Below are 71,892 nucleotides of genomic sequence, written 5' to 3' on the forward strand. Positions count from 1 at the left end.
CGTAGAATCGTTAAATAGACACTGATCGGTATAAGAATGATCAACACATTCTCATAAAATCTGAGGAGAAACAAATGGATTTATTCTTTAAGCTTTAGTAAATTAAAATTTCTTAAATTTAAGTTGAAAACACTAAACATGAGTAATGTCAAAAAGAGGGAAAAAATATAGTTTTGGTTGTTCATGTCTTAAACAATATTTTTTGTTTTCTATTTTGGGATTTTGAAGAGAACTACGTGTTTGTGAAGAAAGAACCACAATTAAAGTAAAGTAAAGTAAAAGAAAACTTGCGGTGGGGATGAGTGGAGAAGGTATAGAATTACTCCTCTTTTTTGATTAAAAATATATCGTTCAACTGATGAAATAAATAAAAATAGCTAGTAACTGAATCTAATCTTCAAAAATTCTTTTATCCACGTGACATTCGTCAGAAGGTCTATTGAGAGTTACTGAAGCTAACATCACTTGAGCTGTCCTATAGAAGGCACTGGATGGGAAATCACAAGGAAGGAAAATTATGGAGTGATAAGGCTGCAAAAATATGTCCCGAGCAAAGAACCTGGTCCTAACACATCAAGAGACTACATCTAATCATCACATGTTGTAGCACTCCATAAATCCGGATTAGGTGTGAACGTGTTAAACGAGTGTTAATGTGGGGTGCGTAAGATTCGATAGAATCAACTAAGTTTTTAGTAGTCTTGAATTCCAGCCTGTTTACATGATCCGTTGAGAGTTTGAGAAAACTTAAAACATGAAAGTTGTAGCCCTTTGAAATACCTTTCCAACGATATAAGCTGGAGCTCAAACGGAGCTGTGAGCAAAAGCTTATACCCATTTTACTGAAGCCTGTCTAGGACGCCGGCTGGACTGCGGCCGCAAACTCAGAATGCGACCCCGCAAACTCACTTCTAATTTCAGGCATATTTCCAATGTTTTTGGTTTGCGTATGTGACTAGAATGCGGCCGCAAACTCAGAATGTGACCGCATATGCTACGTAGCATTCCCAACAGCGCAAAAATTGTATAAGAACGGGATTTTTCTTGAAATTTTCAATCCCACTTCATTCTTGGCCGACTATTTGAGGAGAAAAGAACCTAAAACTTCTCCAAACCTTACAAGGTGAGTTTCTAACCATCCTATAATTAAACCACATCAAAATAACAAGGATTAACTGTTACACCTCGTAGTTTTTGGACGTTGAGATTCGCTAGGTGTTAGCTGTCCAATTGTGGACACTCGAGTTATTGTTGGGGAGATATGAGATCATATGCGCTTATCTTATGATTAAAAGGGTTTGAGCTCGTATAATAGGTCATGGAAGGATGGGAGAACAAGTGAACTAAGGAGATTAAGCTTTTGGAACTTTGGGAAAAAGTTGGGTAAAATTTTGTACGATAATTTTGGTATAAATTGGAGAAATAAAATCTTTTAGTATATTAGGAGTTTTGGAGCAAAACAAAAGCCTAAAATGAAGTTCGGGAAGTCTAGTTTCTAACGCAACAAACTGCGCATCAATCCGTCATTGGAATCAAACGTTATGATCATTTTAAGACAGACTACCGGAGTAGAGATTAACTTTGCGCGAATGCGCTTGGAGGTGGTGCGAAAGCGCAGAGGGGCATGGAATAACTCAGCGCGAACGCTCCCCAAGGTGGCGCGAACGCGAAAAGTCGAGCAAATTCTAGGTCGGTGCAGACCGACTCTAGAACAATAAAAAAAGGGGGTTTACCCCTTTGTTTTCATCCAAATACCCCTCAAAAACATCCCAAATATTCTGGAAATTTCCCCCAAATTCCAGTCATCAAATTTTAGCGCGAATCAAATATAATCTCAGGATTTAGGTCCGTATAGCGTATGATTGTGATTATAATATCGTATTGCGGGGAATCTTGGCTTGGATTCAAGGTGAAAATTGAAGATATTGCGGTTCTAGCGGGAGCAAGGTATGAATCTTTCCTTATTGACATTGATTTAGGTTTATTTACGGAGATAAAGCTATTAAATAATCAACAACAACAACAACATACCCAGTGAGTCCCACAATGTGGGGTCTGGGAAGGGTAGATTGTACATATTGTGTTTGGCCTTGGATCTTACCTCTACCTTTGTATAGGTAGGGGAGGCTGTTCCGACTCACGAAGACCTCGACTCAAGAAAAAGCATAGGAAAGGTTAGATGCAGTAAATAATTCAAAGCAATTATGAAAATGAAAACAACGAAAGTGAATAAGTCATGATAAACCATTTTACTCGTGCAAATAGATACTCGCGAAATCAAGGGACAAGAAACTAAAGATCAATGCAACTACTCACAAGAAAGGATAAACGCGACTACCTACTAGCTTTCTACCCTGATCTGAGTCCTCCATACCCTCCTATCTAAGGTCATGTCCTCGGTAAGCTGAAGATGCGCCATGTCCTATCTAATCACCTCTCCCCAATACTTCTTCGGCCTACCTCTACCTCTTCTGAAACCATCCATAGCCAGCCTCTCGTACCTCCACACTGGGGCATTTATGTCTCTCCGCATCACATGCCGAAACCATCTCAGTCTCGCTTCCCGCATCTTGTCCTCCACCAAGGCTACTCCTACCTTGTCTCGGATAACTTTATTCCTAATCCTATCGCTCCTAGTGTTCCCACACATCCATTGCAGCATTCTTATTTTCGCCACTTTCATCTTCTGAATGTGAGACTTCTTGACTGGCTAACACTCTGCCCATACAACATAGTCAGCCTAACCACCACTTTGTAGAACTTGCCTTTGAGTTTTGGTGGCACCTTCTTGTCGCACAACACTCCGGAGGCAAGCCTCCATTTTATCCACCCTGCACCAATACGGTGTGTGACATCATCATCAATCTCTCCATTTTCTTGTATAATAGACTCAAGATACTTGAAACTATCTATCTTCTGTATGACCTGGGTGCCAAGCTTTACTTCCACATCAGCCTCATGTACTATATCGCTGAACTTACACTCCAAATACTCTGTCTTGGTCCTACTCAACTTGAACCCTTTAGACTCTAGAGTTTGTTTCCGAACCTCCAGCTTATCGTTAACTCCACTGTGTCATCAAAGCTATTAAATAATCGTATAACAAATTTGTGGGTTGAGAAATTGGATAAACATCGTGTGAGATGTTTTATGTAATATTTTGGTATGGATAATGATGTTTTTGGCGTTAAAGTTGTTGCTGTTGTGTTGGTTGTTGGTATTGTGATTTTGGGTTAGGGATATAAATAGGGGAGATGCTGCCCGAATTTTAGCAGATTCTAAAAAGGTTTAATTTGAAGACTTAAGATAAGCATATGACGATAAGCCTAACAGTAGTATGAATTCTCTTGAATGTAGATTTACGAGCTTGGAAGGGTAAGCGTTAAGTAGTAGGAGATCAAAAAGGTATGTTAAGGCTAGTCCCTTTCTTTCTAAAGGCATGATTCTTTTCCTATGAGCCTATACGTGTTTTCCATAACATTCTTATTCCCCAAAGCTAGAAGTTCATGATTCTCAAAGTTCTTATGATACCAAAGATAAGTATGTTCCATGATGCCATGATGATAATGATGATGATTCCATTTTTGGAGACTCCAAAGCTTATAGATTTGATGCTATTATGAGATTGTTGAGCTTAGTTCATGATTTCCTTAATTTTATCCATTGTTCTTGATCTCACCTCATAATACTTGTTCCCTCGAGGTGAGATATAGTGATGATGAAAATTCCATTTCCAATGCTATCCAAGTTCATCATTCTTGACACTCTCACGACACTATTGATCTCATCTTACGATAGTTGATCCTCTAAAGAAAGGTATGCTGATAATGATAATGATGAGGATGATGTGCTTTTATTTATGTATTCTTATATATATGTATATATATAGTCATATGTGACACCGAGTCTATGTGGCCGGGTACGAGATATATTGCGCACGCACCACTGCAGTTGGGTACGGACATTACCGAGCCTTACTACGGTCGGGTACGGATACTACCGATCCTTACTGTGGCCGGGTACAGATATTACCAAACCTTACTATGGTCGGGTACGGATAATACCGAGTCTATATATATGGCCGGGCACGGTATTGTATTATATTGTATGGTATTGTATAGGTAGGTATGCGGATGTATGAAATGTTTCTTCTAGAGAAAGGGTAAGTAAGTATGATGAATGTCCTAAGCGGTATTTCGAGATATAAACGGTTCTTTTACCTCACGCTATTTTTCATGTTTCTATCATGTTGCTATTCATGCCTTACATACTCAGTACATTGTTCGTACTGACGTCCTTTCTTGTGGACGCTGCGTTCATGCCCGCGGGAAAGCAGGGGAACGAATCAGGTCCTTAGAAACTCCATCAGTGGAATCTCAGGAGCGCTCCAGTTGTTTCGGAGCCGCAGTTATTGGTACTACTCTTTTGTATGAATATACTTGGGCATGGCGGACTGCCCCGTCCTTATGGATTCATGTATTCTATATAAAGGCTCGTAGACAGATGTGTGTACGTAGATGTTCTATAAACTTATCAGTTCTTATTGTTGTATAATATTTTGGTAGCCTTGTTAGCTTATGCTTATGGGCATTGTTGTTGATGACTGTACTAAATATGATACCTACGAGCTGTCTGTGTGGTCCACCTAGAAATGCTTATGGAATGCTAGACCAGAAGTGCTCAGTAGGCTAGTACCGGGTACCCGTCATGACCCTCCAGTTGGGTCGTGACATTAACACTAGAATATCATTCCAATCTATAGATTCTTGAGAATCAAAGGAAGAACAATTGAAGAGGACTTTGGGGGGAATCTTAATAAAGTTAAGATCTTTGACCTCTAATGGTGTTTATTGAATTGATTGACACTAGTGTGGGCTATTACAAGTGATTGGAATCCATGGGTGAATCATATGAAAGAATGAACATGAATGTTGGCTTAAAAACCCTAGTTTTCAAAAAGGGTATGGATTCTAGGAAAAAGGTTTAAAGTTCTAATCTTTCTCATCTAAATCCATTGTAAAGTGATTGCTGAGCCTTGGGAATTCCATTTGGTAGCATTTTAGCAGTATTAGAGGTATGTCTCTTTTTTAAACATAAATTTCAAATGTTAAACTGGTTCTTTGGCAAGGTTTTTGTGTGTGAGGGATAAGCCCGCATTAAACTGTAACATCTCGTACCGTGGGGCTAGGGTTTGACTCATACGATGATGATATAATGGAACCAAGATAGGAGGTGTAGAAAGTGTTTTGAAACTAATAAAGTTTGTTACATCCAATATCTTAGAACAAAGGTTAGACTTGTATCGTTGGAGTTTAGCGGAGAATTTGAAAGTTTGTGCATTTTGCGAAAATGATCGATAGGCCTACTTCGGGCACCCGTAACCCCTTGATTCGTTGTGAATTTGAGAAAAATTAAAACATGAAAGTTGTATCCCTTTGAAATATATTTCCAACGGTATCTTGTGGAGCTCAAACAAAGCTCTTTGCTAAGAGTTATTCCTATTTTACTAATGCTGGTCGAAGCAGAATTTTCAGATTTTGGGTTACGTTTTGAGCCTTTTCCTACTCGAATTGGGACTCCTTATTTTATTATTTTATGAAGTAAAAAATGTCCCTAATACTATTCTAAACCCTAAGAGACTATTTATTCTATCTCTACCTCCATGCCTAAAGAACCTATGCACTTCAATCCTTCAAGAACCGCAAGAAACGCATTCTTACAATCACGAAAAATCAAGAAACAGGGAAGAGTTTGGTTTGGCGATCTAGTTTCCTAAGGTTTCCTCCAAGGTAAATATTTTAATCAAGAACCTTTGTATTCTACAAGATTACATCGTTTCTAAACACTTGAATAAATTCATCCACCCCGGCACCCTATAAAATCAAGAGTCATTAAGAGTTCGAGAAAGCCCTAGTATTTTATGTAGACTTTTACTCCGACCAATCATATTCAATTGGTGTTTTCTGGTAATATAAACGTTGGATAAAGCCCAAATTTTACTTGAGTATTCATAACATATAAATATTAAAAATGAACGTGGAGATTTGATTTGGAGGTCTGGAGCAGTTCCCTTTGACCTACGAAAATCGGTAATCCTTCTCAATTGATTCAAGCTAGAGTTTTGGGTGTTCTTCATCAAAAAAGGAAACTAGTTCGTTGGATTGGAGCATTTACAGATATGTAGGGCTTCTATAGACATGTGGGAACATCTTTATTCTTCCCAACGCCATGTTCTTCCATGATTATACGAAAGTTCACCAAAAACTAGGGTTTTAGACACGTTCATGATAACCCTAAGTTCATGTACCATGATTTACCATTTTTGAATTATAAATTGGTTATTGTATTCCTAAACTTCCATTTTGGTTATTGGGAATCCGTCCGTAATCCATGAAAACCCATACTTTGCATTCTATGATTTCTTACATGTAAGTTATGAAATATTATGTTTATTTTCATGGAAATTCTACATGTCCCCATGTTTTCATGCAAGTTATATTATGTAATTATATTCATGTTATATTATACTTACAATCCATGTTTACAAGTCATGTTTATGAAAAACCATGGGCTCAGATGCCCCTATATTCATGTTCATATTTTTGGGAGTTGCACAGATTACCGAGAAGGCTCAGATAGCCTGAAACTACGTTTGCCACCATAGGATAAGGATCGCTCCGCCCAATTAGGACGATTCCTTCATGTTTTCCCTATTGAGGTATTTTGGATCCATTCATGTCATGTTCATGTCTTGTACCCCGGAAAGGTACAAGATGGCTTAGCTGATCGGGCAGAGATCAGACGCCACGTGTTAACGTGGTGGTTACATGTCGGTTATACTAATGCTCTCCCACATATATTTTTACACATGTTCATGACCAAGTTTCAGTTTTAGTTTCAACTTTTATCATTGTTACTTCATGTGTCATGCTTATTCTTTCAGTTGCTTTACATATCAGTACAATTCAAATATGCTGACGTCCCTTTTATATGGCCCGAGGGACTGCATTTCACGATGTAGGTCCGTATATACAGGACGACGGATCTGCTCATTAGGACTATACTCGTATCAGCTTTTGGCGAGCCCCATCTTATTCGGGGTGTTATCTATATTTTACTTTCATGTCATTTTAGTTATGCAGTTAAGGTTTGCTGGGGGCCTTGTCCCGGTGAACATTTTAGCAGTCAGATTCATGTCAGAGGTTTCATAGACTAGTCAGTATGTCATGTCAGATATTCAGAGTTGTATAGCCATCTTTGGCTCAGTAGTTATGGTATTCCGCATTCATGATTTAAAAAAGTATTTTCTTATTAATATTATGATATCTTATGTTTATCCAGATTTCTTCATGTTTTAAGTTATATTTAGCTCATGGTCATGCCCCATGATGATTCAGCAAGCCTTGTGATTCGCTCGGTCACATGCAGTCAGGCACCGAGTGCCGTGTTTTGCCCAGGTCATGGTTTGGGGCGTGACAAAGCTTGGTGTCAGAGCCTAAGTTCATGTGTCTTAGGTAGTTTATGAAACCGTGTCCAGTGAGGTTACTTTTATATGTATGTGTGCACCACACATAAAAATAGTTGACCACTAAGACATCTAGGATTGTCTCATTTCTTTCTACTCTAGATCGTGCCATGATGCTTAGAGCAATAAGTAACCTTCTTTTCTTATCGAATTTCATATGTATCGAATGCACAAGAGCCGAGTAGGGAGTTCAAGGTCCGCGTGAGGATGATTACCTATTGGGGTATGGTTGTGAAGTGTCTGATAGTAATGAATGAGACTTGAGATGATATTAAGAGTGAGATAAAATGCATAGTTACTACATACTAGAGAATAACCCTTATCGTAAATTCAAAAGCAGTTAGTATAGTTTTCGGCCATCAGTTTATCTCAGTTATCAGTTATACAACCCTTCAGTTAGCAGAGTTATGGTTGTTCAGTTCGTCAGTACTCAATTATTTAGTAACCAGATTTCCAATTTTCAGTGTATCCTGATTCTTGTGACTTGTGAGTATACAGTGATACCTATGGGTGCAAAAGAAAGTGTAAGTAATGATGACCATAGCGAAATCTTTGTATGTTCTAGGATCGGGTTAGGACCCAAGACTCGCCGAATGGCGCGGGAAGTGATTTATCAAACGATGGTATACTCTGAAGTACAAGGTTGTGCATGATAGTATATCCATATGTGCTTACCTTACAGAATAAATTTTTTATTTTTGAGAATGGATCCGCATGTAGGATGATGATAGCTCGATGTCAGACCCCACAGTGTAACAGGTTAAGAATTTAGCCGCAACGAGTATAGAATCGATCATATAATTCTGGACAGAAAAGAGCCTAAGGGAAAAATACCTAGGAGTCAAAAAAGTTAGATATAACCAAAGATGTGTTTTTTCCCATGACTCATGCACATGACTAAGAAGATATGATGTACGGAGTGAGAACCAAGAGCAAACGGTTTTAAATTTCTAGAAATAGTTTTAGCTTGTTTAAGTTTAGTTATATCAAAACCAGAGATTACGACATTAATAAAGTTACTATAAGAAGTAGATATTATTATGAGATAAGAAGAGGTGACAATTCCCTCTTAGGTTATGTGAGTAAGTGTTTACCCCAGATGTGGATAGTCGTATATGATTCTGAAGTGTATAGAAATTTCGGGGTTAGGTATTCCAATTTCGATTAAGACAGATGAAATCTCCCTAAGTGTGACCCATGTCTATAGTTCGGAAAAGATAGTATGCGACCATAGAGAAGGTAGGTAAGGGAATGAAAAGGTAAGTCTCATGGCGATAGTCTTAGAGTCAGAACCAGAAGAATGATCATGATAGTGACTTATTGCTAGACTTAAGGAATCCTCAGGCTTAAAACGTCAGCTTTTGAACTAAGGGGCAGATGGTACGACAAGGTATATCATGTGTTCCTTATATTGTGTCGAGAAAGAAAAGTTCGGAGTAACGTTACGTTTTCAATTCTGGAGTAATTCACGTACTAGGTGGTACTTATGCCTAGAAGTACTCTACTCATACCTTACGTACTATATCGTGCTCACGTTAGCGCTTTACACTCCATGTTTATGATTCAAGAATGAAGACTCCATACGATAGCAAGTTATGAAAAAGAAATGTTCTTTCATGTTTTGCACATCAGGTTGTGCGCATGTCTAAAGATAAAACCATATTCATGTTACACGTATCTATCGTGCTTTTATACATCCATGTTCTAGCTTCTAAGTGATTTTCGAATATGATGATAATTTTGATAAAGATCAGGAAGAAGGTAATGTCAAAATTTAAAGACAAAAAGTCCTATGCGATCTACACCCATCCCTTGAATAAGAAGAGAATGCCTAAGGTAAATGTCTTATTCTGACCCCAATGATTATGCTATCCACGTTGCCACGTACTCGTACCCCAATTCATCTCTTCATGCATCCTACTTATAGCGGTATCGTAACAATAATTATGATAGGTAATGATGAAAGTAGATCAAGATAGATGACCTACACACGATTCGATGTAATTCGCGCTTATGTTCCTATGGCTAATGTTTTAAACCATCTCGTAGCTTGGTACAAAGGATGCCCCTCTCTTTTCCGAAGTACCTTTGCCCTGTTATGTTCAAGGTAACTTTCTGCTCATGTCTTAGGTGCTTGATGAACGACGTATTCTTGCCTATGATCCTTTCCTCCATGAGCCATATTTTTTTTTAAAAAGGTGGGTTTTGATAGGCAGCTTTGAGTGATAAGAGTAAACTATGTTGAACCATGTCCCATTGTGTAAGTAAATCTAAGTTCCAAAGGTGATACCTTATCCGTGCCCTATGTCTCTAAGTACTCAAGAGTGAAGCCTACAAATTGTACTCCATGCAAGTCACACTTATGTCTTATTCTTGCTTCAATATTCATGACCTAATGTCCAAACGCCAGGGTATGTAGCTTCGAAGTACTCATGTAAACGCCATGTTTCTCATGCCCCCATGCCCCATGCCATACTACTCATGTATTCATGTTTTATGCAATATTAATCCTGTTTCCATGTATGTATATTCCATGTTACGTCCTTCAGTTTGATGTACCCATGCCACGTCTATGTTCTACGAGAAGTGTCTTATATGATTCGTATGAATGATTCCTTTCTCTCAATCCTTTATGATCTACTCATGATAATAAGCAAGGTAAGCCAAGGTATTCATAGCTATGTTTCAGAGCGAACAAGGTAAGGTTCGAAGTAAGGTATGTTCCACGTTCAAAGTGAGATCCTTTCAGGTATTCTATAGTACTTATCTTAGAAGTATTCTACTCAGATTCGACATATTCATGTCATGCCTACGCTAGAGCTTTATGAATACCCATGTTAGGATCATATTCCTGTTATATGACTTAAGTTGTCTCATTCGCATCGAGTTGCGCTTACATTCAAAGCTTAAGTCGTACTCCTATCTCATATATCTATCGTGGTGATATACGAACATCTATGATCAAGCCTTTAAGTGTTTAAATCCCATCTCCAGCATACAGATCTCCTGTTGTAACATTTATGTTTTCAACATTCAAATTTTATGGTATGATATCTATGTTTTCACGTATTCAGGTCTTACGTCAGTTCAACACTCATATATCCACGTCGGTCAGTATTCATGCTCCATGTTATGCTCCTCACGTCCATGCAATCGTGTCATGTTTATGCTAGTGTTCAAGTACTAATGTCATTCGTGCCTACGAATTCTTCTTAAATCCCGTGTATAGTATTCATGTACTCATTTGGTTTAATAGCTATTTGTTCATGTTAGTCCGGTATTCATGAAAGTTAGTATTCACGTATTCATGTTACTCACGTTCATGTTTTAGTTACCCTGTTATGTCATGTCACGCGTATTATGATGCCCTGTGAGGTTTTTGTTGTGCTCTGGTTAGCTGATAGGTGTTTGAGGAAGGTTGGGATAGTCCTATCTACAAAGGAAACTTTGTCAAATTTCTACATAATTCAAGAGTTAGTCCCACCTCTTGCCACGACCCTCATTCGGGGACAAATGATCCGTGACTCATGACTCACGTTCATGTATTCACTACTTATGCCTCATGTCCCCATATTCATGTTTTCATGTAATAATGTCATTTCAGTCCCAGTGTTCTATGTCACGTTTCCTCACGTTCATGTATTCAAGCCATGTCCAGTTGCATTCCTAACCATGACCCATCATTCGAGGACGAATGATCCCAAGGGGGAGATATTGTAACACCTCGTGCCGTCGGGCTAAGGTTTGACTCGTAAGATGATGATATAATGGAACCAAGATGGGAGGTGTAGAAAGTGTTTTGAAAACTAATCAAGTTTGTTACATCTCCTATCTTAGAACAAAGGTTAGATTTGTATCGTTGGAGTTTAGCGGAGAATTTGAAAGTTTGTGCGTTTCGCGAAAATGGTCGATATGCCTACTTCGGGCACCCGTAAACCCTTGATTTGTTGAGAATTTGATAAAACTTAAAACATGAAACTTGTAGCCCTTTGAAATATATTTCCAAAGATATCTTGTGAAGCTCAAATGGAGCTCTGTGCTAAGATTTATACCTGTTTTACTAATGCCGGTCAGAGCAGAATTTTTAGATTTTGGGTTATGTTTTGAGCCTTTTCCTACTCTAATTGGGACTCCTTTTTTTATTATTTTATGAAGTAAAAAACATCCCTCACACTATTTTAAAACCTAAGAGACTATTTATTCTCTCTCTACCTCCATCCCTAAAGAACCTATGCACTCCAATCCTTCAAGAACCGCAAGAAACTCATTCTTGCAATCAAGAAAAATCAAGAAACCGACAAGAGTTTGGTTTGGCGATCTAGTTTCCTAAAGTTTCCTCCAAGGAAAATACTTTAATCAAGAACCTTTGTATTCTAGAAGATTACATCATTTCTAAACACTTGAATAAATTCATCCACCTCGGCACCCTATAAAATCAAGAGTCATGAAGAGTTAGAGAAAGCCCTAGTATTTTATGTAGACTTTTACTCCGACTATTCATATTCAATTGGTGTTTTCCGGTAATCTAAACGTTGGATCAAGCCCAAATTTTACTTGAGTATTCATAACATATAATTCTTAAATATGAATGGTGGAGATTTGATTTGGAGGTCTGGAGCAGTGCCCTTTGAGCTACGAACAGTAGCTACGAAAATCGATAATCCTTCTCAATTGATTCAAGCTAAAGTTTTGGGTGTTCTTCGTCAAAAAAGGAAACTAGTTCGTTGGATTGGAGCATTTACATATATGTAGGGCTTCTATATACGTGTGGGAACATCTTTATTCTTCCCCACGCCATGTTCTTCCATGATTATACGAAAGTTCACCAAAAACTAGGGTTTTAGACACGTTCATGATAACCCTAAGTTCATGTACCATGATTTATCATGTTTGAATTATAAATTCATTATTGTATTCCTAAACTTCCATTTTGGTTATTGGGAATCCGTCCGTAATCCATGAAAACCCATACTTTGCATTCCATGGTTTCTTACATGCAAGTTATGAAATATTATGTTTATTTTCATGGAAATTCTACATGTCCCCGTGTTTTCATGCAAGTTATATTATGTAATTATATTCATGTTATATTATACTTACAATCCATGTTTACAAGTCATGTTTATGAAAAACCATGGGCTCAGATGCCCCTATATTCATGTTTATATTTTTGGGAGTTGCACAGATTACCGAGAAGGCTCAGATAGCCTGAAACTACGTTTACCACCGTAGGATAAGGATCGCTCCGCCCAGTTAGGACGATTCTTTCATGTTTTCCCCATTGAGGGATTTTGGATCCATTCATGTCATTTTCATGTCTTGTACCCCGGCAAGGTACAAGATGGCTTAGCTGATCGGGCAGAGATCAGACGCCACGTGTTAACGTGGTGGTTACATGTCGGTTATACTATATATATATATATATATATATATATATATATATATATATATATATATATATATATATATATATATATATATATATAGCATGTCTATATATATATATATATATAAGTTCATGATACTGTGTTCATGACCGAGGTTTCAGTTTCAGCTTTTATCATTGTTATTTCATGTGTCATGCTTATTCTTTCAGTTGCTTTACATACTAGTACAATTCAAATGTGCTGACGTCTCCTTTCTATTTCCCTGGAGCCTGCATTTCACGATGCAGGTACGGATATACAGGACAACGAATCTGCTCATTAGGACTACACTCGTATCAGCTTTTGGTGAGCCCCATCTTATTCGGGCTGTTATCTATATTTTACTTTCATGTCATGTTAGTTATGCAGTTAAGGTATGCCGGGGGCCTTGTCCCAGTGAACATTTTAGCAGTCAGATTCATGTCAGAGGTTTCATAGACTAGTCAGTATGTCATGTCAGATATTCAAAGTCTTATAGCCATCTTTGGCTCAACAGTTATGATATTCCGCATTCATGATTTAAAAAATATTTTTTTATTAATATTATGATATCCCATGTTTATCCAGATTTCTCCATGTTTTAAGTTATATTTCGCTCATGTTCATGCCCCATGATGATTCAGCAAGCCATGTGGTTCGCTCGGTCACATGCAGTCAGGCACCAAGTGTCGTGTTATGCCTAGGCCATGGTTCGGGGCATGACAACCTTTATGTTATTTTCCCTTATCAAAGGATAATTGAAATTGAAATATAAAGCTTTGATCTTTGAACACGAATTACCCCATAAGGGATGCATAAACTTGATTTCGGAAATCCCTGATATTTCATGTATTTTGCTCTATGAACGGATTGTGTTGAACTTGAAACTCATTTAATGACTTGAAGCTGGTTTATAAACCCATTAATGATTTGATGTACCCCTACTGACGGGATGATGAACATAATCCATAATGAGTGATTCGGCTTCTATGCTATAATTGTGATTTGGCTATTTTGCATGATCTCTATTATTTGTGTTTGACCTAGCTACTCGGGACAAAGGGTAGTCACTATGGATCATAATAATGGTTTGCCTAGTCATTCGGGAGGAAGAGTGGTCATCGAGGGTTCATAAACCCGATGTGATTTTGCCTAGCTATTTGGGAAGAAGGATAGACATTGAGGGTGACAACCTCGATGTGGTGCTTCTATGCGGTTTTGGGGAACCTTAATGGTCCTCCCTTCATTTTATTGATTTGGCCTGTATTGACATGATTGTGATTGTTCGTGAGTGACTTGATGTTGATCTTAAGTTCATAAATGAAAGACTTAATCTTCATAAATGGTATAATGGATTGAATGTGATTTAATTCTCTCTTAATGGTTTTTACCAATGGTTTCTCTAAGTTTGGTGAACTGTTCAATTTCCGGATTTCAAACTGTTTTGAAAGAACATAAGGTAACGAGAATGACTCACTAGTTCAAAGTGATTACTTCTCTATCATTAGCTTATACTAGATATTCATGAGATGTTATCATGTGTTCTGAACTGTTTCTCAATATTGTTTCAGTTATACTTATTACTCATATATTTTGCTATTAATTATTGTCCCGGAGACACTCACTGAGTACCCAGTACTTAGGGATACCATTGTTGTTTTTAATGGTATATCAGGTAACAAAAAAGAACAGGTTCGTGGTACGCGTAAGGAGTAGGAGAACTTGCTTCTTTCCAGACTTATTGGTGAGCCCACACTCTTGTTCGTGGGACACCCCTATTTACTTAGCTTTATTACTTTAATTTTCGGGCTGCGTCCTGAAGTTACACTATCATTATGTCTCTTAGAAGCTCCCTAGATAGTAGTCAGAGTTATGGGTAGATGTTGAAGTCTCGTATGACTTGGTAGGCGTTTGCTACGTTTTTAAGTCATCACATTATACTAAAATTCCGCATATTTTATTTTATATGAGTGAGCATGATTTCATTTAGTTATTTATGACATGTTTGAATTAAATAATGAAATATTATTAAAAGAGGTAAACGTTTATTGATTTATAAGGTGATTCCGATATTGTTCATAGCATCGGATGCCTGTTATGTCCAGGATCGAGTTTGGGGGGACACATGTTCTATACAACCTAGCCATCTAATAAGTTGCAATGACTGGAAGGTAAGTCCTGAGTAGATTAAGCAAACCATCATACTTGCTTAGTCATTACAACAGATTAAGTAATCATGAGCCTATCAGCTTCAGTGATGTTAACTCCAGTAACTCTCAATATACCTCTTGATGAATGGCGCATGGACAAAAGAAGTTTTGAAGGCTAGATTTGTTTTATCTATTAATTCTCTTTGGTAAATGATCTAAATTCGATCGCTTTGTAAATTATAACGTTGAAACTTGAATCTTTATAATAGGCAAAAATTATTCTCATACTATTTTTTTTTTCCTTCTGAATATCACATTTTTTATGTCCAAAGGCCTACAGTGACTTAAAAAATGGGGAGAAAAACGAAATCTATGAATCACCAAAATATTTTTATTACTATCAATCAGAAGTGCTAAGTGGCATACAGCTAATGTGAATGTAGAATTTGTCATTAGATAACTAATGTGTACGTTTTTTTATTTATTTAATAGAGCTCTGCTGTGTCTTCTAGTAAATTTTGTAATTAAGTAATGCCACGCATGTGATGTAGTCCTCGTATAGAACAAATAACGCACTTCCCCATATTCATTTTTTTTGTCGGAAAAACAACTCTTGTTTTCTTTCGTTATATACTAGAATTAGTGTATTGGCCCGCGCTACGCGCGGTGTAAAAGATCATAATTTTTTTATAATATAAATTTAGTCAATACTTTATTTTAAAATTAGAGCTCAAATGAGATGAATTTTTCATTATCATATTTCATCCAAGAAAGAAAAAAATTATAAGAAAATCATTTCACTTATATATATTTATAGAAGTTTGTGTTGGGGGTTTTAATTCATGATTCTCTTAGTATGCTGTGTATTAATATATAAATATAAATATATAAATGTTAGATATTTTTCTTTCATTAGATGGTAAAACTTTTATTTTTTAGAATTATCTTCTACTCAAATACAAGAAAAAGTAAAACGAAGTAAAAAAAGTAAAAGCAGGGAAAAAGAGTAAAAAGAGTTTTTTTTTGCAACACAAGTTGCGGATTCCATCAATTGGATGATTAAATTACATTTCCGTTATGTCCTTTTGATCCTATTCTTTTTTCTTTATCAAAATTGTCGAGACTTGCTGTGCAAAATGAGAGAAAAAGGCCAAAAAGAAAATGAAAGATCTTATAGGAAAAACAGATTGTAATCTCATATTATCTATTAGTAGGACATAATTATAATTCACCTACAAATATAAATTATACGTTTTATTGTCGACTTCAAACATTAATTTAAATAGTAGTAAGCTAGTTGCACCTGTTCATCATATTTGCAAAATAAACGATATCGCGTAAGAGATGCCAAGAAGAATTATAAAGTGTAAGCAAAATCTAACAAAGCACAAAATATATAGTTTTTAAAAGTTGAGTTTCAAGCATATTTTGATTAGCTTAATCAATCGAATTCAATAAATGCTAGTCAAATTGAAAATGCCAATTAAAAGTGGACAAAGTTAGTCCAAATAAATTTGTCGCACCAGTAAAAGAAAGCAATTGCAGCCACTTCTAACTTTGTCCACTTTTAATCGGCATTTTCAAAAGTATAAATCATTGTACCATCTTTTTGTGAGAATCAGGCTCTACGATGAATCTTTTTGTTGCACCAGTCTAGTAAAAGAAAGCAATTGCCTGATTCTCACAATAACGAAAAAGCATAACAAAGAAAAATATTAATTTAATCACTAAGAAACAAATATGACAACATAGGAGAAAACATTACCTCTAGAGCTGAATTAACATTAGGACTGGGGCAATATTAATCAAATGACAAGAAAAGAATACGGAGAATACTGGAACCTTTTTGTTTTATATGTTAAAAGTTAGCCGTTTTAGAAATTGAAAGGCTTTTAACGGATGTATTAAAGTTCGTCATTAATCGAGCAATCGTGTAATACATTTGAATACTTTCAGCTTTTTGGCCATTACTCTCTTTTCATGCAGTAAAGTGCATTAAACTACAATCGTGGCAATCAATTGTCTATTATTGAGCACAATAATTAAGAGATAATTAGAGTTTTACATTTTATAATTAGAGAAAAGGCCAAAAAAAAGGAGAAAAAAGATAAATAATTTTCTAAGTCATAAAGAGTGTCACATCACCTTGTCTATACCTAACTTTATATTATATATAAATTTAGCAGATCACTGGTACCATTAACCATTTCAGCCACTCAGAGGTATACCTTTTTTCTCTATATACTAGAGATTTGTGTCCTTTATCCATTTATTTGCTGATTATACTGATCATATTTGTGTTTTTATCACAGTACTTGTTGCAGTGCTTTTGCAGCTTGTTGCTACTACAAAATCCTCTTGTATCGCCATTGAAAGGTTTGTTTCCATTAATTACTCAAGTCATTTGATTAGAACTTATTACAGCAAAAGAACACTTGTAGTGGCTTCTCAAAGCTTAAATTAGCTTCTTGCGCTATATATAGTACAAGTCTATATAACCAAACTTTTGGAAGATGCATAAAGATAGAGGTTGTGTTTGGTATGGAGGAAAATGTTTTCTGTTCCAATTTTCTCATGTTTGGTTGGCTTGAATGTTTTGGGAAATATTTTCGCTACGAGCACATTAATGATTTCCCTAGCAAAGAGGAGAGAAAACATCTTCCAAAAATCTCCAACTGATGGTTTCAAAATCCCCCAAACCCCAAAACCACCAATCGAGAAGAACACTTCTCTGTTTGGATGGTTGTTTCCCATGGTTCATTAATGTACGGTATGGTATGACATAGTATGATGTTGTATTGTATTGAACTGTATTAATGAACACTAGACTGTATCGTTTGTTGCGGTTTAATAACATTTTTTTGGTTTGATTTGACTACATGGTACTAGATAATAGCATGTAAGTTTATTAAAATACCCTTAATTCTTAATTAGAAATTCATTTATATATATTAATATAACTCGGTAAAGGATAAAATATGAACTTTAAAAAATAAGTAGGTGGTGGGTGGAGGTGGTCAATGGGTGTGGTGGTGGAGGGGTGGGTGGTTTGAGGTGGGTGGTTGTGGGATGAGGTGGGGGTAGTGGCTGGTAGGGTGGGGGTGAGGGGTAGTGGTGGTGGGGTGGGGTGGGTGTGATGGGTGGGTGGGTGAGGGTTTAATGGAGAAATGAAATGGGTAACTACGCAAAAACCACCAAACTCGTGGTTACGGAAATTGAACTTTTTCATTATTATATAACCACGGAATTATAACGGGTTTACAACACTATATAACATAATTTTAGAACAATGGATACAAACATGGTTTCATACAAAACCATATATTAATGAACCACGGGAAACAACCATCCTAAAAGAATGCAGAAATTAAAGTGACAATATTTTTATATTGGTTAGGATGATCTAGTTCCCTTGGGTTGAAAGGGTGTTCTTTGTAAACTCTTGTAATTTGTTCTCGTACAGTTGTGACACTCAATCTCTCTTCTTGTAACTTTTGATAATACTCTAGATTTGTATTAAATCTTCCTTCGTTGATTAATTTGTATTCCTTCCAAACTTGTTTTCCCGTTGAATTCCTATTGAATCTTGTTGGTACTGAATTGATTTACATAAACGAGTATTAGAGTATACCAGTTGATTTGTGCTCTTTAAATTATCGTACAGTAAGTCGACTTTGCTTATAAGGAAATACTCACATTAATTGAGTCATCATTAAAACTGAAACCTAAAACTGCTTATAGGGACAATATTTTCTGCTTACTTACCTATCACCAAAAGATAAGTAAGAAAACCACAATTTACCTGGAAAACGTTTTCCCTCATACCAAATACATCACTGACCTCTTGCAGCTTGCAACTTTCAGGTCATAATTGGAATACAATAGAGATGGCTTATGCTAGTGTTGCTTCTCTTATGAGAACGATGGAATCAGTCTCGACATCCAATTCGCCGGTGTTATCTCTAATTTGTGAGCACAGAGAAGAATTTCATGCTCTTCGTGAAAAAGGAAGTTCCTTGGAAGTATTTCTCAAGAACTTTGAGAAAAACAATGATTCTGGGGGAATTACAGATCTGGAAACACAGATAAAAGAAGTTGCAAATGCCGTTGAACATACAATTCAGCTGAGACTAACAGAATTTGTAATGGCAAATGATCAAATGAAGAAAGAAAAGGCACATGAGAGGCTTTGTGATAGCCTACAAAAAGTAGCAGAGGACGTTGATCATATCTATCAAGTAGCAAAGGAAATTGATCCGGTCCAGAAAGAGTCGACAAAGCTTCAAGATAAAGGCGACCAAGCACTAAACAAATCTTTGGTTCAAGTTTTTTCAAGTTCAACAAAAGATATTCTGAATGTTAAGAACAATATGGTGGGACGTGATGATCAGAAGGAAAGGTTGCTAAAAGATCTTACTAGAGGCTTCTCTAGTGAGCTCAAAGTCATCCCGATCGTCGGGGTGGGTGGCATTGGTAAAACAACTTTAGCAAAAGAAGTTTTCAATGATTTATTAATTCGATCTCATTTTGATGTTCGTGCCTGGGCTACTATATCTCAACATAATATAAAAAATATTCTGGTAAGCCTTCTTCATTCTACAGTCGGGAAAGTTTTAGAGGAAAATGAGACAGAACTAGCAGACATGCTACAAAAAAGTTTGAAGGGTAAGAGGTATTTAATCGTCATGGATGACATGTGGAGCAGTAACGTATGGGATGATGTAAGGGCAATGTTTCCAATACAAAAAAATGGGAGTCGGATATTGCTGACTACCCGTAACGCTGAAGTAGCTTGTTTTGCTGGTACGGAGAATCTTTCTTTGCATATGGGCTTCATGGATCCAGATGAGAGTTGGAACCTTTTTAGAAGTGCGGCATTTGCAAATGAAGCCTTACCATCTAAATTTGAGACTATTGGGAAACAAATTGTAGACAAATGTCACGGGTTACCGCTAACTATTGTCGTGGTTGCTGGGCTTCTATCCAAATCTGAAAGGAGAATAGAAGATTGGGAAAATGTTGCTGAAGACGTCAAGTCATTTGTCACAAAAGACCCTAATGAGCACTGTTTACATGTCCTTGGATTGAGTTACAATCACTTGACCAGTGACCTAAAAGCATGCCTTCTATATTTTGGAATTTTCCCAGAAGACAGTGAGATTTCAGCAAAGAGGTTGGTGAGATTATGGATAGCTGAGGGGTTTTTGAAGTTGGAAAAAGATTTTGAAGGAGAGGCTGAGAAGTGTTTACAAGATCTTATCGATAGATGTCTAGTTCTTGTCATCGAGAAAAGCTTAGATGAATCAAAACTTAGATCTTGTAAGGTTCATGATCTAATATATGAGCTGTGCTTGAGAGAAGCTCAAAGTCAAAAGCACTTTGTCATGAACGACATTGTAGTTGATGATGGGCCAAATCATGTTCCTTTAGAATGTCATCACCTTCGTAAGCATAAAATGCAGCCCTTTAAGAGATGGACTGATGATGGTGATATTGATTATGGTTCTTATAGGGCCCTTCTTACCCCTAAACATCATCATTCGATAAGTCGGCAGAGAGATGATGACGACAACAATCTCTTGAAACGAACTCGTGGTATTTTCTCCTTTTGTCGTTATTCATATTTTTCTCTCGAGTCAGAGCTTATTCATTTCAACTTTCTCAGAATATTGGACTTGAATCCTGTAGAGTTTGATATTTTCCCTCCACAGATACTAAGCCTTATTTGGTTGAGGTACCTAGTATTGTCTGGGCATTTTGTCATACCTCCAGAAATTTGCAGGTTATGGAATTTGCAAACATTCATTGTTGAAGGGTTTGGTTGGAATAGTTTTACTTTGCCGGAACAAATTTGGGAACTAATGCAATTAAGGCATCTACAAATGGACAGATTCTTTTTGCCAAATCCCTCAAGTGCATCTGTGGACAAAGAGAGGTACTTGGGTTTTCCGAATTTACACACTATTTTTAGCTTGTCTCCAAGTTGTTGCACGGAGGAGATTATCTTAGGGATTCGGAATGTCAAAAAATTAAGAATCTTTGGAGATGAGGATGAATATATGTGTCAAGAATCTAGACTCTTCGACAATCTTGTCCAAACTTGAAACATTGAGTTTTCGACTTCATTTTCCGTGGATGTCAGACAACATTTCACCAGTGACCATTCCAAGTGTGAAAGCTTATCCAGCAACACTCAAGAAGTTAAAGTTGTTCCGAACTTGTCTAAGGTGGGAGGACTTGAACATCATAGATGAGTTACCTAATCTTGAGGTCCTGAAGCTGATATTAGATGCTTATTGTGGTGATGAATGGTATCCGATTGCTGGGGGATTTACTCGGTTAAAGCTTTTGCTAATTGAAACTTGTGATCTTAAGTACTTGAAAGCCACAAATGACAATTTTCCCATCCTTGAGCGCCTCCTGATTAGAGAATGCCGGTATTTGGAAGAGATACCCATCGAGTTTGCAGATATCGACACACTACAACTAATTGAGTTAAAAAGGTGCAATCCCAAACTTGAGGCTTCTGCTACACAAATTCAACAAGAACAAGAAGACCTCAGAAACAATCCTGTGGATGTTCGTATCCTACAGTCATATTCAGGTGCGTATAACATAATATTCCAGAATGAACTTCCCATAATTTCTTATGATTCTTAAGCATTATCAAGGTTCGACTCTATATTGTGTGAATTTTTAAGTAAAGACCCCATGATATTTTACTTTTGCGACTTCATTCAACTTCTCTCAACCATTCTGTAGGAGGGGAGAAGAGGAGGAGGACGAGGATGAGGATGAGGATGAGGAAGAGGAAGAGGAAGATGAGGAGGACGACGAAGAGGAGGACGAGGAAGAGGAGGAGGAAAAAGAGATCCCTAAATATTTAACTGCTAAGCAGATAAAGTTGAATATCTTCTTTATTGTCCTTGTCATTTCTCAGTGTTTTTGTTTTTATAAAAAATTCGGGCTTAACCTCTCGCCATTAGGTGACTTTTCTTGTAAAAGAAAATAAACAGTAGCATTGCATAGAGGTATTTTTGGAGATCTTGTTTGATGGCATCATTCATATCTAGTCATCAAATATTTAATGACAGGTACCAGTTCATTATGTTTTTTATAAATATTGCTCATTGGTTTGCTAATTTGTTCATAGATACAATGAGATTCTCCACTCTTTGTCACAAGCTATTTCAGTGACTTATTAATCTCCAATCTTCATCAACACCAGGTAATGTGAAGGTGCTATATAACCAACATGGTTTTAATTTATTATAGGGGAAAAGGCCAAATTTACTTATGAACTGTGTGAAGTTACTTAACTATTCATTAGCTAAATGCTCCTAACAAGAATTCCAGATTGAAAGCTCCTCTACTGAGAAAATAAGTATTAACTTTTGAAGTGTATCATAGAAATTTGAAAGGTAAAGGGAGAAATCTAATCAGGAGTTGAGCAGTACTACATATATGGAACAGATTTTTTGCTTTATGACACCATTTCTTTGACTTAAACATAACTTGTAGAAATGTAAAATCACGTGTAGTAACTAGCACTACTCCCTCCGTCCCAATTTAAGTGAGGCCATTTGACTAGACACGGAAATTAAGAAAGAAAAAAAACTTTTGAAATTTGTGATTTAAAACAAGCTTTAGGTAAATGTGTGGCTATAAATTATCTCATAAAGTTCAATTATTTTTTAATATAGAAAGGTGACTTTTATCTCATAAAGTTCAATTATTTTTTAATATAGAAAGGTGACATTTTTTTTGGGACAAATTAGAAAAGAAATTGTGTCACATAAATAAATTGAGACAGAGGGAATAATAACTTAAGTAGTAACTTCACGTTCATGTCATTTGCAAGAATATTGTTGACCAGTGTTTTAAGAGGCGGGGGCGCGAGGCAAGGCGTTTTACGCAGCACAGGTCGAGGCGTAAGCCCCGAGATATGGGGCGTAAGTCCCATGGATCTACGGGGTGTATGTCTCATGTATCTTCAATTTTATAATTTTTATTACTAAAAAAATGAGTAATAGTAAAATATTCATTAAAATATGCAAATAAATTCAAATAAATCACTAATAATATATAATAAAAAAAATTATAGTTATTATCTGAGAAAGGTAACAACAAAACAAAAAATGATATAGCCTATATAATCTTTAAAATGAAATCTTCATCCACTTCATAATTAATCTCCACGTCTATTAGTCATTCCCACCCTCAACTAATATTTGCAGTTTTTTATTTATATATTACAAAGAAGGAGAAGGGTAAAAAGTGAAAGAGCAATAACAAAAAAATGGATAAAGTTGCTTCAGGAATATTGTGCTATGAAATCTCTATCCTATCAATTTCAGATATAATTATCTAGAAAAACTATTTATGGCAGTGTTACTTTCTATGAATTAGGGCGGGGTGGATGAAATGGAGGCTCGCAGTGCTATTAGTCCTGCCACCACAACTAATATACAAAGTGGTGGTTAGGACCGACCATTTTGTATGGGCGGAGTGTTCTTCACGTTATTTATATATTACAAAGAAGGAGAAGGGACGCTATCCGGACAAGTGCGGAGTGAAGACAAGAGCGGGAAACGAGAAGATAACAGAGAAAAATGGATGGATGGTTTCGAAGAAGGGGTAGGCCGAAGAAGTATTGGGAGAGGTGATTAGACAGATATAGCGCGATTCATACTTACCGAGGACATGACCTTAGATAGGAGGGTATGGAGGACTCGGATTAGGGTGAAGGCTAGTAGATAGTAACGTTTATCCTTTCATATTAGTAGTCACATTTGTGCTTTGATTTCTTCTATATTTGTTATCCCGTAATTATCTTATTTTATCCGTGATAGAAAAAGTCAATTTGCATTTCCATATCGGAATCTCTTGGCCTTATCGACCTCTTGTTATGCTTTTATGCTTTTATGCTATGAATCTTTCGTTGCTTTCCTTATTTATATATTTTGTTGAAAACTTTCTATGAATGTTGCTTTTCTTATTTATATATTTTGGAAAAATAACTACAACATGAAAACATGATAACATAAAGTATAAATATCATTAAATTAACAATAAAAATCATAATCTATAGCAAAAATACTTTTAAAACAATAAAATCAAATTTAACGCCTAGGGCGTACGCTTTTACGCCCGAGCTTACGCTTTTATGCCCGGGCTTACGCTTTTACGCCCGGGACTTACGCCCCAAATTCTAGGGCGTACGCCCTATGGATCTACGCCTTTTATTTACGGCCCGGAGCATTTTTGGTACCCCCGAGACTCGCCCCGAAAACGCCTCTGAAAACACTGTTGCTGACCTCTCCTTTCGCAACATTACAGATAATGTCATTTGGAACATCATTGACATGTTGCACTTGCTGATTATAGCGATGGTTTATGCTGGTTTGGCGTTGAATGCCTTCTTCTTGTCTTCCTCTGTATTCAATTTTTGGGCAATTGTTTTGTGCATATATCCAAACTTTCAGTCACGAGTGCATTTGTTTATACCAAATCAACAAATGCAAGATACGTGTCTTTTGTACACATTTATCACTTAAGTCAAGTGATATGTATATTTACTTTAATAAGGTTATGATTTCGTGTAAATACCCAGCACGAATAATTTTTTACCAAGAGGGTAAATACTTATCCGTACTGATGTTTACACTACTCCATTGAATACATAATACATTGAATACATGACACATGTCTTCATATACGTTTTTTTTCACTAGTAGTCTATTTCCCCAAGCTTCCAAAATCTAAGTACTTTTAGAGAGTTGCAGTTTGTATTTGACTAATCAATTTTAAAACGAAAAAGGGTCAAATATACCCCTATACTATGAGAAATGGTTTAAATATACCCCTCGTTATATTTTTGGTCTAAATATACCCCTACCGTTGTATTTTTTATCCAAATATAACCCTTTTCTGTTAAAATTATTCAAGGTGGACACCAGATCTGACGTGACACTGACAACTCTGTGAGGTGGTCACCACGTGGCATACCTTTTCATCACCCCAACTTGTTTACCGCTCTCTTCCCCTTCTTCTTCCACCACTACCATCTCTTCTCCCTTCACAACTTCTGCCACCATTAGCACCACCACACCACCATCTCCATCTTTCACTCCCTCTCTCTCTGCTCATCTTCTCCTTGTTTTTACACAACCAATAACCTAAAATTCTAACGACACGTAGTGAGGTAGCATGCTACGTGGTGTTCATTTCTGATATTACAGAGGTATATATTTGACCCTTTTCCATTTTGAAAAACACTTTTATCAATATTAGAACATCAATTTATGCTTGACCAAGGTTTCAAAAGCGCTTCCGAGAAAAAATTATGAAAAACAATTTCTGTTACTACTCAAAAATACATATTTTATTACTAAAAGTTTGGTCAAACACCTTAATTCTCTAAAATAATTTTTTTTAAAAATACTTCAACTTTTCAAAATCTTGACCAAACCAACTATAAATCATAGTTAGTTAATGAATAATTTTTACCTTAATTTATGGTAACTTAACTATGATAGTGTGTATAACCAGATGCAAGTCAAGTTTTTACCACAAAAGAGACTTTGATTAGTAGAATCCTATGTAGCCTGATTTACAATATTCTTTTTCCTTCAAAACACTTTATTTTTGGCCCGGTCTTGAATTTTCAAATTTCAAAAAAATACCCAACGTTCATCTTTCATCATATGAGAAATTAACGGCCTTTCAAAAGGAACTTTCTTTTCTTGATCTCTCTCTCTCTCTCTCTCTATTGAAAAGCATTAAATCTCTTTTTTTGATTACCACTACCCTTTTTCATTTCAAATTTTACTTTATCAAATGGATGTTGATGACTGGCATGATCCACTTCTTATTACTGATGCTTTTTCCCAACAACAACAACAAGAACTGTCACTTAGCTCTCACAATTACTGTAAGAACTTGACGACTTTTATTCAGTGCACACTTAAACTTATACATAGAGTTGTAGCTTATTGTTCTCTTACTTTGTATTTGGCAGACCCCTTTTCCCCATTGCATGATTATTCAGTAAATACACTAATGGAAGATTCTGATTGTTTTACCCCAATCAAGATTGAAGGTAATTATAATTATGACCCTTTTTCTTATGCACTTGAGCAATTCTTGAAAAGATGGAGTTTTTTTTTTTTTTTTTTAATTTGTTATGTTTTATGTGCATTGTTGTTTCTTAGAAGAAATGAATGCTGAAAATGTGATTAATTGTCAAAGAATTGATTTTTTTTTTAAAACTTTATATTAGGGTTTTCAAGATTTTGAATTGTTTCTTGAAATGTACTAGGTAGAAACTGAAGGTAATTATGCACCCCTTTTTTATGCACTTAAAAATTCTTGAAAAGATAGAGTTTTTTTTTTTTTTTTTTTTTTTTTTATTGATTGTGTTTTATGTGCATTGATTGTTTCTTAGAAGGGTGTAATGCTGAAAATATCAAGGATGCACTTGCTTAAAATCTGATTAATTTTGGGATATTAAAAAAGATTTGATGTTTTAAACTTTATATCAGGGGTTTTCAAGATTTTGAATTGATCAAGGTGATTGTTTTCTTGAAATGTACTAGGTAGACACATGTTGGGGTTTTCATTAACATCTCCTCATTTTTTTCTTTAAATTAGGGAGATTGTTTTTTTTTTTTTTTTTTTTTTGATTGATTGTTGTTTATGTGCATTGATTGTTTCTTGGTAGGGAGCAATGCTGAAAATTTCAAGGATCCAGTTGCAGAAAATGTGATTAATGGTGGGTAATTGTCAAAGATTTGATTTTTTTAATAATTTATATTAGGGGTTTTCAAGATTTTGATTGTTTCTTGAAATTTTACTAGGTAGAGACATGTTGGGGTTTTCATTAACATCTCCTGATATGGTGATCTGTACTGGATCACCGGATATACCTCGACGAAGCTATGGAGATTCACCCGAGTTTTTTAAGGGTTGCTCCATTTCTCTAGAAAATGGAATTAAGGGATCTGAAGAGGCCCAAGCTGCTACAAAGTTATCGATAAATGATGAAGATTTGTGTTTGCCAGCTCAATTTGAGCTTCCTTCTCCTCCGGTTGTTGAAGAGAACACATCAGGTGTTTCAGTTCCTATAGTTAGTGTTAATGTTGGATCAACAGATTGCATCAGTTTTGAGAATGACATTCAATTTTCAGAGGATAAATATTTTATTGGAGGCAATATTCTGAGGACTGACAATAAATTATGCCCTAGCATTTATCAGACTGCACGTGTTGGAAATTTTTCGTACCACTTTAATAACATAGTTGCTGGTTTTTATCATGTTGATCTGCATTTTATGGAGCTGGTATTTACTTATGGTTCTCCGGGATTGAGAGTCTTTGATGTTTACATTCAAGAGCACAAGGTGAGAATCAATCACCTTTAGTCCAATTATCAGCTCAACTACAATTGCATGTTATGAGAATGCTGCAGTTCTAATGTTGGATTCGGGCTGAAATTTTGTGTAGGTTATTTCATCTTTAGACATTTTTGCGCGTGTGGGTGCAAATAAGCCCTTGCTGATATCTGACCTTGAAGCTCATGTTGATGGTGAAGAAGGGATTTCCATAAGATTTGAAGGGGTAATAGGAACGCCAATAGTTTGTGGCATTTCTATAAGGAAACATTCTTCAAGAAGTAAGTCGAGAACTTATTAGTATACCTAGCTATTTTTAACATCTTTGCAATTTGACTCCATGCCATCTTTTTCTTGACATACTGATGAACCGGAGTAACTTGTATGCTTGTATATCAGGTACTGGAGAGCTTGAATTACTTCAGTTTTCGGAAAATCGTCCACAAAACAACTCACTAGAGGTTCAAGTCTTTAATGGCCGCCTATATATTATAAAAGAGAAAATCTGTGGCTAAAAAGCATTAGAAGCTTGAAATAATCTATACTTGTTTTGTTATTATCTAGGTAAATGGTGATATTCAGGCAGATGGAGAGCTTCAAAAGAAACTGAAAGAAGTAAAGAGGCAGGTGGAGGAACTTCAAAGGGAGAATGAAATAAAAAGCAAAGAATGTGCTGAAGCTTGTAACTCCTTAAAGGAGCTTCAGAATGAGCTCATGCGCAAGTCAATGCACGTTGGATCACTCGGTAAAGAAATTATTTCTCTTCAATAGAACTGCTTAAACTTTTCCAAAACAAATATGCTAATAGTGCTTTGCCTATAGCTTTCGCGATTGAGGGCCAAGTGAAAGAAAAGAGCAGGTGGTTTTCATCCTTGAGAGATCTGACAAGGAACTTGAAGGTAACTAATTTTTGTGCTTATTTCAGAGTAAAATGACAAAAATGGTCCCTTATGTTTGATGGTAGGTTCAAAATAGTCCCTTAATTATGCACTTAACCGTTTTTGTCCTTTAAGTTTGCCAAAATTTAACACCTTTTAGTCACCTCCAAGTATTTACATAACTCTGTCTGTTAGATTTGACGGGAACTATGAAAAAAAGTAAATTAGCAGTTTTGGTAGTTTCTGATATTTTAAATTTATTTCTAGAGTCTGGTGTAACTTTTTGAGGTGTAGTTTCTAGTACTTTTTATATCTTTTTAGTGTCTACTTTAGTTTTTCGTATTGCATATTATAGGATTTGATGAGACTCTCTTGGTGTTTATAGTTAAATCATTTTTTTATACTTCCCGTCAAATTTAACATACATAGTTCAGTAAATATTTGACACTAAAACTGTTAACTTTTGGATAACTTAAAGGACTAAAACTGTTAAGTGCATACTTAAGGGACTATTTTGAACCTACCCTCAAGCATATGGGACCATTTTTGTCATTTTTCTCGCTTTTTCATATGTTTCTCGTACCCAATAAGTAAATATAATGATTTTGTTCAAATTTATTCTGCAGATTCTGAAAATGGATCAGATTCAAGTTACTGAAGAAGCATTGTTATATAAGCAGCAACTCCTAGCAGATTTTGCAACTATGAGCTCGACCATTCAGTCCAAATGTAAACCATTTTTTATACACTAGAGTTCAGTTACGTTAAAAATAAAATCTTTAATTTCCTTGGAAGTGAAGTTGATGGTTTTGTAATTTCTGTTCTTATGATCACAGTAATGGAACAAGTTGAATTGCATGAAGATCTCAAGACCAAGTTCATCAAGGGTGCTAAGGAACGAAAGGAACTTTATAACAAGGTTTTGGATTTAAAAGGTAAGCGATCAGTACGTTACGACACTTACAAGAGCAATTAGTTCATTATCATATGGCTTGTTTGACTCTACTGGATTGGATTGCTTCAGGGAACATTAGGGTCTTTTGCCGGTGTAGGCCTTTGAACACCGAAGAGAAAGCTGCAGGAGCTTCAATGTCGATTGACTTCGAAGCTGCAAAAGATGGAGAGCTCTCTGTGAAGTCCAATGGCATGTCTAAAAAGACCTTCAAGTTTGATAGTATTTTTAGCCCCCAAGCCGACCAAGGTAAACTACCCCACAATCAGTCTTGATGTAAGTTAAGGCTAGTGCGAGCAGCGAGCAATCACTTTAGCTAAGAAGCATGGTGCTAAGTTAAGAATACTTCTGAAAAAGTAGTGCTAGAAAGAGTACTTCGAGATCTAAGGGAGCAATCACTCAAAATTGAGGTGTTTGGCCAAGCTTTTAGGAGAAGAAAAAATGTTTTTTAAGTTGAAGCAGAAGCTGATTTTGAGAAGCTGAAAAAAGTAGCTTCCTCCAAAAGTACTTTTTTGAAATACACTTTGACAAAAATACACTTAGAAGCACCTTTTAAAAGCTTGGCCAAAACACTAATTGCTGCTCAAAAGTGCTTTTCAAATTGATTAGCTAAACATAAACTGCTTCTCACTTAAAAGTACATTTTCGAAAAGCACTTTTCAGAATCTTATTTTAGAGGCTTGGCCAAACAGGGCTATAAGTTAAGAATAATGCTAGGCTTTCTCTTTAACTGAATTTATAATTGTTGTCAATAAGTGATTTGACTAATGGTTTTGAATCCGAGGAATGTAATCTGTTCTCAAGAAAAAAGAGTTCATGGAGTTGGAAAAACATCCAATTTGGAGGCATAAGTAGGCAACAAGTCCTTGATCTAGATCATAATAATTTGGCTTATATCGGTGATTAGTCTAAACTTTAAAATTCATATATTGATCTCCCTAGCAAGGATATGTTAATTGAAATTCTTTACTGTATAATAGAATCTGTTACCTAGAAATATAAAAATCTCATAGAATAAAGAAACTATGGCAAACTCCTAGAGATCAGGAGAAAGAAGGAGAAATATGGAGCAACTCTTGTCCAACACTATATTACACTTTCTATAAATATATCTGGAGTTATTGAGTCTAAATAGCATTGTACGAAAAAGGATTCATTATAATGCTCTGGATAATTGTAAGTAGAAAAAAAGATAAATAAGCTAATCTAAGATACTGTAGCAATAATCACCAGAACAATCTGCATAGGAACCAATAATTTTGATGAAGTGTCATTTTCTCCCTATTTACACGATTTCCTTTTGCTTGTTATTACAATAGCTGAAGTTTTTGAGGACACAGCTCCCCTGGTAACCTCAGTTCTAGATGGGTACAATGTCTGCATATTTGCCTATGGCCAGACAGGTACTGGTAAGACATTTACAATGGAGGGCACAGAAGAATCTCGTGGGGTCAATTACCGGACTCTTGAGGAACTATTTCGCAATATTGAGGAGCGAAAGAATGCATTTCAGTATGAAATATCTGTGAGCGTCTTGGAAGTATACAATGAGCAGATTCGAGATTTGCTAGTTTCAGGAACTCAACAAGTCGTTAAAAGGTAGCTATAAAATAATTTGCTTACTTTGTTTACAAGCTAGTGGAGTAATACTTTCCGAACTTGCCAAGTTGTTACGTACAACAGAACACTGTAGTTGGTAAACAAACCTCTATATAGTGAATAACTGCTTGTCTAATTAAGGACCATCTTACAAGTTACAAGTGTAGTAGAAGTAAACGTTTTCCCACTGCTGGTGCTTTATTTCAAATAGATAGATTTCACTAGAATATGATTGTTTATCAGTTTCATCCCGCCGGACAAAATTAATTACAGGCGCTAAACCAAAACATACGAAACCTGGACACTAATTATGTATATTATATGTATATTTATACTTAATATACAAAACATATAAATTTGTACCGGCTATTATGTTTTAGAGCGGTCCAAAAGTATAATTATTACTTTACAATACGTGTATGCCTGAGGATGATCAACTTTGTTTTTCCTTACGGTGGACTACAGCGAATACGATTCTAATCCTAAACTGCCTCATAACGAATGCTGGTTCTATGATTTCATTTTAGGCTTGAAATAAAGCAAGATGGAGAAGGAATGCATCATGTTCCCGGACTAGTTGAGGCCCACGTGAATAATGTGAATGAGGTTTGGGAAGCCTTACGAACTGGTAGCAATGCAAGGGCAGTTGGATCAACCAATGCAAATGAGCACAGCAGCCGATCACATTGGTTTGTGCCATCATAACTTATGGTAGATTTTGTTTTGTTTACATTATGTCACCATTACTAAACCTGGTACATCGTGTGTGTAGCATACATTGTGTAATGGTAAAGGGAGAGAATTTGCTAAACGGGGAATGCACAAGAAGCAAACTGTGGCTAATTGATCTAGCAGGAAGTGAGAGGATAGCAAAGACAGAAGTACAGGGTGAAAGGCTAAAAGAAACCCAAAATATAAACAGATCTCTTTCTGCCCTTGGAGATGTGATATCTTCACTTGCAACAAAAAGCGCACATATTCCATTCCGGTACTTGCAATATTCTTGTGCTCATTCTCAATTTATTTGGTAATATCTCCCTTTCTGATTTTCTTTCTTTTTTCAATCGTCTAATAGGAACTCGAAACTTACTCATTTGCTCCAAGACTCACTAGGTATTTCTCTGACTTGGTTGATTCATGAACTTCAGAAGAAACTATAAGCAACTAGGACCTGATAGACCTTTTTTCATTTTTGGCTAGCCAAAATATACGAAACATATACACTGATTATAGATATAATCTGTATATTTTATGTATAAATTGTATATTATATGTATATTTATACGTAATATACAAAACATATACATGTCAGCTATTATTTTTTAGAGCTGTACAAAAATGTAATTATCCCTATATTTTTACAGGAGGAGATTCAAAGACATTGATGTTTGTACAGATCAGTCCAAATGAGAATGACTTGAGTGAGACTCTTTGCTCATTAAATTTTGCAAGTCGAGTTCGAGGTATAGAGCTAGGCCCAGCAAAGAAGCAAGTGGATAATATGGAGCTTCAGAAATACAAACAGATGGTAGCATAAACTTCTGTTTCAAAATTTACATAGATATATTTTTTTTAAAGTTTCCTTTGAACTAATCTCCCTGCCTTTTGGATATTCTATTCGCCTTGTTAGGTTGAAAAGGGCAAACAAGATATGAAGAACAAAGATTTTCAGATGAAAAAGATGGAAGATACAGTTCATGGCTTGGATATTAAGTTGAAAGAAAAGGATATGAAAAACAAAAACCTTCAGGAGAAGGTTTGAATTCGAACTCTTTCCAGATATGTGAAAGTACTCCCCCTGTCCCAATTTATTTGACACTCTTTCCTTTTGAGTCAGTCTAAAAAAGGACACCTTTCTATATTTAGTAAAAATTTAACTTTAAAATACCCATCTTACCCTTAATGAGATGATTTAGTCAGTTTAAAAATTTAACTTTAAACTTCGTGTCCAGTCAAACACCTTTAGGTAAATTGGGACAGAGGGACTATGAAATTTGTTGACGTATGAGTATATAGCTTTTAGCTGATTAGGCTGTCGATATGGTGTGCAGATTAAAGAACTAGAATCACAACTTCTTGTAGAGAGAAAACTTGCTCGACAGCACGTTGACTCTAAAATTGCTGAACAGCATATGAGACAACAGAACGAGGAAGATGCTGCACCTACGAGGCCACCACTTACCAGCAAAATTCTCACTCAAAAGACTTGTGATGAAAATAAGCTTCCACTTAATATTACCCGACCTCTTGCGGAGAACAATTCCCACAAACTCTCTGTGGCTTCTGCTACTACCGTGGATTGTCCTCTGAAGCACAATGACTACCTGACAGAAAAAGAAAACAAGGAAAACAATCCAGATATTGATGAACAACCAGTAGTTGTTCCAAAGAGGATGGGGAGAGCTTCTATGTGCCCGATTGCACACAGGAATATTCTGCCTACACCTGCTCCACGTCGTAACTCTCTAATTCCCCTGCGTGCTATATCAGCTGTACCTAAGTTGCCTCCTCCACTTTTTCCATTGAGGTCGATTCAATCAGAGGAGACGGAAGATGCTGACGGGGTTGGTCCAAAATGCTTACCGGAACTAACACAACAGGATAGTCCTAAAGAGCTTAAGACAGCTAATAAGAGGCTCGGCAGTGTTTTGAGACGAAGTCTTCAGAAGAAAATGCAGTTCAAGTCTCCTATGGAGAAAGTTAACGTCAGAAGAGTTGGTGTTAATGTGGGAATGGAGAAAGTTAGGATCTCGATTGGTAGCAGGGGAAGGATGGGACAAAGAGTGATGCTTGGTAATGCTAGAAGAGTTCCAAAAGAAAATAATCAGCAGAAGCAAAGATGGAATATTGGAACAGCCACAAAAGCTGTTTTATGATTCTGTTTAATTATTTACTTCTTCTTGGTTTTCCTGTGCTGTCTAATCGGCGTTGCTTCTTGCATGCATGCATGCAGCAACACAGGGCAAGTGAAAAAAAAAATGGTTTTTTAATTGTTTGGATGATGCTTATCATCTGCAGAAAGAATTGCAACTGTTTGATGTAACAAGGTATTGATTGGTGTAAATGCTTGAGTGATTTCTTGTCTTATGTGTTGTTCTTATTGAGTTATCTCCGGTGAAACTGTCTGGCAGTGTGACTGGAAAGTAAATGCTTGCTTGCTCGTTACAGATTGTGTGCTTATAAGATGGGCTAAGTAACATTTCCCATGTATTCAGCTGCCCATAATTATCATTATCTGCGTCCGTTATGTAGGTGGATCCCGGATTTCTCAGGATCGGTTTTCTGGTGAAGCTTATCGGGCCCATAATTATCATTATCTGCACGTTGTGCCTATTAAGCAGTTAGATTCCGAATTTCTCGGCATTAATTTTTTGGTGAAGCTTCTCGTAACCGGTCCGGTCACTGATGACTCACCTCATTATCATGGATTCCTTTCCAGGCTCGCCCTTGCTGAGCTGGATTTGACTAGATTTGCACTGCCACGTGTCATCCCTGAATAGTTCACGTGTTGGATCCGTATTTTGACCCATACATGCAATGATCTCATTTTGACTCCTTATTCTAGATAACTCAGATATTATGCAATTAAGTTCCAAGAATCCATTATGTTTGAAATTCTTTCTCCGTTAAAACTTAAATAGGCCATCATACAATTCATTTTCAAGACTTTATATCAATTAACCCTTCAATGAATTGAATATAATCTATATCTATTCGGTAGTTAATCAATTGAATATAATCACCTCTCTCGGTTTTAATTATATGCATCAAGTGATCTTCTAGATGAACTTCCTTCTCTTTCAAGTGAAGATAAACATTAAGTCTAGCCAAAACTCGTATCTAGTTTCAAGTGTATCAAAGTTATACAGAACAAATAAACACATTCATCATAAAACCAAAACCAAATCTATGACTCATACATAAATGCACAAGTTTATTTCTTTCCCATATTTCCAGATATATTAGCCTGCTAGGTAACAGTGAGTGGCACCGAGAATTCCAGATGGTTAATAAACTTTACTATATACTTATACTAAGACACAAATGCAGACTCAAGCTAGCAAAGGAAACTGTTAAAATGATAGAATTTGAACAAATAAAAGCATAGAGAATTTTTTTGGTAAGCTTGGACCCATATTGATATATGCTAATTGGCTTATAATTGCATAGTATTAAACAGTATAAGAAAATCTTGGAGTCCAAAATTGACTCATAAGAAAACTTATCAAATAACATGAAAAAAATTGTTTGCGGTTTGATTTGTTTAATATAATTATAGTAATAAAAGAAAAGACTTTTAATTAGTTTGATTTGATAATTATACAAATATTAGTTTGATTTGATAATTATACAAATTTATATAATAGTTGTATGCTGGACTAGTTGGTTATGCCCATTATTTGGCACAAATTCGTCCATCTATAATCCAAGCAAATATTGAGAGAATTATTCTCCCTAACCCATTTTAATAGTCGCTTTAGCAAAAAAAAAAAATCCAAAATAATTATTATGTTATGAATTTAAGACTAAAGTTGGCAATTATTTTTAACGATATCCTTAACATTAAAAAGCAGTTATTTTTTAATACTGCTCAATTTTCAAAAATCATTTAATGAATAGGATTAACTTAGTGAACAATATCTTGTACTTTTTTTTTTTCTCTCCTTTAGTGGCATGAAAAAAGCTAAAGCAACAGTTAAGATGAAAATGGGACGGAGAAGTATGATTTATTCGATTTTTTATTCAAAATCTTTTTAACCTACTCAATTATAATCTAACTTGCCGACACCCTAGCAGCAATCTTATGAAACGATTTCCTTTTGTTTCATACGTAACATCAAGATAAAGCTTCAATATTTAATATTATAAGGTGGGGATGTGTTACAACAGTATCAATCACCAAATTTTTTTTAGTATTCGTACTTCAAGTAATTTTTCAACTTATCCATCCATTGCTGGTGGTACTTTACTATTTTCTCAATTACGTGACACATTTTTTAATTTATTTTGAAAAAAAAAGTGTTTTTTATAATTAGAAATAATTTAAATTCAAAATTTCAAAACTTATTTTAAATCATAAATTTCAAATTTTTTTTGTTTTTTAAATTTTCAGTCAAATAATATCACATATTGAAATGAGATAAATACTAATTTAGATTAAATTATTTTACGTGTTGCTTTGTTTCTTTCGACGAAGACAGACTTAGCACTTGTAATATAAACGATGAACAGCATTCATGATCGACCAACTAACAATTTTTAATGCGTCGTTGTATGGTGAAATTGTAGCTAGATATACTTGGATTTCATCAAATCTTATAAAACTAATAATGTTTCTTGACCTCTTAGGAAAACATTTGGGACTCTTTCATGTGATCACCTTTTTTCTAGCTTTACCAACAAGGGTTGCGATGGAGTGATAAGTATTCCTTCATCCTTAAATAAAAGTTTTGGGTCCAATTAAGTCCCCCGGGTACAGAATCGTCTCTGTTAGGGAGCGCTTTACCCTTCATTATGGGACTTTCCAGTGAGAATCCAAGTTTAATCGTGTAGCCGGATGGGAAATAAAAAATAAAAAATACCTTTTTTCTAGGTTCTTCATTAAAACAAATAGAACAAAGAATGATGTATTGGTAGTAAAGGCGACCATATAGGTTATGTTATAGCAAGTCACTGATTGCATTAAACAAATGTAAAAGCAAAAGAAAGAAAAGACGAATAAACGAATGTTAAGATCAATTAGTGACCAAGGATTATAATAACATAAAGGAAGAAATTCTTACGGGTGGACATAACTTTTCAGGACAATTCTATAGAAAATAATAACACTACAAAGTCATTTAGGTATTATTTTCAGATTTTTATGTATAGAAATAAACATCTCTTATGAAAAAATTTAGATAAATTTATAAAGGACTATAAAACCAATTTAACCAAATATATACAAATTGACAATCAGTTTTGAGAGATTAGGTGGTATGATTGATGTTAAAAAAACTAGCAGGAACCCTATTGATATTTGAATATTTAAAAGTAGCTATCTTTGTGACCCCTCCGGCCATACCATTACACTATTGGTAACATGTTCAGAGAACTGTTGTCCAAATAATAACAAAATGGACCTTGAGCCAAATTTGAACTTAAAAAATTAGCTCGAATTAAGAATTGTCTAAAATTATATTAAAGAGGCACAAAGTCCATTAATGTGGGACTCAACACCCTCCACTTGTTTAGGACTATACATTTAAAGCGAGAATAATATAAGATGAGGGATCAATATCAAGTAAACAGTGAATGACCCCCAACATCAAACAAACAATGAATTAGAATGTTCTTGGCTTTGATACATGATAAAATTTTACGTTAGACCTAACGCGAACTCTAAAGAACTAGCTCATAAAGTGAGATTTGCCAAAGACCGTATAAAGGGTTACAAAATCCAATCCCATCGATGTAGGACTTAATGCCAAACCCTCTATATTGAGTTTTATACACGGTCAATTTTTTTTCATATTATCGAATCATCCAAATTATATCTATAAGTAAGCCTTCTTATAATGTTAGATTTAAAATTTTAAAAATAAAATATGTTAGCTGGTACAATCAGAAAAGATGACTATGATAGTATAATTATTTACACTGATATTGTATATTAATCAAACTCTTTATATAGTGCCTCATATCAATAGCCAATACTCATCAATAGCATTAGCAATTAGCTATTTTTCAATCAATATTTTCTCTCGAGCTTCATTTTTCTCTCAAATAGAATGGCAGAAGAAGTAATTCTATTAGATTTTTGGTGTAGTATGTATGGCATGAGAGCAAGAATTGCACTTGCAGAAAAAGGTGTAAATTATGAGTACAAAGAAGAGGATTTGAAGAACAAAAGCCCTTTGCTTTTGCAAATGAACCCTATTCACAAGAAAATACCAGTATTGATTCACAATGGGAAATCAATTTGTGAGTCACTTGTTATAGTTCAGTATATTGATGATGTTTGGAAAGGCAATGGTAACTTGTTAATTCCTTCTGATCCTTATGAGAAAGCTCAAGCTTGGTTTTGGTCTGACTATATGGACAATACCGTAAGTCAAAAAATCAAAGTACTTATTATTCTTGCTTTTTGTTTCTTTTGTGCTTAAATTTTACCCAGGGAAACGAGGAGATTTGGTTTTGTGGTTCATTCCGGATGTTATATTAGTTATACTATGATTCTTTTCTTTGGAGATAAGTAAAAAATGAAGCAGAAGATTTTTGTAAGATCATTTTATTTTATTCGAATTGGAAGAGATCATTTCATTAGCTGAAAAGCTATTGTATCGCAAGTTATTAACATGGTTTGATTAGACATAAAACTTAAGAAATAGAAGACAATTTTTGACAAATAAACTACATGTTAATTTCTCCGGTCCCAGATATTAATCGTTTTGATAAGCTGGCTTGTTTCAAATATTTGACGCTTTAGATATATTAGAAGTCAGTGATTGAATTTTCTTTCAGATATATACCAATTAGTGTAGTAGTAATGAAGTGAGACCTATAAAAAGAGATTAAGGCTGGGGTCGTTCTTAATAACCTGTGCTAGAACCTTAAAAGACAAATAATATGTATCGGGAGAAAAAAGAAAATACTCTTATATCAAATAATTAGTTAACTTATTCCGTGAGGCTACAACAACACATCATGTCAAGCTAATAAGCATCAATTATTGCCTAGATTTCGATGTAGAAATGCGTTGTTCCCTCATTCTCATTTACTTGTCATGTTAGCCAAACATAGTTATTCCAAAATCTTTGTAATTTTAGAAAATCAAGAAGGAATTATGATTCCCCTCCCCCCCCCCCCCCCCCCCTCTCTAATTTTACCCTTACCATTAATAGAGTGAACGTTTATCAAAGAGATTAATATAATGATAAATTAAAGAATAAATTAGTCACATAACTCTTATTATTACTCTCTTCGTCCCATTTTTGTGAAAGTATTATTCTTTGGAGAGTCAAACAGTTTTTCTTTAACTATAATTTTCTAAATCTTTTTAATGTATTTTGCATCATTAGTTATGATGACTTATAGTACTTTTCATGTTAATTTTATTTTAAATTATTTAAATAATTTATACCCAAATTCATAATTAAAATTAAATATTTTGTCTCTCATACTCCGAACCCCTTTACTAACCTAACAAATAAAAAGGGACAGAGGGGAGTAATATATTCTTCAAGGATGGGTAAAAAACTAACCTGACAAGTAAGTAGGAACAGAGGGAGTAATATCTTATGTCTAGACAAAATAGAAAAGAGTGTGAAACAATTTCAATTGTGGAAAATAATGCAGGTACATGAATATGCAAGAAAGACATGGGCAACAAAAGGAGAAGAGCAAGAGCAAGAGCAAGCAGTCAAAGATTTTTTAGGTGGACTTCAGTTGATAGAAGGAGTACTTGGTGACAAGCCTTATTTTGGAGGAGACAATTTTGGGTTTTTGGATGTATCTCTGATTGGTTACTATAGTTGGTTTCTTGCCTATGAAACTTTTGGGAAATTTAATGTAGAATCAGAATGTCCTAAACTGATTTCATGGGTGAAAAGGTGTTTGGAAAGGGATAGTGTCTCTAAGGCACTCCCTGATTCTGAGAAAGTTCGTGAGTTTGTCCAAAACCTTAGGAAGAAGTTTGGATTGGAATGAATAAAACATTGGACACAGAAGCGGATTCAGAATTTAAAATCTATAAGTTCTTACGGCAACCTCAAGTTAATTATATATATAATATGGATAAATCTACTGGATTTCTGTCATCCCGTATGTTCTCTTCTAGATCCGTCCATGACTGGACATTTCTCTTGTTGGATTCTGTTTTTTTTCTTTTTACTGTTTCTATTTTTGTTTTTATGGATTTCACTTATGTAATAAATGTTCTCCATTTCTGATGAGAATGGATCTTTTAGCTTTTCTTGATTTCTCTGTCAACAAGTAAAAGCAGTGCAAATCTGTTCCTCTGAAAATGATTTACACTCTTCTTGAGTGCGACAGTGTTCAAGTCTAGCATTTTCCCCCTTTCTTGTTCGGGGTGCTCCAGACCAAAACGGTGCATATATGCTTCTTTTTGTGTATGCGTCTAAAAAATGCAGATAGAGATAATAAACCAATTCATAGACCGACAAAAGCACTAAGTTGGCCCTCGTACTATCACTCCTCCATCTTCATATTTGTTTCACTTACAATTATTAGCTTTGATGCCAGTTGTAGTTGTTGGACTAAAACAATCCAGAGTTACTCATAACAGTTTTCCCATAAATGCACACACCATTAAAACCACTGCACCTTATCTATATTTTTTCTTTCTCACCAACTTTCAATGTGAGACTTGTTCGCACTCAAAACTAATTTCAATTTGATCATTTTTATTACAATTAGAGTCTTGCCCTCCTTTAATATGTCACTGTTGGTGCTTGGTCTGTAATCAGTAATTTGAGTTTGGTTTCATTTTTTCTATAATTGGATTTGTCATCGTGATTGTTTTAAAAAAAAAAAAAAAAATTAACTTAAATAACCCTCCATCCAAAAATTAGCCAACAAAATTATTCAATTATATAAAATATGTATAATTAGTATACCATATATGTATATACACTGTATATATTTTTGACCGAGGAGTCAAATATGTAGTTTGCCCAAGAGAAAAAGAAAAGAGCACATAAGTACCATCTTTATTTTCGGTCCATATAATTATTATTATTATTATTATTATTATTATTATTATTATTATTACAGGAAGACTTTTGAAGACCATCCAATTCTAAAGATCACACTCATTCTATGCCTAGAAACCATGTAGTAGTAAATTCTATTTTACTACTACTAGTTTTCAACATCAAGTAGAAACATAAAGCACATTAACACACACCTAATATTATTCCTCTAAATTTTTATCATACTATTATGATAATAATATTGTCAACCCGTCCATTTGACACTCCTATGCAATGCCAAGACGTTGTTTCACTTTCACCAAATAGTCGTAAACTTTGTTAGGCTCAGCGAGAGACTTGGCAACACTATCTTTTTGCATACATTTCTTGACCCATGCTACCAGCTTTGGACACTCTGCCTCTATGCTAAAATTTCCACATTTCTCATAAGTAAGGAACCAACTTTTTTTTTTTTTTTTTTTTTTTAAATTAAGGAACCAACTAGAGAAAGTAATTAAGGCCATATCTACAAATCCAAAATTATCCCCATTGAAATATGGCTTATCTCCCAATTCTTTTTCCAATAACTTTAGGCATTCTATGAATTCTTTCTTGCCTGTTTCTTGCTCTTCCCCTTTTGTAGCCCATATTTTCTTTCCAGCATCAAAGATCTGTATTTACCCAAAACCAAAAAAGATGTTCATTAGAATCACATCACAAAATTCTAGAAATATTGATTTAATTAAGGTAGGAGATTGGACAATCTGCAGTTGAATATATAAAAAGAAAAAAAGAGGAGTATTTGAAATTAAAGTTGAATGTAATTTTCTTTTTTAAGGGATTTTTAAGCTACACATCAACCCAAAGTGGCCGATTATGAAAAACTAACTCTTATTTTTGCTTTTTATGAAATTTGGCTATATAATTATTTAATTTGTGTATAATCGGTGTGTATACAATATACACTAGCTATATAACAAAGTTTTCAAAAATATTATACATGTGATATTTCTACAATTTCTAATTAAAGTTCACTTGCTAGATTCCTGAGTCAACCTATAGGATTAATGCCATTGTGGGCCCCTCAATTATTAGTTTATTTTGATTTCAATCCTTATAATATCTGACCAACTGCATTTAGCCTTCAATAAATTAATATTCGCTTTTAATTGCTTTTGAATAGAATATTAACAAAATTATTAATTATTCTATCATTTAATTACTCATGTGTTACGTTAAACCTGTATTTATTACTCCTTTTTGAATAGCATAATTCTAAAAATTGTTAAAATATGAAATATTCTCCTATAAATGGAGACAAAAACACATTTCAATTAATTGAAAGTTAGATATTAGTCATAATATATCACAAAGATCGAATCAGAAGTTACCAATAAACTAGAGACCAAAAATATTAGTACCCCGACATGTTAAAGTAAGATTATAAAATCTTTGCACTAACCATTCATATATAAGTTAAAAACCCCCAAAGAAAATGTGATATATATGTAATTGCATACCTTTTTGTCAATGAAATCAGCCCAGAACCTAGCTTGAGCTCTTTTGTAAGGATCAGATGGCATCAAAGGGGATTTGTCCTTCCAAACTTCATCTATATATTGAACAATTATGAGGGACTCACAAATTGGTTTTCCATTGTGGATCAAGACTGGAATTTTCTTGTAAATTGGGTTCATTTGTAGTAGAAGGGAACTTTTATTACTCAAATCTTCCTCCTTGTATTCATATTGAATACCCTTTTCAGCAAGTGCAATTTTTACCCTCATACCAAACATGCACACATAGGTATCCAAAAGAACAACTTCATTACTCATTTTGCCCAAAAAAAAAAAAAGAAGAAGAAGAAGAAGAGAGAAATTGTGGTTAGAAATGGAAATGAGTTGCTGAAAGATATGTACTAGAAGAAATTAGTGGAACCAAAATATGATCACTTAAGTTGAAAACAAACTAGGAGATGAATGGTTATATATAGAATACGGAAAAGGGCCAAAATTACCCCTGAACTTTGAAAAATAGTTCATCCATACCCTTCGTTATACTTTAGGGCCAATTATACCCTTACTGATTATACTATGGGGTCAATTATACCCTTACGTGTAACTATTGCCACGTGGCATCATCCCGACCCTTCAAAATTATTTTACCCTCAAATAATTTTTTACCCACTAATACGAAATTATTATTTTTTCCAGCCCAAACTAATACGAAATTATTATTATTTTTTTTGTTTGAAAAAATTATCCATATTATTTTTCTTTAAAAAAAAAAATTTGGGTCGGATTGAGTTATTTTTAGTGGGTAAAAAAATTATTTGAGGGTAAAATAATTTTGAAGGGTCAGATGATGCCACGTGGCAATAGTTACACTGCGTATGGGTATAATTGACCCATAGTATAATCAGAAGGGTATAATTGGCCTAAAGATAACGAAGGTATGGATGAACTATTTTTCAAAGTTCAGGGATAATTTTGACCCTTTTCCGTATAGAATATGATGAGTCATAGGTTGGTGAGGCTTTATTGCATTATTTTTTATTTTATTTGTCATTTGGTGTTTGATACCTGTATTGTAGCCCGACTAAATTCAAATTAGCGTCATAAATTTCCACATTGAAAATAAAGCGCTCCTAAAGTGATTTGATATCTCGATATCTCTGATTAGGATAAAAGATCTACTTTAGCACAATCTTTATTAGTGCTTTATTGTTTTATCAAATATCAAGAATGTCCCACATCTCTTTTGATCTAGAAAAAGGCGAAGGGGGAATTCAATGGATCATCACTATCAAAAGATAGGAAGTTACGTAAATACAACTTTTTCAAATGGTAATTAAAAAAATTATAACTATTTTCAAAAAATTACATAAATACAATTTATTCAAAATTTTAACTTCTTAATTATAAAAATACAACTTTTTAAATATCAATAATACTTAATTTTAGGAGTTACTACCATTAATGCATATCCACTTTTTACTTTCTCTTTCTTTCAAAATCATTAGAATGTAATTTTCCAAATAAACATAACAAAATCAACTACAAATACCAAATTCTATCTACCGTTTTAAAAAGACTTTTTTTTTTTCTTTCGTTTCCTCCTTTTTATTCTTCTTTTTTTAATTTCACTTGCTGCTGATTCAATTATTTTTTTGTGACTAAAAGAAATTATTTGAATTTATTAATATTAAGAAAAGTACATGAAAAGATATGACATATGAAAATATGGTATAAGAAATGTACATGAAAATATACCTTAGAAAGTATATAGTATATTCAAATTGGTATATTAAACTGAAAAGATGATAACAAAATGTTTGTGAATATAATAGTATAAATTAGTATATTTAAGTTTGTATATTATATGTAGTACATAATATAATAATATTATTTGTGTATATAGTATGTAATATTATGATATACCTAATATATGAATATATTACTCTATGTGCCAACCAATTGTACTCTACAATAACATATAAAGTATACAATATACATTATATAGATAGAATAATATAATTACTTATGGATTACCACTAAAATAGGATCTTAATTAATAATTGACACCCCCATCCCATTAAACTTGTCTTCCTTTCTGCCATCACATATTTACTATTCGATTTTTTTTTTCTCTCTTCCATAAAATAGTAAAATTAAATCAATTAAATTTATATTTGTATATAGTTAATATAATAAACAATATATGCCTAATATATACAATAATTTATGTGGTCAAAGATATATATATATATATAAAATACTTTTTGTTTAATATACATAAGAAATTATTTCATATATAGTATATACTAGTTAATATACATAAAAAATAATATTATATATAGTATATAATAGTGAAATATACTTGTTCAAGGAATTGTATAATATATATCATATAAACAATAGTATACTATTTTACGGATTAATGCTAGCTGAGTATATTGAGATGTTTAGAAAAATAATTAATGTGTTTTGATATGTATTTAGTTTGGTTATCACTAATATAGGAAACTCCTTATTATTAGCCTTTTATTCATAGCAATTTTTTTTTATTTATGGTATAAAATTATACATATACCCTAAATGTAGAGTATGTATTGTAGATTATGTAATTTAGTTGATAGTTGTAGATTATGAAATATCTTACTTATTTACTTGTATTTACGTAACTTCCCCGAAAAGATATGTGTGGTGTCCATTTAATGCATTCCCAAAATAAGGTCCCTTTGGACATATTATTTTTCTTTAGAAAAAACATTAAAAACCTGTCCTCTTCTTTCTTTTATACTTAAATTATAAGATTTTTTATTTTTATTTTTTATCTACGTAACAAATTTCCAATAAAAGAATATTATTTTTGGGGGAAAAAATGTGAGTAATATTAATTAAGTATATAAGTTAATGATGTTCAATAATAAAATATAAGTGAAAATAATAGGTGATGATAACTTGATAAATATATTTCAATGCAGGTAATACAAAAAAACAAAATAGAGACAAATTGTTAAAGATTATTTACTTATATTGTAAATGAATTTAATTTAAAGTATTTTATTAATGACAACCAAAACTTGTTTATTTATATAAATAAATAGCAAATAAGAGAGAAGTGAAACTTAAATATGTACACATGCATGTACATACATACTTGATGCATATAATACTGAAATAAAAATCATAAAAAAATAGCATTAGACTTTGTAACAAATTCACAAAATTATTATTCTACTTAATTCTTAAGCTACTTGTTGATGCTCTACTTAATTCTTAAGCTTCTTGTTGATCCTCCCCTTTTGTGATCCATAATAAATATTCTCCTTCCGCTGTCTTATAGCTTCATTCGCCAGTCATTTTGCTCAAAAACACCGTCTTGGCAGCTGATTTTTTTTTTTTTTTGACATTTTATTATAAGAAAATTTAGTTGACCAAGCTCTTGTAATTTTTTTTTTCTAAAAGAAAAATTAAGGATGAATAGGAATATATAATAATAATTGGGCTGACCATGAATTTCTTAATATATATGTAGCACTAAATTCCTGTGAAGCTATATGTTCTCTTCTAGATCTGCCCGTGACCAGACATGTCTTTTGGTGGATTGTGTTTTTACTTTTTACTGTTTTTCTTCTTCTTTTTTTTTTTTTTTTTTTTTTTTTTTTTTTTTTTTTTTTGGTTTTTTTCTCTTCTGGATTTTACTTATGTAATAAATGTTCTTCTTTTATGATGAGAGGATATTTTGAATTTTCTTGATTTCTCTGTCTAACAAGTAAAAGCAGTGTAAACTTATGTCTCAGAAAATGATTGACACTCTTGTTGAGCAATTACTTTTGGTTTGGCAGTGTTCAAATTTAGCATTTTTGTTCCTTCTTGTACAGGGTGCTTTAGATAAAAAAAGGTCTAGATTTTTTTTTTTTTTTTTTGGGTGTATGCGTCTCACAAACTACGAATAAAGATCGCAAACCGGCTCATAAATGGGCAAAGGTATTAGTCGGCCCTCACACTATGACTCTACCATTTCCATATGTGCCATGCTGAACCGTTGGCCCTGTACCGATTGTTAGGCTAAAATATTTTAAAACTACCTTAACATGGTGTGATTTTGGCTGTTTTGGATCAAACTTCTACAATTTTTCCCAAAATATGTCATACCATTAAAAATATCACTACACGTTACATGTAATTTGGTTTCTCATAAACTTCGAATGTAAAACTTTGTTCGCACACTTAATACCAATTTGATTGTTTCAGTAGCACAATTAGAGTCTTGCCCTCCTTTATATTGTCACTACTAATACCTAACTTGTAAATTGATCCCGACATGAAACTTGTTTATCCAAAGGGAGAAAAGCGAAATTAACTTAAACAGTTGTCTGTCAAAAAACTAACCGATAATATATAATATATGTATAATTAGTGTATCATATATGTATATTGATTAACAACCGCAATCAAATGTGTAATCCCTAAGAGAAAAAGAAAGAGCACATAAGTACCATCTTTATTTTCCGTCCATATTATTATTATTACAGAAGACTTTCAAACGCATCCAATTCTAAAGATCACACTTATTCTATCCCTAGGACCCATACGCTAGTAAATTTATTTTACTACTATTAGTTTCCAACATCAAGTAGAAACATAAAGCACACTAACACACGCCTAACATTATTCCTCTCTAATTTTTTTTATCAGACTATTATTTTCATAATATTGATAACCCGTCCATTTGACACCCCTATGCAATGCCGAGACGCTGTTTCAATTTCAACAAATAGTCGTAAACTTTATCAGGCTCAGCGAGAGATTTGGCGACACTATCTTTTTGCATACAATTCTTGGCCCATGCTACCAGCTTTGGACATTCTGCCTCCATGCTAAAATTTCCACATTTCTCATAAGCAGGGAACCAACTATAGAAAGGAATTAAGGCCACATCCACAAATCCAAAATTTTCCCCATTGAAATATGGTTGATCTCCCAATTCTTTTTCCAATAACTTTAGGCACTCTATGAATTCTTTCTTGCCCGCTTCTTGTTCTTCCCCTTTTGTAGCCCATATTTTCCTTCCAGCATCATAGATCTGCATTTACCCAAAAAAAGAAACAAAAAAACAAGAAAAAGATAAAGACGTTCGTTAGAACCACATCACAAAATTCTAGAAATATTAATTTAATTAAGTAGGAGATTGGACAATCTGCAGTTGAATATATAAAAAGAAAAAAGAGGAGTATTTGAAATTAAAGTTGAATGTAATTTTTTTTTTAAGGGATTTTTAAGCTACACATTAGCCCAAAGTGGCCGATTATGAAAAAATAACTCTTATTTTTGCTTTTTATGAAATTTGGCTATATAATTATTTAATTTGTGTATAATCGGTGTGTATACGATATACACTAGCTAAATAAAAAAGATTCCAAAAATATTATACATGTGATATTTCTACAATTTCTTAAAGTTCACTTGCTAGATTCCTGACTCAGCCTATAGGATTAATAACATTGTCGGCCCCTCAGTTATTAGTTAATTTTGATTTCAATCCTTATAATATCTGATCAAGTGTATTTAGTCATCAATTAATTAATATTCTCCTTTAATTTCTTTTGAATAGAAAATTACCAAAATTATTAATTGTTCTACTATTTAATTACTCATGTGTTAATTAAACTTGTATTTATTAATTAAACTTGTATTTATTACTGCTTTTTGAGTAGCATAATTCTGAAAATTGTTAAAATATGAAATATTCTCCTATAAATAGGAATAAAAACACATTTCAATTAATTGAAAGTTAGATATTAGTCATAATATATCACAAAGATCGAATCAGATGTTACCAATAAATTAGAGACCAAAAATATTAGTATCCCGACCTGTTAAAGTAGCACTAACCATTCATATAAGTTAAAACCCCCCACAGAAAATGTGATATATATGTAATTGCATACCTTTTTGTCAATGAAATCAGCCCAGAACCTAGCTTGAGCTCTTTTGTAAGGATCAGATGGCATCAAAGGGGATTTGTCCTTCCAAACTTCATCTATATATTGAACAATTATGAGGGACTCACATATTGGTTTTCCATTGTGGACTAAGACTGGAATTTTCTTGTGAATTGGGTTCATTTGTAGTAGAAGGGAACTTTTATTACTCAAATCTTGCTCCTTGTATTCATATTGAATACCCTTTTCAGCTAGTGCAATTCTTACCCTCATACCAAACACGCTCACATAGGTATCCAACAGAACAGCTTCATTAGTCATTTTGCCCCCAAAAACAAAGAAATTGTGGTTAGAAATGGAAATGAGTTGATGAAAGAAATGTACTAGAAGAAACTAGTGGAACCAAAATATGAGCACTTAAGGTGAAAATAAACCAGGAGATGAATGGCTATATATAGAACATGATGAGTCATAGGTCGGTGAAGCTTTATTGCATTACCTTTTTATTTATTCATTTTCTATTTGATGTTTGATATTTGTATTGTAGCACGACTAAATTTGAATTAGCACTAAAAAGTCTCACAATGGTGTGAAGCTCCCCTAAAGGCTAAAGCGACTCAATATTCAATAGAATTTAAACTAGAGACCTCTATTAAAAATTAAAAATGTTTATTACACCATCATAATTTTTATTAATTAATGCTTTATTGCGTTATCAAGAATATCCCACATCTTTCTGGGACCTTCTCTTTTGATCTAGAAAGGGAGGGAGGGGGAATTCAATGGATCTGCACAATTCTAAGATATTTGTGGTGTTCATTTAATATATTTCACAAAATAAGGTTCCTTTGGACATAATTTTTTCTTTAGAAAAAACATTTAAAAGGTGTCCCTTTTGTTTGTTTTTTAAATAAACTTCTTGGGCAAAATAAAAAAAGAAATATTAATTGAGTACATAGGTTAATGATATTCTATAATGAAATATAAGATAACAGGTTATGATAACTTTACAAATATATTTCAATACATGAAATATAAAGATAATAATAGAGACTAATTGTGAAAGATTATTTACTTATATTATAAATGAATTTAATTTAAGAAATATTCTATTAATAACCACCAAAGCTTGTATTTATATAAACAAAATATCGAATAAGAGATAATTGAAACTTAAATATGTGCACATGCGTGCATATAATACTGAAATAAAAATCATAAAAAATAGAATTAGATTTTGTAACAAATCCCAAAAAAGAATTATTCTATTTATAATGTTAATTCTTGGCTGCTTCTTGATCCTCCCTTTTGTAATACATAATAAATATTCTCCTTCCACTGTCTTATATCTTCATTCGCCAGTCATTTTGCTAAAAAACACCCTCTTGCCAGCTGATTTTTTTTTTTTGACATTTTTTTATAAGAAAATTTAGTTGATCAACCTCCTGTAAAAAAATATTTCATCAAAGAAATATTAGGGATGAGTAGGAATGTTGTGCCGTCATGATTAAAATTCTTGATAATGTTAATTTTTGGACAGTGTTGATATTTGGTGAATGCGATTGTTGTGCACTAGAAAAATCTACACACTAGTAAGAACCTGCAATTTGGATCCTGATTCCAAGTAGTCCAAATCTCATCGAGCCTGTTGGATTTCAATTCAAACCATCCCATCAAATCCAAAATAATAATAAAAACATTATTAAAAAATAATTAAAAACAGGCGTTATAGTGGAATGGTTGGAATCTCTCCAGCTTCCACCCAAAATCAAAGGTCTCGAGTTCGAACTTTGAAAATGAAAAAAATTGCCCCCAAGATGGGCCCATGTGAAAATTGTTTTTAGAAAAACAAAAACTCTTGGGGCATTGAGTTTTTTTTTTTTTTGGTCATGTTTTTTATTTTTTAGGTCATGATTGGGGCATTGAATTCGTTTGGACGAAACAAATGAAGGAGTAAATATTAAAATTCCAGTAATAGAACATAAGCAGTAAAAGTTCTACTACTCCACTAGTTTTCAGAATTAAAAGTTTATACGATCATTCAATTTTATTTATCTTTCAAAAGTCACTCAACTTTGAGTAAGTGATCTTTATAGTCACTTAACTTTATTTTATCTTTCAAAAGTCACTCAATTTTGGATAATTAGCCTCTCTAGTCATTTTAATCGGAAATATAATTTTTGGTCCATATTTAATGACATGGCAATTATAATTTTTCTAAAAAATATCTTAAGAAAATAAAATCAATAATTAAATTTATACATATAGGATCAAATCATCATAATTAGGGCATGGGCATATATAATATTAAAATTTAGAATATTATTCATCATTAATACATAAAAATAATGAACTTAGATAATATATCTCAAGTAATATCAAAAGACTTTTTAGTTGACCAACCTCTTGTAATTTTTTTCCTGAAAGAAAAATTAGGGATGGGGAGGCTCGTTATGCCGTCATGGTTAAAATTCTGGATAATGTCAATTTTTAGACAGTGTTAATATTTGATGACTGTGATTGCTGTGCACTGGACACTAGTAAAAATCTGCAATTTGCATCTATGTTCCAAGTAGTCTGAATCTCGTCCCAGCCTCTAGAATTTCAATCCAAACTATCCTATCAAATTCCAAATTCTAATAAAAACATTATAAAAATCTTACAACCTACATTAAAAGTAAATACTCAAAATAAAGGATTGAGTTGTAATAATACACACTTCTAACTATTGGGCGTTGAATTCGTTTGAGCAAACCAAAGGTAAGAGTACATATTAAAAATAAAGGTAAGAGTAAATATTATAAGGGGAAAATGGTCAAAAATACCCCTCCACTTTGTCAATTTTATCCTTCGTTACAAGTTGGGTTATTTTTGTCCAACTTTTAATTGAAATTTGGTTTAATTTAGTAGGTCGCAGGTCAGGTTAAAGAGTGGGGACGGGTAATTTTAATAGAAATCAGGTTATTTGGGTGGATTTGGGGTTTCCGCCAAATAAAGGGTATTTTTGATAACTTTAGTAACGACAGGGACAAAAATAGCCCCAACTTGTAACGGATGATAAACCTGACCAATAAATGAAAACATAGGGGTATTTTTGACCCTTTCCCCCATTGTAAAATGTCAGTAGACAGTAGAGTTAACAACACAACATCTCATTCTTCAGTCCCTATTACAGTTTCCTACCAAAAGTAGTTTTGTTACAAGATCACTTCAATTCCTAGACATCCACTTATAAGTATTAAAACAGTTACTATTCTACAAATAAAACCTAAGCAGCAAACGTTCTACGTCTAGTTTTTTTTTTTTTTTTTTTAGACAAGAGAACCCGCACTCGCTATCCTTAGGGTGGACAGGGTAAACCCCGCTCATGTGCAATAGCCTGCAAACCACACAGGAGAGATACCCCGTACTAGGCAAGTCCCGTGTGACGAGCTCAACCCAGAAGACAAATCCCCTACTGTCATAGGCAGGGGGTTTCGAACGCAAGCCCCATGCGACGAGCTCGACCCAGAAGGCAAATCCCCTGCTGTCGTAGGCAGGGGGTTTTGAACATGAGACCTCCATTATGGAAGCCCCATGCTTAACCAACTAAGCCACCCTTGCGGTATAAAATAATACTCCCTCCATCCCAATTTATGTGATATAATTTGACTAGGCATGAAGTTTAAGAAAGAAAAGAAGCCTTTTAAAACTTATGATCTAAAATAAGTCAAACATATTTGTGTGGCTGTAAATTATTTCAGGAAGGGTAAAAGGGGAAGTTTTAAGTTAAATTATTTATAAATATATAAATGTATCATTCTTTATGGGACAGACTAAAAAGAAAAATGTATCACATAAATTGAGATAGAGAGAGTAGTATAACAACTAAAACACACCTAAATATTCTCACCAACTCAAGTCCGTCAAGCATGTATTAGTAGAAAGTAAAGACACATAATCTTTTCAGAGCTTCTTCATATATCTCTATGCAATGCCGAGCCGCTGTTTTAGTTTCAACAAATAGTCGTAAACTTTGTCAGGCTCAGCGAGAGATTTAGCTACACTATCTTTTTGCATACATCTTTTGGCCCATGCCACCAGCTTCGGACACTCTGCCTCTATGCTGAAATTTCCACATTTCTCAAAAGTAGGAAACCAACTATAGAAAGGAATAAAGGCCACATCCACAAATCCAAAATTTTCCCCAGTGAAATATGGCTTATCTCCTAACTCTCCTTCCAATAACTTTAGGCAGTCTATGAATTCTTTCTTAGCTGCTTCTTGTTCTTCCCCTTTTGTAAACCATATTCTCCTTCCACTGTCATAGACCTGAAGACGAAAAAGTTACTCTATATTAAGAAATTTTTCATTTTTCAGTTTGAATTATATGAAATTGAAATATTAACATTGTAAAATATTTTACTGCATATCTCCGCCTCTATTTACTTGTACCCATTTTAAAAAAATTTAGCACGTCTATTCATTTTAGAATAACTTCAATATGTGGTGTCTAAAGTTAGGTTTAAACATATGTCTGAAGTTTCTTATGGCTGAATTTAAGCCATTTTTGCCGGATGTTCAAGCGAAATAGCTGAACTTCAACCATATACATATGTGTGTGCATGAACTTCAGACAAAATGCATGAACTTCAGGCAAAAATGACTGAATTCAGTGACATATGACTAAAGTTCAGGTAAAAATGGTTGAACTTTAGCCCTATGTGACTGATCTTCAGTCATTTTTGCTTGAACTTAAGGCAAAAATGACACAACTTCTACCATATATATATATATATACCTAAACTTCGGACAAAAATGACTAAATTTCAGCAATATGTGCCTAAACTTCAGCCATATAAAATTTCGGATAACACATATCTGAAGTAATCCCGACATGGATAAACTTACAAATTTCCATGTATTGTGGCTTATATAATGGTCCCAAAATCTAATGTCTATGCACTTCTTGTTTACACTTAAGATCATCCAAAAAATCAACTATACATTATTACCATGAATAACTTTGGGAGTCACGTGTGAGGAAGGGAATTCAATTGAATACTTTTCATCTGGAAATGAGTCAATGACACAAGAGTATTTTAAATATTTCTTTTATATATGTGTGTGTAACTTTTGTGAATCCCATTGAATAAAATAAAATTTAGTGTAGAAACAGAAGTGTTCAAAAAACATTACATGTGATATTTTCACAATATTTAACTCTTTTGTAAGAATTACTGACTCCACCATTGACTACTAACCTTGTTATTAAAGTAAGATAATAGAATCTATGCACAAATCATTTATATAAGTTAAAAGCACCTCAAGACAATGTGATATATACATAGCCTTGAAGCATAGGTAGCACTTAAATTTTTCAGAATATTCCATTTCGACACTCAAATTAAGTGTGGTTCTAATTAAACACCCCAACTTTTAATAAAGTGGTTCAATTAAACACATTTGGTCCAAATTTTTTTCCGCGTGTTTCATTTATCTACTAAGTAGTTAAGTTAAGCACATAAACTATGGTGAAAAGGGTCAAAAATGCCCCTCTACTTTGGAAAAAGGGCTAAAAATATCCTTCATTATAAATTTCAGTCAAAAATATCCCTCCCGCCATTAAGGTTTTCATATATACCCCTGTCTTAACGAAAATCTCTAACATAACCTGATTTCATTTTTAAACCCGCTTCATTTAAACCCAACTCAACTAAATGAAAAACGCATATGGGTTACCCACTCCTGTGCCTAGTGGCTCCAGATGTATGACTCAGGAACAAGTTGGTCGCATATGAGATTTTTTATATAGTTGAGTCGGGTTTAAATGGAACGAGTTTAAAAATGAAATGGGGTTATTTTGAGAGATTTAGGAATTTCCATTAAGACAGGGGTATATGCACGAAAGCTTCAATAACTGGAGGGGTATTTTTGACCTAAATTTATAATGAAGGATATTTTTTTTTTACCATTTTTTTAAAGTAGAGGGGCACTTTTGACCCTTTTCCCTAAATTATGTCATCACCTTTAATTATACGCATTTACCTCAATAAGCCGTAAAACCCCAAACATTTTCTATTTGAGGTTGATGCATATAATTAGAGGAGATGACGTGGCCCGGCTTCGTTATTTTAAAAAGGAGATGACATATTTAGCTTAGTTTTTTAAAAAAGGAGATGACTATGTAGTAACTTAACTAGCTAATAGACGAATAAAAATACACATAATTTTTTTTTTAAACTTGAACTAAAAGTGTCTCTTGGAACATTTTATTAGGAGTTAAGGTGTTCAACTGAAATAGGATTTAGTTCGAGTGTCTAAATAAAATATTCGCAAATATAAGAAGCTGGCTATGTATGTATGTACATGAGCATACCTTTTTGTCAATGAAATCAGCCCAGAACCTAGCTTGAGCTCTTTTGTAAGGATCAGATGGCATCAAAGGAGATTTGTCCTTCCAAACCTCATCTATATACTCAACAATTACGAGGGACTCACAAATTGGTTTTCCGTTATGGATCAACACTGGAATTGTCTTGTGAATTGGGTTCATTTGTAGGAGAATTGAACTTTTATTACCCAAATCTTCTTCCTTTGATTCATATTGAATCCCCTTTTCAGCCAGTGCAATTCTTGGCCTCATCCCAAACCCACTCACATAGGCATCCAAAAGAACAACTTCAGTAGCCATTTTGCCCTAAAACTTTGTAATTGGATATGGATATGAGTTATTGAAAGGAAAATACTAATGATAAGATGAAAATGCAACCAAGATATGAACACACAGTTGAAGATAAACTTAGGTGTGATGGATGAATATAATATAATATAAATAAAATATGATGAGTCATAGGTTGGTGAGGCTGTATTGCATTATAAAAATTGTCCCATGTGCATTGTCTTTGAATACAAAAAAAAATGAGTTCTTTCAACTTTCTTAGAAATTTTGAGTTCGAATTTTAGGTATGAAAAAATTCTTCATAAGAAGTGTTTCGCCAAATGAACCCTAAGCGGCGCGAATCTGAATTTAATTGGATTTCAATACGAATATTGGAGACGAAATGAAAAAAAAAAAAAAAACACATCTCTCCAGGACCTTCTCTTTTGAAAAGGGAAAACAAAGTTCAATGTCCTAAAGAAAAAAATTATTTTGAGTGAAGCAAGTTGTGTGAGGGCACTCCTTACTTTTGACAAGTGTTTTGTGAGTTCCCATGGTTAGAAGAAGAGAAAAGCACATGGAGTAGAGTCAAAATCGATGCAGCTACGGTTATTCATACTTCTCATGTACTAAGGACTTGTTTGGCAGATTTGTTTACTTTTTTCCGATTTTTTTTTTTTACCTTATTTGAACATTATCCTTTGGCCTTGAGAATATCAAATACAATTTGAAGTTGTATTTAGATTTGAAAAATATCTAAAATTCAGTTGTTATTTTTTTAGTTTTGATCGTTGAAGCAATGACCAAATATTTTTTGTAAAGTTCTGATCGAAAACGTAAACTTAAATGCTTATTTCCGATTTCGTAATTTTTCGAATAAAGTGAAAAACATTTGATTTTTATGGCTGAACGCCTACTTAATTGTTTTTATAGAAAAGGTAAAACAGAAATATTTTACCCACTATCTAATTTGTATGATGCTTTTGACTATTGCGCATTAATATGTTTAAACGAAACAGTAAGTACTAAAATGTAAGTCAACAGTACATATGATACTAACAAAATATCTACATTCTTTATTCCGAGTACAGTTTCCTACCAAAAGTAGTTTCATTACACGAAGACTCTATACATCCACTTCTAGGTAGTAAAAACATTTATTCTATGCATCGACTAAGAATTCTATGAATAATAATAGAACCTTAGCACTAAAATTTCGAAGTACTCCACTAGTTTTCGACATAAAAGAGAAACATATAGTAACAAACTAACACACTCCTAACAATATTCTCATAGCTTAATTACTCCGTCAAGCCTGCACAAGTAGTTTTATTGTACGAGTAGAAAAAAAAGACCATAATATTTTCAGAGCTTCTTCATATATTTTCCTATGCGATGCCGAGTTGCTGTTTCAATTTCAACACATAGTCGTAAACTTTGTTAGACTCAACGAGAGATTTTGCGGCACTATATTTTTGCATACATTTCTTGGCCCATGCAACCAGCTTTGGACACTCTCCTTCTATGCTGAAATTTCCAAATTTCTCAAAAGTAGGGAACCAACTATAGGAAGGAATTAAGGCCAAATCCAAAAATCCAAAATTTTCCCCATTGAAATATGACTTATTTCCCAACTCTGTTTCCAATAATTTTAGGTACTCTATGAATTCTTTCTTGGCTGCTTCTTGATCTTCACCTTTTGTGCGCCATAGTCTCCTTCCACACACACACACACACACACACACACACACACACACACACACACACACACACACACACACACACACACACACACACACACACACACACACACACACACACACACACACACACACACACACACACACACACACACACACACTATCATAGAGCTGCATTAATTTACCCACAAATCAAATAAAAGTTGTATGTCAGCATCACATTACAGAAAAGCTACAAATTTTTACTTAAAAATTAAAATTGGAATTAGCTATGAACTTGATCCGTTGTTAAATTGCTCTTCGCCACCAAATTAAAATAGAATTAGTGACAAATTTTGTTTGTTTATTTACAGACTCGTTCCTAATTTTTTTTAATAGTGTTTGATTTAATAAAGTAGGAGTTTGGACAAAAACATAGTGAGTTATTTAGTATCAAAATAAAATTAAAGAAAAAGGACTTCGTAACACATTTTTTATTAATTGAGTGACCTTCTGAGTAATCAACTCAATTAATATACATATCGCGGGTATACATATGTGTGAATCCCTTAAATTTAAAAGCTTTTAATGTAGAGATAAAAAAGTCCCAAAAATATTCTTGACTCCATCAGTACCTATAAACCTCAGGTAAGATAATAAATTCTTTGCACCAACCATTTATCTAAGTTACATTTATGCGCTTACCTTTTTGTCAATGAAATCAGCCCAGAACCTAGCTTGAGCTCTCTTGTAAGGATCAGATGGCATCAAAGGGGATTTGTCCTCCCAAACCTCATCAATATACTGAACAATTATGAGGGACTCACAAACCGGTTTTCCATTGTGAATCAGAACAGGAATTTTCTTGTGAACCGGATTCATTTGTAGGAGAATAGGACTTTTGTTACTCAAATCTTGCTCCTTCTTTTCATACTGAATCCCTTTTTCAGCAAGTGCAATTCTCACCCTCATCCCAAACAAGCTCACATAGCAATCCAAAAAGAACAACTTCGCTAGCCATATTGATGAAAATTTTGTAGAAATGTACCAGAAAGTGCAACCAAAATATGAACACGTAAGTTAAAAAATAGGAAAATGATTTTTGGACAGAAAATGAGAAAAGGACCAAAATAGTACATTATCTTTGAGTTTGAACCTAAAATCATACATATTTTTTCATATGGAGCACTAATAGTACATTATGTTTGCATAAGTGGTTGTTTTAGTCAAACTCCCAAATATCTTTTTTAAAATATAACGGAAAAGGGCAAAAATGCCCTGAACTTTTAGAAAAGATATAAAAATACCCTTTATTCATCTATTTTGCTAAAACTACCCCTCAATTCAACTTTTTGGCTGATTTATGTCCTTAGACTAACGGACGACACTATTTTTTTTTTTTTTCAAAATGCGAAAAGCTGGATTTTTATAAAAATATGAAAAAATTAAATTTTTTTATGGAAAAAGCTGTGTTTAAAAAAAAAACCGAGAGAAAGCTGTTTTTTTAAATCTAGAAGAAAATTATGGAGTATTAGTTTTGCACATTTTACTTAAAAAAACAATCAGTTTTTCAGATTTAAAAATTGAATTTTCTAAAAAAAATGGGGTTCCACCTGTTAAAAAAAAGTTTTACAAATTTAAAAAAATTCCACATGTTTAAATGAAAATCCAATTCTGTTTTTTTATATGTATATATATAAAAGGCTTACTACATTTATTTTTTTAAAAAACGGGTTTTGAAAAATTATTTTTCCTTATTCTACAAATAACGATTTTTCAGATTTCTTTTTAAAAAAATAAATCAATTTTTTTTTTAAAGTGTCATGTGTAATTTAAATATTTTTTTTTAAAAAAAAAAATTAGTGTTGTCCGTTAGTCAAAGGGAATAAATGAGCCAAAAAGTTAAATTGAGGGGTAGTTTTAGCAAAATAGATGAATAAAGGGTATTTTTATACTTTTTCTAAAAGTTCAGGGGCATTTTTGTTCTTTTTCATTAAATTTCTAAAAAAATATTTGGGAGTTTGACTAAAAGTGCACCACTTATGCAAACATAATGTACTATTAGTGCTCCATGTGAAAGAATATGTATGATTTTAGGTCCAAACCCAAAGATAATGTACTATTTTGGTCCTTTTCTCGACAGAAAATTGTGGACAGAATGGGCAGAACAGGGTATTATGGACATTTCATTTTTTTTTGGTGCCACTTAACCCTCAATGAAAAAGGAGGATGAAAATTTTGAATTTTACTCTTTCTATTAAAGTACTGACAGATTTATGCTTTTAATGCATAGAAAAGGTAAAAATTTCTCTCTCTTCTTACACACATTTAATGAGTTTAGCTTTTCAAGATTTTAAATACCAACTTATTTTTCTTTTCTTATTCATATATACCATTTAAAAGTTTTTTTTTCTTACCTAAAAATATTGACGATCTTATAAGTTTCTTCTAAAAGGAAAAGGGAAAATTATGTGTATATACATATTAAGGAGAAATATTTACAAAACGCGACGATAGTTTTCCTTATTACAAAACATAAAGAATAATTACAAAACTTGACAGTGTATGAATACTGTATGAAGTTACGTATATTGAGACCAGAAAATTTTATTTTTTCTTTGCAGAGTGTATGATTAACAGTACGTATATTCATACAACTTTCATAAACGATTCACACATATTTTTCATGCTCATCGGAAAATAGTCGGATCGGCCGAGCAACGAAGAAGACGGGGACGGTGGTTTACCGGGAGCAACGAAGAAGATGCGGCGAGCAACGACGAAGACGAAGGGGACAAACGCTCTCTTCCCTCCGCCACCAGATCTGGCCAGTTCTCTGGCAAAGCTCCGGTAGATTCCACCGCCGGAGGATGGACGGAACCCTCGCCGGCGGGAAGACCATCTGCGGTTGTTGGAATGGATTTTTTTTGGTAGAATGTGTATAGGTATTGTAATGTTATGTTTTGTAAATAAAAAAATATCATCACATTTCATAAATATTCTCCCTAAATACGTATATATATATATATGTAAATCACCCAAAGGAAAAAGTAATGAAAGGCTAGCTTGATTACTTGTAAATGTAGAAAATAACTTTTACTTGGTGTAGAATAATGTGTTAAAGCATATACACCTTATTAGCATTTTATCCAAAGAATTGTATAATTATTAAAATAATGAAAGGGTATCTTGATTACACGTTTAAATATATTTTCTACATTTAATTTAATCCGTTATATTATCCTTTGATGATGTATGTTTAAACATATTTAATTTCTTAAATTGGGTAAACTTGTCTAAAAATTGTGAAATTAGCCTTTCTTATATTTACTCACATTCCATTAATTAATAATTATATTAAATATGATTTTTCTAAGAAAATGGAAGAAATAAGATTTGATTTAATGCCTATACTATAACAAGAGTTATATATGTAGAAAATAATTTTGTGATAAAACTGTAGCATAAGATAGTATATTTGGTTACTTGTAAGTTACATTGTTTTTGTTGAATGCTAACAACAAATTTGACTTGGTTAAACATATATCATTAAAGGATAATATGATGAATTAAATTAAATCTGAAACTAAAATTTTAAACATATTTAAGTTTTAAAACCGGTTAAATTCATCTAAAAATTATGAAATTAATCTAATTTATATTTTTCTCACATTCTATTAATTTATATTTTTTATTTTTTCTAAAACATAGAAGAAATAAGATTTGGTTGAACATGCGTCATAAAAGGATAATATACCGTGTTAAAATACTTTTTGTAAATAAAATTTTAAACATGTGTTTCAAAATTGAATAAATTTTTCTAAAAAATGTGGAACTAATTTTATTATATATATATATTTTCTCACATTTCATTAATTAACAATTGTATTGAATTTTGGTTCTTCCTTTAAAAAATGGTAGAAATAAGCCATGGGTTTACTACCTATACACCGTAACAAGAGTTATATATGTAGAACATAATTTGGTAGAACTATAGCCTAAGTATATTTGAATACTTATATAATTACATTGTTTTCGTTGAATGCTAACAAAAAATTTAAATTGATTAATCCGTCGAATGAAGTCATCTGATGGTCAACTAAATCAACTATAAGAATTAGAGAAAATTTAAAAATTAAGACTATAATACAATTTTTTTTTTTGTAATAAAACTACGACATAAGATAATACATTTGATAACGTGTATAATTACGTTATTTTGGTTGAACTATAACAACAAATTCACTACATATTCATATTTACTCACTTACGTAGCTAACTTCTACAAACGAACTTGTTGTCATATATTAGCAAATGTTTCGTGCGATAATGTAGTTACAATATATTTAATCAAAATATTAATTTTTTCATATATACTTGTGTTAATCTCCAATGTCGTATGTAGTTGTATATTATGGGTTGATTAAACAACTTCTTTATAAAATTAACCCTATTAGTTTGTCCCTCTAATTATTCAAGCTGATAAATACAATTTGATTAACATCACTCGACAGATGAAGCTATTGCAGCCCAGTGGTAACCAGTCCAACCTTGCGATCGCCGGTTCACGGGTTCGAATTTGACTGTGTCACATTTTCTTTTTTTCAATTTGAACATACACCATCATAGATAATAAAACGGGTTAAAAAAATTTGTAAGTAAGATCTTAAATATTTAATTTTAAATTGAATAAATTCGTCTAAAAATGTGGACCTAATATTGTTTTATATTTTTTCTCACATTTCATTAATTAACAATTGTATTAAAATTTGATTCTTCCTTAGAAAATTGAAGAAATAAATTTTTGTGCACCACCTATACAATATACACTGTAACAAGAGTTATATATATAAAAATAATTTTGTGATAAAACATATTATCCTTAGATATCATAAATAAGAAAATATAATTTGAATATTCGTATAATTATATTATTTTTGTTGAATGCTAACAAAAAATTTAACTTAGTTGATCCATCGAATGTAGTCATGTGATGGTCAACTAAGTCAACAATGGAAATTAGAAAAAAAAATTAAAGAATTAAGACTATAATACTAACTTTTTTGTGATAGAACAATGACACAAGAATACATTGGATAATTGTATAATTACATTATTTTGGTTGAATTATAACAATAACTTCATGTCTTACGCATATTTACTCAATTATGTAGCTAAAGCTTACACACGAACTTGTTGTCGAATAGTAATTAATGTCTTGTACAATATTGTAGTTACAATATATTTAACCAAATCATTAATATTTTCATATACACTTGTGTAAATCATCCAATGTCCTATGTTATTGTATGTTATCAATTTATTTAAACCATTACTTTATAACTTAACCTTGTCTTATATAAGTAGAGTGAGTTTTCACCTTTTTGTATTAAGTATGATTTTTCACATTTGAATTTCAATAGTTTATAAAAATCCTACAAAGATTTTATTTTTAATTAATTTAATATGCATTCAAAATAAAACTCACACAATTCAACAAAAAAGATAATGTGGTAATAAGTTTGGTAACATAAAAAAATAAACTAATAAAATTGTATATATCAGTTTACTGGACTATTCAAGATAGAAAAAGATAATGTAGAATAAAAAAGGGAATTAAAATCAATCATATATGTAATACAAGGTTAAGAATAATTCAATTTGAATATATTCAAGTCGATTCAAGTCGATTAACACAATTCTTAATATAAGAAAAGCAAAACTTCAAATATGAGATGGTTAATCATTGAGTTTTTAAATATATAAGCAAAGGCGAATTTGGGATTTCATGAGGATGAGTTCACCATTGCTTTAGAAAATAATGGCAAAAATTTAAAAAGCTGCCCGAGCAGGGGATTGAACCCGTGACCTTCATAATACAAAAATAACCTTTAACCGGTTTCTACTTAGCCTATTATGACCACGTGTTGTGTTCACTTAGTTAATATTAAATATATTTTCAGAGTTATACACATAATATATCGAGATTAGTTGAGTGACCATGTGTTCACGTGATCCAAAATTTACACACAAATTCGCCCCTATATATAAGGATGTATATTAAAAGAGTTAATTTTAAAGTATCGCATCATATATTCGTAATGCAAGAGAGTCAATTGCATGTAAAATGCGGAGAAGTTAGTTAAAATATATATGATGTGTTATATATATTTCACATTGTAATAAATTAAATATCATAATTTGATTTGTAAAAAAAGTAAAAATTTAAAAATAATTCGATAGTATTTCAATTTCAATATATTAGTAGTTAGTTAAATTAATTAAAATTCAAATTTAAACATATCATTAGAAATTCTTACAAGCAAAAAATTTCAGTTAAATTTAATATTCAATAAATTCAATTCATATAATTCAATACTAAGGTATTTGTAGTTATAAATTTAATTTAAATATTTAATGTATTGGAAAGATAAAAAGATGAGCATGCTAAAATGTAATTATTACTTTTTTGGAGGGAAATCATTGGAGGGAAAATAGTAGAGTTTGGAGCCAAAAGTAAAGAAGGATAATACCCATTTAGCATCGTCCTAAAAAATAAACTAGGTGATGAATGACTGTATATAGAATACGATGAGTCGTAGGTTGGTGAGGCTTTGTTGCATTATCAAGACTGTCCCACATCTTTCTGGGACCTTATCTTTTGTAAAGGGAAAAAAGTTTCAATGGATCATCACTATCCTAATATATGTGCCGTGTTCTTTCTAAATTCACAAATTTATTTAAAGTAAATTTCACTTAACCTCCTAATTTAAGAGTAAATCTCACTTATCTATTAACGTCTTGGGTTTGAAAAAATAATACCCCTTTAAGTCTTTTTTTTTTAACCTCCAATTGTTTAAAAAAGCTAGATAAACTGCTTAAAAGTATTCATAATCTACACCGCTCAAGTCTGACAGGAGAAGAAAGTTCGTCTTCTTGAGAGCATTCTTCATAATCAAAATTTCTTTAAGTCTATGACCTTCATTTGATAGAAAGTTCGCACTGGTTTCTCTCCCTATGGTGTTTTTGTTAATTTCAAGCTAATATTTACAATCTTCAATAATAGCTAGCCTTAAAAAACCGATATCGTATATTCTTCTCTTCGAAAAGCTTAATAACAAGAAGACAATTTATTTTCACTTTTAATTCTTTGTAACTTATTTCTTGTGCCAGCTTTAATCCTTATTTGATACTCTATAATTGTGTAACGTGGCTTGAAATAAGTTTTAGCTTACGATGAATAGTGTTGTCACTTACTTTATACTCAATTGAACCCCTAACTTATGAATTGGTGATGGAAGCACTCTCTCACTAGAGCATACACTCGTTATAATCCCATTTAATCACGTATCAAAACTTTCTATTCATATATCTTATCCAGTTACAGAGTTTGTCTACATAACGTGAATGCAAACTCTTTTTGGATACAAAGAAAGAAAAATACGTATTCTACAGATAACACAATTCTAATACTTTAATTTAATTTGATGATGCACTAGTTCTTATCAATAAAAGATAAGATGGAAGGAAGGTGTATATTCTAAAATACAAAGACTATATACTTGTAGCATTGATTAAACAGTGGCTCCTTTTCTTTTTTTTATATATATATATTCTTTTTTACATTGACAAAAATAGGGTAAGAGGAAATATGGGAGGGATTACATATGTATCAAATACCACAATGTTTGCAACCAAAATGCACGCAAAAAAAAAATTATTTACCATTATAGGATGACATAACCAATTCATAAATTAAATTTGTCGTTCAGATTCCTCTAGGATTTCATTTTAAATTTTGCCACGCAAAAATAATCTATATTCGGTTCCCAATTCCATATCATATACGCAAGAACATTGGAGAATGTTGTATGAGAGATGAATGTAAAGATGGGCAATATCCATTATATTTTTTATTTTTTTCATTTCATGTTCCAAGACAACTAGCAAAAACCAAATAGAAAGGCAATAATTAAGAAATAGAAAGCTTTAGGTATAAGTCTCATTTTATTTGTCCTACTTTATCAAGGAGGATCAGTAGTGCAGAATTTAAAAAAAAAATAGGCGCGCTATAATAAAATGATAAATTTTGAATTTAAATTTAATGGGTTCAATTTTAAGTTCTTACTATGAGTTCATTATACTTTTGAAATCATAGGTTCAAAATTGAATTTCTTTTTTCTTTCTAATTTTATGATTTATAACTTGTATACTTCCAGTTTAGTCAACTTATGAACTCGTTGAATATATACTACATCCTCCACTGCTATTGATTTAGTTTAGACATTTAATCTTATTATACGACAAAAGGAGAATAGAAATTTCAATATGTTACCACACATGCCCACAAACGTGATATGAAACCCAAGCTCAATACTAAGAAATAAAATTAAAAAAGACGTGGGATTTGAACCTCCAAACTTTACTTGTAAATATGCACGCAATAATCATGTATCATAGAACTTTTTTAGCTTAGACGCGTGCACACATATGTTACTTAATATATCGATAGAGGGGAGTATGGATACACCAGAATCCATATTTTTCCTTTGATGATGAAGATGTTACACCATTAGAACCTCTCACTTATTATAGTCCCATTTACTCAGGGCCAAATCTGTTTGGTTTTGGTTAAGGTGTGAATGGAAAATGAAAGAATTCAAAATGGAGGGAAATGCCAAATTTGAAAATGGAGGAAAATGAAAAATTCCTTTTTACAAAGGAACTTTGTCTCACATTAGTAGGGAAAGAAAGACTGAGGAAAAAAGTTATATGTAAAAGCACTTCTTCTAGCTCATAAAGAGTTGAGAGGAGAGTCTTCCTCACGCTGTCGTCATCGCTCGGCTTCGGATTTGGATTTGGTCAAATGATTTGATTGATATATTTTTTAAACTAGATCTATTTGCTTAATATTATTAATTTTATTAACGTTTTATTACCATTAACTGTAACGGTAATTTAAATTCCTCCCTTTAATTTTCGGACATAGCTGTTTTATGTAAACAACCATTTTTTGTGAAATGTCACCTAGAAGAGTTGCATCTCTTCGGACTGGACTCAACCTTTAGGCTATAAATACTGGCTATTCCTCAAATTTTTTCCTTATGAAAATTTCTGCAATCTTTCTTCTTTCTTTCTGCAAAATACTTTCTGCACCCAACAGAAAACTTATAAGTGTGATTTGGCCGATTATTTGCATTCGCAAAGACACCGGCGTTTGAGGTACCGCTACACCGGTGACGGTAATCCGTTCTATCCTGGGAGGAAATAATCCGTAACCTCGGGTACTTGAGGGGATTAAGTTCCTTAAGGATACAATGTGAAATCAGTGGGCTCAGATTTGTTCATCGTTAATTATGCTTCTTCCCCATTTATGATTTTATTTAGTTTTTGTTTCTAGATTATTTTTTGCGAATACAGAAAGATAACAAAATCTAGTATTATAAACCGGTAACTCAAACAAGGTGATGAATTCAGTAACTGAAACCTGAATTCTCAATACATATAATTAAAATCCTAAATCCGCATATGAATTTTCTAACCATGTGCCCATCCTCTCTTGAATTCCAGATAAGCTTGATAAACTTGGTCTGTAGTAGGAAGTGACTTAGATACAGAGTCTCTGTTCAAGCACCTGTCTCCCCACATCACCAGCTTAGGACATTCTGTTTCAATTATGTTGAAATTTGCAAATGTCTTGAAAACAATGAACCAGTTGTAGAAGGGAACTAGGGCAATGTCTACAAATCCAAAGACATCTCCCCCAAAATAAAGTTTGTCTCCAAGCTCTCCTTCCAAAAACTTGGACCACTCTAAAAGTTCTTTCTTACCATTTTCTTGTTCTTCTTTTGCCCCCATCCATACCTTTACACTAGACTCGTGTACCTAAATTGATGCTTATAGGATTATCTATATGATAAATAATAATATACAGATTGTTATGTAATAAATAATAGTACAAAACTTGTTATGTAATTAATGAGTAATAAAGCGATGATTGTTATGCGTCGAATAATAGAGATAGATTTTATATGGATTAATTGCGTAACTTATGGGCATTTTGTTTTAGATATTGTTATTCGCATATTGTTAATGCATATATTCTTATTCTACATTATGTCTCCTATTCCTGCTGGTTCATAATAAGTGAATTTCTGGTCTTTCAAGTTTGATATAAAATGATTGATTTTTTTTGTAAAATCAAAAAATTATTATTATTATTTTGTAAATTGACGCTTGGTTAATAAAATACCTGAAATTTTTTCTAAAAAAGTCTTTCAATGCTGCTTTACATTTTTATATGAGTAGATTAGGGTAATTTAATCAAATAACTCTATCAATTAATGTTATTAAGTGGTATTTTTAATGGAAGTGTCAAAACCTTAACAATCACTTGTTGTAGACAGAAGAGAGTATTAATACATAGCTAGATTTTCGTTTAAGAGTATAAGTTATACCACAATTAACAATATAATTAACTTTAGGTTTTTCAGTATTAAACTCTAATTAACTTACTCTGAGTTTATTAGTATCAGAAACCACACTAATTATGCAGGATTTTGTATCGAAAATAAAAAATTGTATAAAATTAATACAGAGATTAAATTTTCTTATACTTCAACCGAACAACCCCTTCCATCTTGATATTTTGGTACTTCGTCTAGAGTTCTTAGCTTGTAAAGCTCATAGCGTATATAAAGTTTTCAACACCACCAAGTTAAGTCCATACAAATATCCAAATTTACGTATGAAACATGAAGAAGGCGTTCATTTTTCTTGACACAACCAAAACCTCTCTATAATCGTCATCCTCTATAATAACATTTTACTATAATGGTTTTTTTTTTGCTGGAATCAATTTTTCAAGTTATGTTTATATTATATGTTCTCTATAATAATAATCTCCAGCAACCAAATAAGTATTTAGATAAATAAACAATTATAGAGAGATTCAACAGTACTACTAAATTAGTCTATATAAGCCTTTATCTACACAAGTTAAATCACACAAATATCCAAATATATGTATGAAACATATTGAAGGAGGAGATAAAATTAGAAGAGCCAAAAAGTCTCTTACCTTCTTGTTGATGAAGTCAACCAAGAACCTAGCTTTAGCTCTCTGGTAGGGTTCAGAGGGCAATAAGGGGAAACTATGGTTCCAGACCTCATCAATATACTGAATAATGATATCTGATTCACAAACTGGTTTACCCTTATGAACAAGAACCGGCACCCTTTGCTGAACCGGGTTCATTTTCATAAGCAGATGACTTTTGTTAGACAAGTCTTCAAACTTGTGGATGAAGCTAATTCCTTTCTCAGCAAGGGCAATTCTTGCTCTTGTTCCGAAAGGACTAGGCCAGTAATCTAAAAGCACCACTTCTTCTGCCATGTTATTCTTGAAAGATAGACTTTCTGGTTCTTTTTGTGGTGCCAAAGTCATTGAGGAGAGACTTAATTATCATTTACTTGAGACAGAAAGGGACAATTCAATCATTGAGTTTTACTATTGATTTTTTTTTTTGTTTTTCATTAGGTATTCGGTATCCATATTAGATTCCAACTAATTCGGATTCGCGCGGCGTAAGGTCAATTTAAGGGAGATACGCTTTCTAACAGGATAGTTATTCCACCCTCCCACAGGGATAAAATAACACTACAATCCCGGAATTAGTTATACAGCGATTTTATCCCAATTAAACGTGGGATAAACTCATTTCAAATATAATCCCGGGACTATTTATCCTTATCCCTCATACCAAACAAACCCTCAATGTACAATTCACACGTCTAAAAACAGACGACCCGTTCAATATATTTACACTGAAGGTGCTCTGTTATCCATGAGCCTTCAATGAATATTTCAAGCTTTGGAGAAAGGTTCATCCCTCCCTACAACAACTTTAGTAAATTTTAAAATTCAAAGAATCTGAAAAAGTATATTTTTCTGCTGTGATGTGACGATATTGAGGCAGCTTTTTCAGACCCTAAGGGCTCATGTCTACTAAAGCATCTTCTCCATAAATGATCTCTTATGTGCTTCAACTCTATGTTCCCGTTCCTCTATATATGGACATGCTCTATGTATATTCATTTGTCATGCATTTTCACTAAGAGGGTGTTTGGATTGGCTTTCTAAAATTAGCGTATAAGCTAAAAGTTAAAAGTCATAATTTGGGAATATACAACTTTTGACTTTTAGCTTTTTTTTTTTACTTTATTGGCTTAAAAGTAAGTGCTCAAAAATACTTTTTATCTTTTCCAAACACCAAAAACGTAAAAAAGAGCTTAAAGCCAAAAAGCACTTTGGCTTTTAAGTGCTCAAAAACACTTTTTATCTTTCCAAACACCCTCTAAGTTCACAATATTAGTGTATATTTCCCTTGAATGCACACTTCACTATTAATTTGGAGAAAAAAGTTTAGTGATTTTTCATAGTGTATTGGTCTCCCTATTAAGTAAATAACTTACTTAATCAAGATTTTTTTTCAGGTCTAAAAACGATAAATGAACATCATGTTAAAGTTGCATTGTATTGGGGCAGCGATACAAACATGACGTAGGACAGTTTACATATTCTTAATGTTATTCCTTCTAACATGGAACAAGGATTAGACACGATACGAACTCTCGACAAAGGGAATGCTATAATACGTGAAAGAAATGACATCATGAATAGGGTATTTTGGTGCAAAACTTTTCTTTCAAACATCTCATTTGGAAATCGCATTAGATGTGGATTCGTGCCAATAAAAGATATAGGGAATAGCCATTACATACCTTGTCGATTCACTCAACGACAATGACGAACTCAATCCGCTCAACACCTTAACCCACAATAAATGACAATAACGCTAATGTCAAGCATATACGAAGCTGACACATTTAGATATAGTTGTGGTGCTCGTCCAATTGTTAAACTTCTATTAGATGTTGAGTACGATTGGTTAGTTAGAAACTTGCATATTAGCAGGAAAACTAATCCAAATGAGTTAAGGCTTGCTATTTCGGGTAGATGGCTATTTTCCAATGTTCAGGGCAATGCTCGTTCTTCTGAAATTTCCATACACTGACAATGAGTCTTTGCAAGATTTTATGATGGCTCCTGATACAGCGTGTTATATGATAAATCTTGATTTGTTGGAGTTGTATATTAAAACAGAAGTGTTAGATATTGTTGAGCCCTCATGTAATATAAATGCCCCCTCTTTGAATTTTGTTGTGCCCTCTTTGAATCTAAATGAGTCCCCTCTTAATCTATATGAACCATCTGCAGATATAATGAGTAGTTTTCCATAATTTCAAAGTTTTACGAGTTTCTTATCACAAAGTACAACACCACAAATTGATGTTACATCCAATAGATATGGACATGGAGGTTCTAACTTTGGTACACATTTTGATGTCGGTAATTATAATTGTTATGGTTCTAAAGATGGTGCAGGAACTAGGAGGTTCCTCAAGTTCCGGACATTCCAAGAGTTTCTGAAGTATAGGCTAGGATAGAAGTTGATGCTTATGATGATGCTCATGCCGGTGAAGGAGGTAAGGATTCTGACAGCGATGCCCTGAATGATGCATATGACTCAGATGATATGAGTGTCTCTGGTAATGATAATGATAATGATCAACAACCAACCGATAAAATACCACAAAACACACCATTTCACACGGACAACATTCTATTTCTGTACGATTTTTAAGATCGTGTAGAGGTGTACGTTCTACCCGTGAATCAGAGGGTGTTGGCTGTAAAGTTTGGTTGGATGATAAAGAATCTGATCTTGAGTCTGGAAAGTTGTTCCCTCGTAAGAAAAGATTAAACACTACTGTAAAATTACGAAGTTTGCAGGTTAACAGAAAGTTCACCATATAGGAATAAAAGAAATTATTGGAGTGTTAAGTGCAAGAGGTGGGGATCAGGATCAGATTGGATGCTTGAAGGTCGAAAAACACCAACAAATTTATGAATTATCCGAAAATACTATGGTAGGCATACTTGTCACATAGGTGTAATCCCAGAAGATCATTTTAACTTGGTTTCTAAACTGATCGCCTCTTTGTCGTTACCTTACCTCAGGAATAACCCTCAATTCAAGGTTAAAGATGTCCTGACTACTGTGGAGGATGCATTAAAACATACATCGTCCGACAAAATGGCATGGCTTGGCCGAAGGTGTGCATTCAAGTCAATATATAGTGATTTTGATCAGTCATTTGTGCAACTTTCAATGTACATGAATGTACTTCAACATTTTAACCCAGGAACGGTGGTGGAATAGTTGCATGCCGATCAATCAATGGCTGAGCTATATGATTTTAAATATTTATTCTAGACATTTAAACCTTGTATAAAAGGTTTTAAAAGAAACAAACTTGTCATCTTCATTGATAGAACTCACATTAATGGGAAGTATGACTTAAAGATGTGAATTGTTGTAACTGCAGATGCAAATGGGGAAATACTTTGCAATTTTTTATAAGGAGACCAAAGAATCTTCTCCTAAAATACATAGAAGTTTTTATTATTTGGTTGAGTTGCATGAGCCGAGTGCATATCATCGTCTATGTCTTGGGCATGTGAAGGTTAACTTTCTAAATTTTCTAACAAGCAGCTCGAGGGATTGATGTGGCAGGCCATTGTCCAACACCAATAAAGTAAATCAAAGCACTCATGAAATGTTTGAAAGATTATGAGGCTATGGCGTATAATTACCTAATAAAAATCCCACTAGAAAAGTTGACGATTCATCGTGATTCTGGTAGAATATGGGGCATCTTAACAACCAATCATTCTGAATCGTTCAATGGATTTTTAAAGAAATCTCGAGGTCCATTGTATTCTATCCGGAATGTGCTGAATCAATCCAAACTGGCATTATATCCTATCTTGTTGGTAACACTAACCGTATCCCAAGCTATTACAGGTACAACAGCACGCCAAACACCAGAACCACTCACACAATAATATGGTAATAAAGAGAAAACACCAGGACTGTACGGATGTCATGAAAACTGTATAATCAAATAAATTTAGTTAGTTTTAGTGATAGACTTAAAAAAATAAAAATGACACAAGTAAAACTATTATTCAAATGTATAAAAATACCAGATGCTCTAAGATTAAATCTAGCTGATCACGAAATAAATATATTAGGTGAAGTGTTTCTGTGTCGTGGCATAGCCGATTAACCATACATGAGCACACGGTGGTCCTGATAGGGTAGGAACTAGCCCCTCGGCAGCTTGTGGATCAGGATCTCTTTGTGCCCTAAGAGGCAAAATTCTCTCATGTACCCATACTTTTATTATATAATATAAAATACAACAAAAATATTAAAGAACACGTTAATTTAAGCAAACAAATTAAAGTGACTGACCTGAAGTAAAGGTAAGAAACCATCAACGACTCTAATCCCTCTCTGCGATGCACGACAAAGATGCATGTAAAGTATCGCAAGTGTGGCTACATCCCAAGCATATTAACTTTGGACAAGTCCTCAAGCAAATGTAGATACATCAACTTGA

At 33.3% G+C, this 71,892-nt stretch overlaps 7 protein-coding genes, 1 long non-coding RNA gene and 1 pseudogene across 8 annotated transcripts; 4 read left to right on the forward strand and 5 right to left on the reverse strand.

The window, feature by feature from the left end:
* Window positions 1-17,248: 17,248 nt before the first annotated feature.
* Window positions 17,249-22,218, forward strand: LOC132031202 (putative late blight resistance protein homolog R1B-16). The gene is given in 5 exon segments (XM_059421086.1): window positions 17,249-17,302; window positions 17,393-17,456; window positions 18,945-21,174; window positions 21,176-21,684; window positions 21,843-22,218. Coding segments are annotated over 3 exon segments (2,841 nt in total). The 5' UTR covers window positions 17,249-17,302; window positions 17,393-17,456; window positions 18,945-18,967; the 3' UTR covers window positions 21,968-22,218.
* A 3,550-nt stretch (window positions 22,219-25,768) lies between these two features.
* On the forward strand, window positions 25,769-34,251 carry LOC132031204 (kinesin-like protein KIN-14Q). Its single transcript, XM_059421087.1, has 18 exons — window positions 25,769-26,013; window positions 26,101-26,181; window positions 26,803-26,853; window positions 26,939-27,480; window positions 27,584-27,752; window positions 27,871-27,932; window positions 28,036-28,216; window positions 28,294-28,370; window positions 28,976-29,078; window positions 29,186-29,284; window positions 29,374-29,550; window positions 30,621-30,900; window positions 31,428-31,589; window positions 31,673-31,888; window positions 31,976-32,013; window positions 32,265-32,428; window positions 32,531-32,656; window positions 32,952-34,251. Exons 1-18 carry the CDS (start codon window positions 25,920-25,922, stop codon window positions 33,774-33,776), a joined length of 3,447 nt encoding a protein of 1,148 aa, XP_059277070.1. The 5' UTR covers window positions 25,769-25,919; the 3' UTR covers window positions 33,777-34,251.
* A 3,350-nt stretch (window positions 34,252-37,601) lies between these two features.
* Window positions 37,602-39,926, forward strand: LOC132031205 (probable glutathione S-transferase). Its single transcript, XM_059421088.1, has 2 exons — window positions 37,602-37,988; window positions 39,238-39,926. The coding sequence occupies exons 1-2, from the start codon at window positions 37,671-37,673 to the stop codon at window positions 39,586-39,588; spliced, it is 669 nt and encodes a 222-aa protein (XP_059277071.1). The 5' UTR covers window positions 37,602-37,670; the 3' UTR covers window positions 39,589-39,926.
* Window positions 39,927-40,705: 779 nt separating this feature from the next.
* LOC132031210 (glutathione S-transferase U19-like) lies at window positions 40,706-42,549 on the reverse strand. The gene is made up of 3 exons (XM_059421091.1): window positions 42,113-42,549; window positions 41,083-41,263; window positions 40,706-41,043 (listed from the first exon to the last, which is right to left on the reverse strand). Exons 1-3 carry the CDS (start codon window positions 42,425-42,427, stop codon window positions 40,880-40,882), a joined length of 660 nt encoding a protein of 219 aa, XP_059277074.1. The 5' UTR covers window positions 42,428-42,549; the 3' UTR covers window positions 40,706-40,879.
* A 4,033-nt stretch (window positions 42,550-46,582) lies between these two features.
* On the reverse strand, window positions 46,583-48,476 carry LOC132031206 (probable glutathione S-transferase parC). Its single transcript, XM_059421089.1, has 2 exons — window positions 48,049-48,476; window positions 46,583-47,183 (listed from the first exon to the last, which is right to left on the reverse strand). The coding sequence occupies exons 1-2, from the start codon at window positions 48,361-48,363 to the stop codon at window positions 46,839-46,841; spliced, it is 660 nt and encodes a 219-aa protein (XP_059277072.1). The 5' UTR covers window positions 48,364-48,476; the 3' UTR covers window positions 46,583-46,838.
* On the forward strand, window positions 47,369-48,014 carry LOC132031207 (uncharacterized). The gene is made up of 2 exons (XR_009408184.1): window positions 47,369-47,469; window positions 47,514-48,014. It is a non-coding gene; the product is annotated as an uncharacterized LOC132031207 (long non-coding RNA).
* A 3,449-nt stretch (window positions 48,477-51,925) lies between the features above and the next one.
* Window positions 51,926-54,896, reverse strand: LOC132031209 (probable glutathione S-transferase). The gene is made up of 2 exons (XM_059421090.1): window positions 54,401-54,896; window positions 51,926-52,353 (listed from the first exon to the last, which is right to left on the reverse strand). The coding sequence occupies exons 1-2, from the start codon at window positions 54,713-54,715 to the stop codon at window positions 52,009-52,011; spliced, it is 660 nt and encodes a 219-aa protein (XP_059277073.1). The 5' UTR covers window positions 54,716-54,896; the 3' UTR covers window positions 51,926-52,008.
* Window positions 54,897-55,883: 987 nt separating this feature from the next.
* LOC132031211 (probable glutathione S-transferase) lies at window positions 55,884-57,470 on the reverse strand (annotated as a pseudogene).
* An 8,314-nt stretch (window positions 57,471-65,784) lies between these two features.
* LOC132031213 (glutathione S-transferase U19-like) lies at window positions 65,785-67,840 on the reverse strand. The gene is made up of 2 exons (XM_059421092.1): window positions 67,442-67,840; window positions 65,785-66,246 (listed from the first exon to the last, which is right to left on the reverse strand). The coding sequence occupies exons 1-2, from the start codon at window positions 67,805-67,807 to the stop codon at window positions 65,899-65,901; spliced, it is 714 nt and encodes a 237-aa protein (XP_059277075.1). The 5' UTR covers window positions 67,808-67,840; the 3' UTR covers window positions 65,785-65,898.
* Window positions 67,841-71,892: the final 4,052 nt, after the last annotated feature.

Source organism: Lycium ferocissimum, chromosome 9 (genome assembly GCF_029784015.1).
Source record: "Lycium ferocissimum isolate CSIRO_LF1 chromosome 9, AGI_CSIRO_Lferr_CH_V1, whole genome shotgun sequence".
Classification (NCBI taxonomy): domain Eukaryota; kingdom Viridiplantae; phylum Streptophyta; class Magnoliopsida; order Solanales; family Solanaceae; genus Lycium; species Lycium ferocissimum.

Coding starts and splice junctions, on each gene's coding strand:
- LOC132031210 (XM_059421091.1), bottom strand. CDS start 42,427: ATGAGTAATGAAGTTGTTCTTTTGGATACCTATGTGTGCATGTTTGGT. Junction 41,264..42,112: donor CTGATTTCATTGACAAAAAG/GTATGCAATTAC, acceptor GGGTAAATACAG/ATCTTTGATGCTGGAAAGAA. Junction 41,044..41,082: donor TTTCTCTAGTTGGTTCCTTA/ATTTAAAAAAAA, acceptor GTTGGTTCCTTA/CTTATGAGAAATGTGGAAAT.
- LOC132031204 (XM_059421087.1), top strand. CDS start 25,920: ATGGATGTTGATGACTGGCATGATCCACTTCTTATTACTGATGCTTTT. Junction 27,753..27,870: donor AAGGAAACATTCTTCAAGAA/GTAAGTCGAGAA, acceptor CTTGTATATCAG/GTACTGGAGAGCTTGAATTA. Junction 32,429..32,530: donor TTCAGAAATACAAACAGATG/GTAGCATAAACT, acceptor TCGCCTTGTTAG/GTTGAAAAGGGCAAACAAGA.
- LOC132031205 (XM_059421088.1), top strand. CDS start 37,671: ATGGCAGAAGAAGTAATTCTATTAGATTTTTGGTGTAGTATGTATGGC. Junction 37,989..39,237: donor CTGACTATATGGACAATACC/GTAAGTCAAAAA, acceptor AAAATAATGCAG/GTACATGAATATGCAAGAAA.
- LOC132031213 (XM_059421092.1), bottom strand. CDS start 67,807: ATGACTTTGGCACCACAAAAAGAACCAGAAAGTCTATCTTTCAAGAAT. Junction 66,247..67,441: donor TTGACTTCATCAACAAGAAG/GTAAGAGACTTT, acceptor GCATCAATTTAG/GTACACGAGTCTAGTGTAAA.
- LOC132031209 (XM_059421090.1), bottom strand. CDS start 54,715: ATGGCTACTGAAGTTGTTCTTTTGGATGCCTATGTGAGTGGGTTTGGG. Junction 52,354..54,400: donor CTGATTTCATTGACAAAAAG/GTATGCTCATGT, acceptor TTTCGTCTTCAG/GTCTATGACAGTGGAAGGAG.
- LOC132031206 (XM_059421089.1), bottom strand. CDS start 48,363: ATGACTAATGAAGCTGTTCTGTTGGATACCTATGTGAGCGTGTTTGGT. Junction 47,184..48,048: donor CTGATTTCATTGACAAAAAG/GTATGCAATTAC, acceptor GGGTAAATGCAG/ATCTATGATGCTGGAAGGAA.